The following is a 72,089-nucleotide window of genomic DNA, read 5'->3' on the forward strand; positions in this document are numbered from 1 at the left end:
TAATATGCCAGATTTGTCGCGGAGAAGGGAAAATATTGTGGGGAAAGAGAAAATGTCAACGTACCAGATTTGTCGCGGAGAAGGAAAAATATTGTGGGGAAAGAGAAAATGTCAACATGCCAGATATGTCACGGAGAAGGGCAAATATTGTTGGGAAAATTAAAATGTCAACATGCTAGATTTCGTCACTGAGAGGGGCAAATATTGTGGGAAAAGAGAAAATGTCAATATGCCAGACTTCCTCACTGAGAGGGGCAAATATTTTTGGGAAAGAGGAAATGTCAACATGCCAGATTTGTCTTGGAGAAGGGAAAATATTGTGGGGAAAGAGAAAATGTCAACGTGCCAGATTTGTCACGAAGGGCAAATATTGTGGGGAAAGAAAATTTAATCATGTCAGATTTGTCACTGAGAAGGGCAAATATTGTGGGGAAAGAGAAAATATTTCAATATGTCAGATTTCGTCACAGTGTTGGGATAATATAGATAATAGATATAGTGATAATATAGGAGTTATAGTATTCAAAACAAATCATTATGCTCATTAATTTCGTAAAGATTTAGTTCCGGTCCACTTAGAAATCAGATAACTTTTTTTTTTTTTTTTATACAAGTATCTCTTTTTTTCTTTTCTTGCGAAACCTTTCCATATATATCTTTTATTTAAAATAATTTATTCTTGACCTATCAACCTAACTACTGCTATTTCTATTTCATACCAGCAAGTCAGTGCAGATTTTTTTTTATAAAATAGGATGTTCATGGCGATTTAAATGTAATAAAAAGTGTAAAAGCTTTAAATCTGGCATAACATTGTTGGAACTTGGATCCTCTTTGAGGGTGTGAGTTACACAGTTGTTGCTGAAACTGAATGTTTGGAACACTAATGGCTTTCGATTCCAGTCACTTGTTACTGTTCACTGGAAAAAAAGAAACTTTATTATAAAGTGAATCATGCTGTGCAATTCATCTGTTTCTCATTACTACAAAGGTAATGCATAATAGTTTAATTAACATTCCAATGATTTTACAGTTAGTGTAATTTTTTGGTGTGAAAATATTCTGATAAAGTGTATTTTATAGCCTAGGCCTATTTTTTTCAGGTTCTAGCAACTTTTTGCTAGATTAGGCTTTCCGTTAGAGTAGGCTTAGCAATGCAGATAGTTGCAGGGCATATCATGGATTTTTTTTTTTTTTTTTTTTTTTTTTTTTTTTTTTGAAATCTGATGATAAATGCAATAAAGTAGTTTTAAATCAAACGACGAAACAAAGGTTCCGAAATAGACACTCCTGTTAATATTGTTTTTGAAATATGATTAAAAAAGCCAATGAAGTAGTCTTAAACGAGACTACGAAACAAAGGTTACAAAATAATCTCTCCTCTTAATGTTGTAGTTACCTAACCTCTACCTACCTTTATCTTAGCTACTCATACTCTAGCTAGCCTTAATTACCTGCTCTTAACCTGCCTACCCATACCTTGCCTATCATTACTTTACCTAACTTTACCTTACCTTACATACCTTGATTTTACATACCCTTATCTTACCTAGCCGTACCTTACCCATCCCTTTCTTATCTAGTCTTATCTTGCCTTCCCTTTTCTTCCCTACTCATACTTTAGCTACCCTACTATCAACCTGCCCACCCACACCTTGCCTACCATCCTTCTACCCACCTAACCTTACCTTAGATACACCCACTTTACCAACTATTATATTATCTTCTCTTACCTTACCTAATCTCATCTTACCTATTTTTACGTTTGCTACCCTTACCTTACGTATTCTTAACCTTGCCTACCATCACCACCTAACCTTACCTTATATACCTTCACTTTACCTACCCCTATCTTACCTTTTCTTACTTGAGCTACCTTTACCAACCTACCCCTAACCTACCTGTCCATACCTTGTCTACCATCATTCTACCTAACCTTACCTTAGATACCCTCATTTGACCGACCCTTATAATATCTACTCTTACCTTACTTACTCTATCTTACCTATGCTTACATCAGCTGCCCTTACCTACCTTTCTCTTAACCTGCCTACCATCATTCTAACTAACCTTACCCAGTCTTATCCTACCTACCCTCCTCTTACGGGCTCTAATTTTACCTATTCTTATCTTACCTACCCTTACCTTACATATTCTTATCTTGCCTAACTTTACCTTACATATTCTTAACCTTGCCTTCCATCACTACCTAACCTTATCTTATATACCATACCTTTACCTATCCTTATGTTACCTAGTCTTATGTTACCTAGTCTTATGTTACCTACCCTTATCTTACCTATTCTTACTTTTGCTGCCGTTACCTTATATCTTATTAACCTTGCCTATCGTCACTACCTAACTTTACCTTATATACCCTCACTTTACCTAGTCTTATCTTACATAGTCTTATCGTATCTAGGCTTATCTTACCTATTCCTATCTTACCTAGGCATATCTTACCTATTCCTTCTTTAGCTATCCTTGTCGTACGTACACTTAACCTTGCCAACTATCACTGTACCTTCCTTATATAGCCTCAATTAACCCACCCTTATCTTACCTACCATTATCCGAAGACTGTCTTGTTTTCAAAGTGCTTTGATAATGTGGACCTGACAAACAACGAATAGTATGTGGTGTGAAATGAGGAATGCCTTAGAATGTATACAATGGAATAAATGTGAAGGTCTTGTAGAGAGTAGGTTCAGTTGCTGTATGGGACCAGAAAAGCAGTCCTTAAAGTGAAGTAAATAAGTATCTAGTCTTATATGATCTATCCCTACACCTCATCTGCCCTTATCTTACTTATCCTTACACCTTATCTGCTCTTATCTTACTTATCCTTATATCTTATCTACCCTTATCTTACTTACCCCTATACATTATCTACCCTTTGCTGACCTACCCTTGCCTTAACTAACTTGCCCTTATTTTACCCCACCTCACCTTACTTAACATACCCTTAGTTTACTTTACCTTACTTAACATACTCATGTTTTACTTTACCTTACTTACCATACTCCTATTTTACTTTACCTTAATTAACATATTCATGTTTTACTTTACCTTACTTAACACACTCCTATTTTACTTTACCTTACTTACCATACTCCTATTTTACTTTACCTTATATACCCTTATTTTACCTTACTTTACCCAACATACCCTTAGCTTACCTTACGTTACCTTACCCAACATACCATTATTTTACCTTACTTTATCTAACATACCCTTATTTTACCTTGCCTACCCAACATATCCTTATTTTACCTCACCTACCCAACATATCCTTATTTTACCTTACCTTGCCTTTTTTTTTACCCCACCCCACCTTACCTTAGTTTAGCTTAGCTAACCCACCCTTAGCTTAGCTAACCTACCTTTAGCTAACCTACCCTTAGCTTAGCTAACCTACCCTTAGCTTAGCTTACCATAGCTAACCTACCCTTAGCTTAGCTTACCATAGCTAACCTATCCTTAGCTTAGCTTACCATAGCTAACCTATCCTTAGCTTAGCTTAACATAGCTAACCTATCCTTAGCTTACCTTAACATAGCTAACCTATCCTTAGCTTAGCTTAGCTTAACATAGCTAACCTATCCTTAGCTTAGCTTAACATAGCTAACCTATCCTTAGCTTACCTTAACATAGCTAACGTATCCTTAGCTTACCTTAACATAGCTAACCTATCCTTAGCTTACCTTAACATAGCTAACCTATCCTTAGCTTACCTTAACATAGCTAACCTATCCTTAGCTTAGCTTAGCTTAACATAGCTAACCTATCTTTAGCTTAGCTTAGCTTAACATAGCTAACTTATCCTTACCATAGCTAACCTATCCTTAGCTTAGCTTACCATAGCTAACCTATCCTTAGCTTAGCTTACCATAGCTAACCTATCCTTAGCTTAGCTTACCATAGCTAACCTATCCTTAGATTAGTTTAACATAGCTAACCTATCCTTAGCTTAGCTTACCATAGCTAACCTATCCTTAGCTTAGCTTACCATAGCTAACCTATTCTTAGCTTAGTTTAACATAGCTAACCTACCCTTAGCTTAGTTTAACATAGCTAACCTATCCTTAGATTAGCTTAACATAGCTAACCTATCCTTAGCTTAGCTTAGCTTAACATAGCTAACCTATCCTTAGCTTAGCTTAGCTTAGCTTAACATAGCTAACCTATCCTTAGATTAGCTTAGCTTAACATAGCTAACCTATCCTTAGCTTAGCTTAGCTTAGCTTAACATAGCTAACCTATCCTTAGCTTAGCTTAGCTTAGCTTAACATAGCTAACCTATCCTTAGCTTAGCTTACCATAGCTAACCTATCCTTAGCTTAGCTTACCATAGCTAACCTATCCTTAGCTTACCATAGCTAACCTATCCTTAGCTTACCATAGCTAGCCTATCCTTAGCTTACCATAGCTAGCCTATCCTTAGCTTAGCTTTCTATGGCTAGCCTACCCTTCACTTAACTTGCCACAGCTAATCTACCCTGCGCTTAGCTTACCATAGCTAGCCCACCCTTCGCTTAACCTGCCACAACTAATATACCCTTAGCTTAGCTTATCATAGCTACCCCACCCTTCGCTTAACCTGCCACAGCTAATCTACCCTTAGCTTAGCTAGCCTACCCTTATTTTAGCTTTCATTAACCTATTTTTATCTCTCTTTAGCTTTCCTTACCTTACCTAACCTTACCTTACTTAACCTACCTATTCTACAATATCATTTTTGAGCTTTAACCGAGTGCAGTAAATATACAATCAAAGTAATAGGTACACCTAAGTTTTTTATTCCTTCAACTAACCTAAAAGTTCCTCCAAATCCATAAACTAACCATCAAGCTGCACTAATTCCAAAAACTAACCAATGAGCTCCTCTGATTCCTTGAACTAACCTATAAGATCCTCTGATTCCTATCTCACCTCGTGTGATCCACAACCTAATCCTCTCTACACCTTTGGGCAAAAATACTTTATACATTGCTCAATTCAATTGTCTAAGTAAGGTTTTACGTGTATATTCAATGAAACTGTAAGTAAACTAGTATTATATAGTGAAATTAGTTAGTTTCAGAAGACTAACCAATCAGGATTATGTTGCATTTGCAGAATTTTTCTCAGAGAAAAACCTGGAAATTTCATTTGTTCCGTAACCGAAATACAAACCACGCTATTTACAATGGGTTTACCTTTTAGCGCAGCTGAAATGGCGAGCCATTAGAATTTAACAAGGGTGTATTACCCCCGCGCTAGTTAGCGGGGGTTAGGGGAGTGGTAGCTACTTGGAGGAAAAATAACTGAGATGCCCTGACCCGGATTAAGGGAAGCCAGGTTTTTACCCTTCGAACTGTCAGTTCTTGATCCTTCAAGTTAATCTCTGTCACTGTATTGGAATTTGTAGTCAGTTCTATTCAGACCTTTGTTTAGAGACGGTAACCCTTATTGTGCTTTCATTAGCGAGGGCTCCTTCCTGTGCTGCTCTTGGTTGTACGAAAAAAATCAGTTGCCTGCCTTTAGGCAAAAATCAGTAACAACAGTTGTGAGATTATCACAAGCTGTGTTCAATGTCATCCAAAGACGGCTATAAAGGTCAACGACTTTACTGTAGTTCATTATTCCATGGAGTTTGTAACTGATTCACCAATAAGTTGAGCAACAAGTTTAACATTATTATTTTTTTTTTTTTAAGTATATTTTTTTAAGTATTACAGGAAGGGACCATCGGTAATAAAATAGCACAAGTAAATAGTTATCAGCTAAAAATAAAGGTCTGAGTAAAACAGACTAAGTACCAGTACGCTGTCGGAGGATTAACTTGGGATTGAGATTTGACAGTTTGAAGGGGTGAATCTGGCCAAACCCTGCCCTCACGGGTTCAGGAAAGAATTCTGAGTCAGGGCATCTCCAGTAGTATTAATCCTCCTAGGGTAGCTAGCTACCCCTCCCCCCCCCCCCCCTCACACACAGATGAATGCTCACCTTCACTTTTGGCTCGGACTGTGACAGACGTCTCTGTCTTGGTCCTCTCTTGGCAGCCATTGTTTGTTTTGTCTTTACTTAATTGCTTACTTTTCATTTACTCAATATATATGTAAACATGTTTTCATGTTTGTATATATATTTGAGTATAGAAATCAGTAAGTTTCCTTTTCAGAGTTGTGTGTGTAGTGTACGATATCTACGTGGAGTCCTCGGCAGTTAGGCCACCACGGAGTAATTTTATGGGTGGCGATCGAGTTTGACTTATGTCTTTTTCTCTCTCTCTCTCTCTTGAGGTCGTTCACCCTTTTACTACGTGTTACTACGCCCTTGCAGCTTCCTTTCCGTGTGGGGGGGTTGCTACGCCGTACGTTTGTCTCAATTAGTTTATGAATCTAATTGTAGTTGTTTTTTTTTTCAGCTTGTAGAACGATTCCTTTCGGGGTTTTCGTTCTTTCTTTAGTGGTCATTCATTTTTAAATTACATAATTACATAGTTACATAATTATAATTGTTATAATTCTGTTTAGGTTACAGCTCTCCTTCCGTGAGTGTAAGTGGTTGTGAGGGCACGTGCCTGTTGTATAATTCTTGTTTCCTTTCCCTCGGGATTCCTCTTCGGAGCCTTCCCGGGGGAATGAATGTCTACTAATGTTTTTTTGTTTTTTGTTTTTTTACAGTTACCGATCTAGTTCGTTTCTGTAATATGGCAACGGTGTGAGCTGTCTTGTTGAGGCCTGGGGATTCGGCTGTTGCTGCCTCCCCCCTTGTATTTTCGTCAGGGGCGTGTCTCCTTCTACTGGAAGTACTCCCGTGACGACGGACAGCTCTCCAGTTCATTTTAGAACACTCAGGAGGCTTGCCTCCTTGGGCGGGTAACTTTCCTTCCGAGGGAAGTTTTTCCTGTCCAGGCTTGAGTTTTTCCCCTTTTGGGGGGTTCTTCTCTTGCCTTTTTTTTCGTGCGACTATGCTCTTGGTGCTGAGCGATCACACCTGCAGTTTCGCTCAAGGGGCTGGGCAACTGCAGGAGCTCCTCTTCGGAGGATTCCTCCTTTTAGGTCACTGGCTGACCAGTCTCTTCTACGAAGTGTTTCTCTTTCGTTCGCGAGAGTACACTCATAGAGACTCCTCTTCGGAGGATTCTTCTGTTGCGGTTGCTGTAGGCCTTCCTCGCCGTAAGGCCCACCGTCCGCTTCGTCGTAAGGGCCTCTCATCTCCCTATAAGGGTGCTAAGAGGCGCCTTTTTGAATCTCCGTTTGCAGCCTACAACTCCTTTTTCTTGATCTTCCGTCTTGGTGCAGATGGACAGCAGTCTGGTCTCGTCTTCCGACGGGCAACGGTCTTCCCGACGGACAACGGTCTTCATACGGACATCAGTCTCCCGGCGGACAGACAACGGTCTTCCGACGGACATCAGTCTCCCGGCGGACAGACAACGGTCTTCCGACGGACATCAGTCTCCCGGCGGACAACGATCCCTTCGGGGCAAAGGGTTGCCTCCCACGGGGGTTCTTCCCTTGCGTGTCAGGGTTCCCCTGCGCGCCCTTCTGCTGTGTTCTCTCCTGCTCCTGCTCAGTGTTAGCGCACAGGCGCTCTCCTGCTCATCAGCGCTCTCCTGTTCGTCAGCGCTCTCATAATGATCATCCCTGCTGTTCCTGTTGGTTCCTGTTACGCGCCCTGTGCGCCCACGTTCGCCCTCGTGATCTAGAACTTCAGTTCAGGTCGAGGTCAAGGACTCTTCTTCTGCGCAGGCTTCCACTCGTAGCCTTCAGCTCGTCAGCGATCATCAGCTCGCCAGCGATCACCTGTTTCTCGGCTATCTCCGGATCGCCCGCGTGTGTTACAGCCGGCACGCCAACGTTCTCCAACACTTCTGAAGGAACATGGTTCGCCAGCTACTAGCTCACCTGCGCATGCTGCTCGCCATCGCGCGACCGCCCACCTGAGGATGCTGCTCGCCCTCGCGCGACCGCCCACCTGCGGATGCTGCTCGCCCTCGCGCGACCGCCCACCTGCGGATGCTGCTCGCCCTCGCGCGACCGCCCACCTGCGGATGCTGCTCGCCCTCGCGCGACCGCCCACCTGCGCATGCTGCTCGCCCTCGCGCGACCGCCCACCTGCGCATGCTGCTCGCCCTCGCGCGACCGCCCACCTGCGCATGCTGCTCGCCCTCGCGCGACCGCCCACCTGCGGATGCTGCTCGCCCTCGCGCGACCGCCCACCTGCGCATGCTGCTCGCCCTCGCGCGACCGCCCACCTGCGGATGCTGCTCGCCCTCGCGCGACCGCCCACCTGCGCATGCTGCTCGCCCTCGCGCGACCGCCCACCTGCGCATGCTGCTCGCCCTCGCGCGACCGCCCACCTGCGCATGCTGCTCGCCCTCGCGCGACCGCCCACCTGCGCATGCTGCTCGCCCTCGCGCGACCGCCCACCTGCGCATGCTGCTCGCCCTCGCGCGACCGCCCACCTGCGCATGCTGCTCGCCCTCGCGCGACCGCCCACCTGCGCATGCTGCTCGCCCTCGCGCGACCGCCCACCTGCGCATGCTGCTCGCCCTCGCGCGACCGCCCACCTGCGCATGCTGCTCGCCCTCGCGCGACCGCCCACCTGCGGATGCTGCTCGCCCTCGCGCGACCGCCCACCTGCGCATGCTGCTCGCCCTCGCGCGACCGCCCACCTGCGGATGCTGCTCGCCCTCGCGCGACCGCCCACCTGCGCATGCTGCTCGCCCTCGCGCGACCGCCCACCTGCGCATGCTGCTCGCCCTCGCGCGACCGCCCACCTGCGCATGCTGCTCGCCCTCGCGCGACCGCCCACCTGCGCATGCTGCTCGCCCTCGCGCGACCGCCCACCTGCGCATGCTGCTCGCCCTCGCGCGACCGCCCACCTGCGCATGCTGCTCGCCCTCGCGCGACCGCCCACCTGCGCATGCTGCTCGCCCTCGCGCGACCGCCCACCTGCGCATGCTGCTCGCCCTCGCGCGACCGCCCACCTGCGCATGCTGCTCGCCCTCGCGCGACCGCCCACCTGCGCATGCTGCTCGCCCTCGCGCGACCGCCCACCTGCGCATGCTGCTCGCCCTCGCGCGACCGCCCACCTGCGCATGCTGCTCGCCCTCGCGCGACCGCCCACCTGCGCATGCTGATCGCCATCGCGCGACCGCCCACCTGCGCATGCTGATCGCCATCGCGCGACCGCCCACCTGCGCATGCTGATCGCCATCGCGCGACCGCCCACCTGCGCATGCTGCTCACCATCGCGTCGACATGCCACAACGCGCCATCGCCAACCTGCACGTTAGCCCTCACCAGCTCACCACCGATCGCCTGTTGATCCATATCGCCAGCGGTCTTCTTCGCCCACGCGGCAGCGCGTTTCCTCGCCATCGCGCTAACGCTTGCGTTCGCCGCCTCGGACTCGCGCTCATTCATCTGCCCACCCTCGCGACCGCTCGCCTGCGCGCCCGCGCGACCGTTCGCCTGCGCGCCCCGCGCGACCGTTCGCCTGCGCGACCGTTCGCCTGCGCGCCCCGCGCGACCGTTCGCCTGCGCGCCCCGCGCGACCGTTCGCCTGCGCGCCCGCGCGACCTCTCGCCTGCGCGACCTCTCGCCTGCGCGACCTCTCGCCTGCGCGACCTCTCGCCTGCGCGACCTCTCGCCTGCGCGACCTCTCGCCTGCGCGACCGCTCTCCTGCGCGACCGCTTGCCTCTGCGCCCGCGCGTTCATTCGCCTGCGCGCCCACACGCCCACGTGCCCGCACGTCTAAGCTCATGCGCGTCCGCGCCCATGCTCTCCAATGTTCGCCCGCGCGCGAACCAACGGTTTTCCATCGCGCGGACGGACGGTGTTCCGTCGCGCGAACCGACGGTGTTCCGTCGCGCGAACTGACGGTGTTCCGTCGCGCGAACCGACGGTGTTCCGTCGCGCGAACCGACGGTGTTCCGTCGCGCGAACCGACGGTGTTCCGTCGCGCGAACCGACGGTGTTCCGTCGCGCGAACCGACGGTGTTCCGTCGCGCGAACCGACGGTGTTCCGTCGCTCGAACCTACAGTGTTTCTTCGCACAAACGTCGGCTTATTTCTTGCAGTATCCATTGCTCGTCTATGGGTTATCGCTTGCCGACCACCAGCTCTCGCCCTTCCTACCACGCTCGCCCTCCTACCACGCTCGCCCTCCTACCACGCTCGCCCTCCTACCACGCTCGCCCTCCTACCACGCTCGCCCTCCTTCTGCGCTCGCCCTCCTTCTGCGCTCTTTCGCTCACCTTCGTTTGCGTTCCTGCGTTACCGCGCATGGGCGCTTCCACGTTCGCCCACGCGCAAATCTTTGAATTACCATCGCGCGAGCTCCAGGGCGATTGCGACCACGATTCCCATTGGGGTTTTCGCAGCATGGCCAGCCTGGCGAGTTCTTCTGGAGCATATTTCCAGAACACGGCCTCACCCCGTAAACGCAGAGCATGGCACTTGCAAGAATAGGAGAAACTTCAGGGAGATCTGAGCAACACTCCTCTTTCCAGAACCTGGGTTGGCCCTTCCACGTCATTCCCTGGAAGGATTTTTGGCGGGGGGGCTTTCCGTTTGAGATTTCTCCATCGGACAAGGGGTGACTGCTTACCCCTTCCTCTGGGGGCTTACCAGGTCCTTTCCCTCCTCGGTTGCGGCCCGAGGTTTGGTTCAAGGAAGCTACAGGAAGATCATGGGTACTTTCCTCCTCTCGAGCTCAGGCACCTTGGCCTTTCGTCGTTAAGTATCTAACTTGCGGACAAGCTCGATGTTGTACCATCTGGACGCGCTGACTGAGGGCTTCCTTCGGGTGTCTCATCTGTGGAGGTCGACGACCTCAGACACCCTTCCATCCTTGAGAAGAGTTTGTTTGTGCCCAAGGACAGAGACTTAGACAGCGGCTGTGTGGAGGAAATTGACTTCCGTTTTCACTCCTCCAAGGCGCTTTCTTCCAGACTCTGCAGGGCTCCAGCGCCCTTTTCTTTCAACCACGTCAGCCTAAGTTATCGGCTACGACAACTGGGACAAGGTGTCCAATTGCAGTTTCCTCCTGTCAGGAACAGATGGCACGGGAGGCTCCCCCGGGGGGGCATAGTCCTAAAAGGAGCGGCAGAGTTCATGAACTCTAGGATTGCAGGTTTTTCGCTGGGAGGATGCTTAAGGTTACTCATCCGAATGACAGCTTCCCGATGCCCATTCCCGCACAATCTCTGTGATCAGCCAAGGATATCGCGCCTGCCGTCTCTGTCAGCGAATTCAGTGTCTCTGAACCTCTATGCCATAGTGTTAGCAAGAGTTGCCCGGTTGGGCAGAATGATCCATACCTTAGGCGAAGGTCTTCCATAGGATCATCGACGGCTTCACCCCCGGCCTCTTCAGTCGATCCTTTCTTGTAAGGAAGGATCTGAGAGGGGAGTTCCGTAGTCGACCTCTCAGCCCTGATCAAGTTTGTCGAACAAACTTCGGCCAGCGTAGAACAGCAGAATCGATCAGACTGGTAACGAGGCGACAGGACTCCTTAAACCCTGGATCGGAAGGACGGGTACTTTGTTTCCATTCCTTCCATCTTCCAGGGAGCTCGTCGAATTCAGCCTAGACTGCAAGTATTCCTGCTTATGATGCTGCAGTGTGGCTATCCCACCGTGGCATAGCAGGTTTTTTTCCCCAGAGACCTCTCCCTGCCTTCCTCATGGCCGCTCAGGTGCAGGCTTCCGCCGCCTCTGCTGTTTGGAGGGCTGGTCAACTCCGGTAGGCTCGGGTTCGACCTTCTTCAGCGCCGGGACCAGCTTCCGGATGCTTACCATGAGTGTGGGGTCATGGTATTTTGCTTGGAGCCTTCTCTTCTTCTGCCTCAACATCTAGAGTATCTGGCCATGATATTGAGTCAACGGCCTTACCACGTGGAAACCCCGCTTCTCGTCTGTCCAGCGAGGTTAAGCAACGTCGGTTCTGGTCGGTACTTGGATGGGTGACCACCTGGGGACGCCAGATTCTGTTACCACATCCTCCGAGCCTTCCTTTCAGTTGACTGTGGCAAGACTGAGGAGAGTCGCAGTACCTGTTCTCAGTCGAGCAGAGCTTTCAGCCCTACCTTGGAACGTTTCCTAGTTCTCCTTTTCTCATTGACCCGTCTATAGTTCGAACGGTCGCCTCAGGATAAGTTCCATGTGGGGCGGTCCAAGTTCCGGTGGCTTCAGGCAACGTTTAACCGGACTTCCTGGCCCCTATGGGACCAGCGGAACTATTAGACCTGCAATGGGTGTTGACCTATGGAGCCTCTTGATGGTAGTGGATATTCTCGTCCTTTCCCCACATTCTTGATGCTGTTCTCGGACTCGTCAAAGGAAAGGGGGGGCATGTTCCGGTCCAGGCCTATGGTCAAGACCTGAAGGATACCTCTCCATCATTCAGGCAGGCTTAGGGGCCTTAGTCTGGCCCCTCTACAGATCCTACAGCTCCTGCCGAGTCGCCCCGTGCGTGTCGACTTCATGATTCTGGCGTATTCTAACCAGCAGGGGACGCATTTTCACACCTTCACATCTTGCAGTAGAGATACCGGGATGATTGAGATTCTCTCAATACCACCATCAGCTCTCTCATTCCAGGCAGGGGAATGTTCTCTCCGACTATCCGAGCAGAGCCTCGTAGAGAGAGTGTACCTGGGGGTCTTTGACTTTGGGTAACCAGCAAGTCCTGGTCTGGGGGACCTGATCGCGACAGCTTGGAACCTCAAGCTTCCACTGTTCTTCCCCCCAGTCTCAGACCCCGAGACTCTGGCAAGATGCATTCCGGTGATGGTGGGGCAACTTCGACGCCTGCGTCTTCCCTCCTTTTTGTCTGTGGACAATGGGTCTCAACAAGACCAGGTTGTCTGTCAACCTTTCAATGGGAGAGCTCCACTGGGACTATGCGCAGAACGGTTTCTGGACCCTCTGCTTCCCCTGACGGAACTCACGGGAGAGCTTCTCCCACGGCGCAGACTACTCAAACAACCACACTGCGACATCTCTCCCGAACCGGGGCGTCGCTTCGGCTTCATGCCTGGAGACACTACGCCTCCTCCTCAAGAGGAGACAACCCGCTACAGTCGCGGTACGGAGGTCGCGTCATCTGCGATAGTCATCCGCAGGGGTCTTCCAGGCAAAGTGAAGAGTCTAAGGTGGTTGGTGCCGTGGGAGATATACCTCTTCCCTTGAGGCCTCTTCTCCAGCAATAACGGTCTTATTGCCTTTCGGCGGGAGGAAACTCCTTTCCGCTCTCGGCAATGAAGCCTGTCCCTCAGCCTTTCCCTGACCTTCAGGCTTAAAGGAATAACTTTTTCCTGCCCGCTGGATCTTTCCTCGCTCATGCGAAGCTACGATTGTCCCTGCCCTAGTCGGAGGAAGACCTCCAACTTGGAGCATGGCTCGAACTTTTAGTCCTTTAAGAGATCTTCTCAAGACCCTTTACGACAGGCCTCGGATTGTATTCCGCCTTGGGTCTCCTGCTCACTCTGGCCTCGGCCAGTGTGTAAGCAATCTTCTTGGTCTCGTACGACTCCCCCTTTCTAGGGAAGAGGGGAAGGCAACATTCAGGTTCACTCCTGAGTTGTTGGCTAGACTCAGAATCTGGGGGTCCCGGCCCTTCGGTCCAATTCCTTCAAGATTTCGAGTCTCCATTCTGTATCTGATGTCCCAAGACCTTTTCTTTCTTGCCAGTAAAGGAATCGAGAGGTTAGCTTTGGGAACAGCTGCAGTTTGTCCTCAGTTGCAGCCGATTTGGGAGCACAAGGAGGACACGGGGGAGAGTCACCAGTATACCTCTTCAGCCCGGACTCAAGGACATTCATCTCGACCTGTCTCCAGACACTCCCCCGTCACGTCGCCCTACAGCATGATGCTGGATACATCGCAACGTCCCTCGCCTTCGAGTAATACTACTCTGTGACGCAGGTGCTACAAGCTGGAGTCTGGAAGCGTCTAATGACCTTCGCAACCCGCTTCCTGCAGGGCGTGACCCACAGGAGTCTCGATACGTTTTCTATCGCTCTGTGGTGGCTACACAACAGCTGGTCTAACCTCAGGCTCCTTTTTGGACAGGTAGCAGAAGGTTGAGGGCATTGTTATCAGGTTTTAGTCTGCATGAACGAAAGAAGTATGTCTGGCCCTTATTTCTTTCTTCATCATCCCCTCTACGGGGAGGCAGCATCCTGGTCTCTGCATAGCTGACCTCGAACCTCTGCTGGCCCTTATTTCTTTCTTCATCATCCCCTCTACGGGGAGGCAGCATCCTGGTCTCTGCATAGCTGACCTCGAACCTCTGCAGGTAAACCATGCTTCCTTGTGTTCCGAGTATTGAGTCAATACTGTCGCGTCCCCCATACCCTGATGAGGTGGTATTGGGAACGTCCTAACCCAGAGTTCCTTCTGGAACTCCAGGTCAACTGCCTAGGACGGGTCACACTTCTTCCTTCACACACAAGCTTATGTAGGCCACACGGTTCCTTGCGGAGCAAGGAGCTTGTGAGGTGCAGGGACTCCTTTTCTCGAGTGCGACTCACTCGGATTCTTAGTCCCCGGGTAAAGCCAAAGCCAGTATGGCTGGGGACTTTCCACCCTACCTAATGGGTAAGTCACCCATTGTAAATAGCGTGGTTTGTATTTCGGTTATGGAACAAATGACAAATTCGAAGATAATTTGTATTTTTCCTAACCATACAAACCTTAGCTATTTACACACATTTGCCCGCCAGCCCTGTCCCCCAAGACAAGTCCTACCTCTAAGTGAAAGTGAGCATTCATCTGTGTGTGAGGGGGGGGAGGGGTAGCTAGCTACCACTCCCCTACCCCCAGCTAACTAGCGCGGGGGTAATACACCCTCGTTAAATTCTAATGGCTCGCCATTTCAGCTGCGCTAAAAGGTAAACCCATTGTAAATAGCTAAGGTTTGTATGGTTAGGAAAAATACAAATTATCTTCGAATTTGTCATATTTTGTTTAACCATGGCTAGCTGGTTCTGGTACTGGTTTTGGTGGCGTTGGGTGAAATAGATAAAAAAATACTTATATTGTCAAGTTGAACAGTTTGCTTAAATGTATTCAGTAGATAGTTGGAATGGTAATGGTATGATATTTCCATATCATGGCAAATAAGAATTTACGATTAGGTATGGGTGTGAACAGGATTTTTCTTTGCCTGTTTTTGTATCATTCAATAAAAATGTGAACAGCAATACTGTTTCCACAAGTAAATATTGTTTACTTCCGCCACAATATACAAACCTTTTCGCTTTTTACATTGGAGATTATTTCAGCGAAAGCTGTAACTACCCAAAAAACTTTTTAGTAAGGTATAACCACCCATTGCTAATTGGCACCGGTGGGATAGCTGAGATAACTAGCCACCAGACTCACACCGCCACTGATGAAAAGCCACCACTTTTTATTTTGGCATGGTGAAGAAGAGATGTTCTCTCTCTCTCTCTCTCTCTCTCTCTCTCTCTCTCTCTCTCTCTCTCTCTCTCTCTCTCTCTCTCTCTCTCTCTCTCTCTCTCCATCAATAATTAATAAACTACTATAAAAATTTTTGGGGCGTGGTCATCTTTCCAATTGGGGTTTGGTGGGCTTCTTACTCCGTTGTCTCATTCCCTCTACATTTTCTCTACTTGTTCATCCTCCTCCGGAGAACTAACGAATAGAAGGATGACAAACTGACCCCGGAACTACTCTTTAAGTGTGACCACCATTGCTTCCCTTAGCGAGGGAGCCTCTCTTGTTTTTGCCTGCAGCAACTCCTGCCTTCTTTGGGGTTTTGGGATATCTTGCAAGGCTGCTACAGGTAAGGCACAGTGGGAGCACACACCTTAATCCCAAAGGGTTACCTGTGATCTCCCCCTCCGAGATGCTGAAGGTAATCCACCGATAGAGTTCTTGTGCTCTTAGGACCAGAATTTTCTCCATCTGCTCACGGCGTAGTAACAATAGCCATTACAGACTGGTCCCCCCGTTGGGCAATATTCTCGAGGAAAACCTGAGGCAACTGACCAGGGGCATATTTCACGCAGCCAGTCTCATGGACATTATTCCTCTGTCGGTATTACCGCAGATGGTGATGGCTGCCGATCACTTACAGCCCCTGGCTCTCCCATCGCCAAGTCTTGTGAGTTATAACCCTTTGGGGTTATTGCCGTAGATGGTAAAGCATCATTGCCTCTGCCATTACACCCTCATGGTACAACAGGTCTCGTGAGCAATACTCTTTCGAGATTATTGCTACAGATGGTGATGATGCCTGCCAACTGCTTGCTTTCGCTGTCTTTCCCATCGATGAGTCTTGTAGTCTATAACTCATTGGGGCTGTTGCTAATATTAGCGATACCTACCAACTGCTTGCAGTCACCACCACTACTGTTGTGCCCCATGATACAAGGAGCCTCGTGAGCAGTATCCCTTTGGGATCATTGCCGCAGATGGTGATGCTTAGCAACCGCTTACGGTTACTGCCTCTCAAATCGACAAGTCTTATAGGTTATAATCCTTTGGGATTATTGCCATATATTACAATGCCTGCCGACTGCTTGCAGCCACCGCCTCTCACCATTGTTAACAATGCTCATGGAGTTTCATAAGGCTAGTTCTATCCGGGCCTTGCCTTGGTAATTCCTACCCTTACCTGTTCTTCCTGTTGTACATCAGCCTTGCTCTCCACCAAACGACTTGTGCTTCCTCCCAGAGTATGCTAGAAAACTTGTCAACCTGGGAGAGTCTGCGAGTGTCCATGTTTTTTTTCATACTTGGGGAAACAGACCATTTCAAGCAACAGAACAAACCCAGACACCACACACTAGGGATTGAGTATCTGGGCTAGTCCTCTAACCAATTCTCTGGAGAGAACGAATCCAGATGGTACACACCAGTAAGCAGAGACAATGGTCTGGCAGAACACCTAGCACCTCTTCTTGTGAGAGAGCAACCCCACACACACAGCATTGGTGAGGTGAGCAAGCGAGCTCCTCACACTGAGAAGGTCTGATCGAGCGCTAAGTTCTGGCAAGCAACTCTATCCTATTCATATTAATGAGAGAGAGAGACCAATCAGACACAAAGCGTTAATGAGGTGCGCGGGCTAGCTTCTCTCGCTGAGGAGGTATGCACAATTACAGGTTTTGGCATGAGCTGCTTCAGTTGTGCATGTGTACTCGCATATGCGACTACCAGACCTCGCTAGGTATGAGAAAATCTGCGGCAATACAACGAGGCTCATAAAACAGAACCCTTCTTGGTTGTTGCCACAAATGGGAGATGCCAACCAATGGTGCGCAGCTGCCATATCGATAGACATAATCCTGCCAAGTTATTGCCACAGTTGTGAATGCCAGCTGACCAGTTTCAGCCGCCACATCCCACCATTGATTCCCAGGGCCCGAGTCTCGGAAGAGAACGAGTCTCGTAAGACAACTTTTCTCGTGAAACATAGACCTTTGGGTTTATTAACTCAGCCTTCCTATGGGATAGAGAGCTCATTGGAGCGCTCACATGTGTCGACCTCTTACAATCTTCACCTCACCCCATCATGCCTTCAGAGCACAACAACCTCGTGAGACATAATCCTTCGAAGTTATTCCCTCGAGATTATTCCTGACAGGAAGGAATTACCTAGTGCTAATGTATACAAATGACAGCAAACAAGTAATAGCTTACATGTGCACTTTTCCCACCCACAAGGAAGGCAGGTGAGCACCTACTACCAACGAAGGTCTGGTTGCTACGCTAGTTGCATGCGGGTGCATGCACACTCACAAACATGATCACAATGCTATGGCTGGTCAATGATGAATTGCTCTTGAGCAATGATGTTGTGCTTCATCGCACACATTATTCCTGCAAGTGACTACACAAGCTAGCTCAAGGGTGCTCACACACTGAAACGTGTTCACGATGCATAGGCTCGTGTACAAGCACTTACCATGAGTCAGAGAAGTAACAATTTGACACACATGCGGGCAAGTAAGCTAAGTACTACTAGCGATAAAGGGGTTTTGCTTTGCCAGCTGCAGGCATTACCCTCACGGGGGAATCCATACCCATTGTGAATAGCAAGGTCTACTTACTACCATACAAAACCAATTTGAACCTTGTTCTGATATGTCTGAAATACGAAACGTATTTGCCTTTTCTAAGGGATACATGTCATGAGGAGAAGGCAGCTTCATTTGCAAACATTTATCAATGTCCTCCAATCGAGTTTCTGGGTAACGAACCATTTCGGCTGCAACTGGATCCTCGTTGTGCCCAGGGATACCCATCACAGGCGAGTCCTCTCATGAGATCAAAGAAAATTCACCTTCTATAGAGGAAATTTTCCGTCTGTTATTGGTCCGTAGCTGAACTATGCACACAACTACCTTTCTGACAAATATGAATGAAGATACGTCCAAATTTTGTAGTTGGCATGTAGTTTCATGCAATCGATTGCTGCCAACCGATCGTTTGATTAAAAGTAATTAACTTGGCGGTTTCCGGGTAATTCGATTATCAACAAAAGAGTACTGGCTTCATTGGTGTTTACTGATTCATAAACAAACATACACAGCTAACTCCCATTGGGGTGAAGACACATGGAGGATGAGTTACGCCACTCCTTTACAGAAACAATTGCTTGCAGCCAATCACATGACTCAACAGTGATTGGTTTAAAATTTGTATCTGCTAAGTAACACCACGGGCCCCTTGGGCACTCTGTTGAAAGTTGATCTTTCCTTTGAGAGTCGAATGATCCTTGTTCCTCCTCTTAGTTGGTGCTTCCAACCCTCCGGGGTTGGTCAACAATCCTAGGACTGCGCTAGCTACCCTTCTGGGTAGTTGGCTGATCAGGTAACCCAGAGTCTGTCCCAGTTTCTGATGATTGGGAAGGGATGATAAGTTTTAGTTTTCTCCTGAAAGGGTTGCTGGTACAAACTGTTTCCCGCAACCTTACATGCCTCTTTACAAGTGAATGCCTCCTCCTGTAGGAGCACATTAGGCTACTCGAAAACCTCCTGAGTGAGGATAACGAATAAGAATGGATTGGTCAATGCCGATTTGGCTTGTGGAAGTACAAATACTAGTCTTGCGAAGTGTTGTGCACCCATTCACTGAATACTAGCGAGATGAGGATGCATTGAAAGAAAGAGGGGGCTCACCTGTTGTGACAAAGATATTTTTAACATAGCACAAACACCAAGATAAAGCTATTCTTTGCATGACTACTGCCCGTCTAATTGTTAGGAGATGGAGTTTGGTGTGAGGCAACTCAGTTGTCCTCTGCAACCTGATTCAGTGCAGGCAAGGAAACTTCATAACAGTCATTCTGACCAGGTAGACTCAAATAGTGGACTTTTAGGACTCTCTCTCCCTCAGTTAGCCATCGAAGTCTGGAATTGCGGACAGGGGTCCGTCCAGAATGCCTCATGCCCGCAAGCTTCTGGAATACTGTTAACCAGTACGGAGTAAGCAAGCACCTCTTTAGAAGCCCCCAACATCCTATAAATGCCCATGCATTTCTTCCCCTTCTTTCTGATGAGTATACTCATTCTTGAAGGGTATCGACAGATCGGTCAATAACCCTAATAGCTCCACAGTGGCAGTAAATAGAATAGTACCTAGACACACTATTCCTACTTACAGAGATATGGAGAGAACTGCTTTCTCCTGTTCCGAGCTGCTTATACATCCTCCCTCACAGATTCACCAGGATCAGTAATGTTGCTATGACCCCTCACCTGCAGGGTATTTAACATCATTGATATTATTATTATTATTATTATTATTATTATTATTATTATTATTATTATACGCAAATAAATTACTCTTTCAAAGCAAGCTGGTCTCAGTACACCAAACTCATGAATGGTGTAAAATTACAATTGTCTGTTTTTAGCCTTTAAATGCTATTCTTTTCTCTCTATATAGAAAAAGTTTACAATCTTTACTAACTTCATGTCTGGTACCTTGAGAAAAACAAAAAGCAGCATTATAATGCAAAGATAGTTACCGAGATTGAATATGTCCACTTTATTTCAATGTCTCCCTTTCCATTCATAAAGTGAATGGATTATGCAACCTATTTTTGGATCACTGTTATATTGTTGTTGCATTTTGTTTTGAATGAAATGTTTGTTCCATTATTCTGTTTCTGTCCTTTGAGGGACACTGCCGTCAGTCCACCACATGCAGTGCACTAAATGTTTGAAATAAATGTTTTCACAGTTTCCGTATGGCCCATACATACGTCTCTTTTTAAATATTAAACTTAGCCGGTGAATATATAATAGCTGATGTCTCGGACGGCTCGACAGAAACACAAAAACTCGCGAGCGATCGCCATGAAGGTTGCGGGTGTGCCCACCAGCGCCGACTATCGGCCAGATACCGCATATACTTGTAAACAGCTCCAGTTCTTCTCTGTCGGTCTTGTAGACAAGTTGATTCCGCTCGCTGTTGACCTGGAGTTTTCGTCATTTTTGGTGAAGTACTTCTTTTTGGTTGTTTTGAGCTTTCGCTGTGACAGGTGTTTTTCTCTTCAATTAAAACTCTTGAACCCTTTTTTGGCTAGTGTTTATTGTTGATGACTTTGGATTTGTTTTGGATTTTCTTTGACTGTTCAATATGGCTGACCCTTCTCCTATCCCTGGACCTAAATTTCGCAAATGTAATGCTAGGGATTGTAACAAGCGTCTTCCCAAGGCCTCTCTCGACCCACATACCGTGTGTTCTAATTGCCGGGGTAAAACCTGCCAATTAGGAGATCGGTGTGATGAGTGCGTGGTCTTGTCGGAATTCGACTGGCTTGAATTTGATAAATATTCTCGTAAGCTGGAGAGAGATAGGGTGAGGAGAAGCTCCTCTAGGTCGTTGGAATTTTCCTCCTCCCATGCCCCTGAACCTAATCCTTCCCCTGTAGTAGTTGTTCCTGAACCCTCTACTAGCACTCATGAACCGTCCATGCGGGATATGATGCTTGCCATTCAAGCTTTGGGCGAGAGAGTTGAGTCCTTAGCATCGGACCGTAATCAACTCATGTCGGATGTGAATTTATTGAAGTGTCAGAGTGCCAAATCAGAAAATCGTGGTGATAAAGTGATAAGTGCGCAAAGTGTTTTTAGTGTTGCGACCGAGGGTTCGTCTGTTCGTGCTTGTCGTTCCCCTAGTCCGAGACCTCTTTCAGGCTCCCCTGCACCAGGGAGAAGTAATGTCGTAGGACTTAAGGGGACGAGAGGCTTTAACCAACGTACAGACGTTCCCTCTTTGGTATCGGGCGTGTCTCGTCAAGATCGCCCCTACCATAAGACGAGCGAGGCTGTTTTCTCCTCGTCATCCGAAGGCTTCTCGCAAAAGAAACCTTGGTGCAAGGTTTCTAGACCCTTGAAGCGGAAGTCAGTCCCTTCAGGACAGGTCCAGCGTCCTGGCTGTAGCCATTGGGACAGCTCTGACCCTTTGCAGTCGTCAGATGACTGTTCGCCCATTAAACGTAAGCGTAACACGGGCTCCGAGAGTCTCAGTAAAGGCAATGTTTTGCCGACACAGACGTTACCATCGTCTCGGCCCGTCCCGACTCCCGTTGATCCTAAATGGGTTGTCCTGCAGGATATGCAGACTAAGCTTGCCTCCCTTATGGAGGAGTATACCGTTGAGCAGGTTCACGATGATCCTCGCTGTTACGCTGATCGAGACTCTGGCCGTCAGCCGCCCAAACGAGCTTTTACTCGTCCTTTTGACGTTATGAAACATGATGTCAGTAGTTTGTCACGTCAGTCACGTGACTTGGATCCTCACTCGCTGCAGTTCCGTGTTGACTTTCAGCCGCTGCCGCAGCCTCGTGTTGACGTTCAGCCGCTGCCGCAGTCTCGTGTTGACGTTCAGGACGTTCGCCAACCAGCTCAGTTGCCTCGATTTGACGTTGAGCGTCAAGCACCGCAGTCAAGGGTTGTTTTGACTGCTCAGTCTAGGCAGTCAAGGCAGTCTCGACGTGACGTCGAGCGTCCATCAATTCCTGTTGTTGTTGCTGGTCAGTCCTTTCAGCAGCGGCATGACGTCGCTTCCTCGACTGCTACTGCTGCTCCTTTGCTTGTGGACTTTGCCTGTCAAGCATTGCCACCGCGGCAGGTCTCTCCCTTTCATGAGACTCGACAATTGCCGGACGAGGTTCCTTCAGATGAGGATGTTGCTGATCCTCCGCCTACTGATATTCCTTTGGGCGTTTTATCAGACGGAGAAGAGCCTAAAGCTGCTCAACCCTCTATGGACTTTAAGAAAATCATGATGATTTTTAAGGATCTTTTCCCAGACCATTTTGTAACTTCTGCTCCTCGTTCGCCTCCGTCAGAGTTTGCGCTAGGCCTAGCTGCTTCGAAGCCTTCTTTTACTAAGCTAGTGCTCTCTCGCTCTTCTAAGAGGGCTTTACGTTTGCTAGGCGACTGGTTGATTACCAGGAGGAGTTTGGGGAAGACGGCCTTTGCTTTCCCTCCTTTTAAACTAGCTTCTAGAGCAAGCGTCTGGTATGACACGGGAGAAGTTCTCGGCTTGGGAGTCCCTGCCTCTGCCCAGGGAGACTTCTCAAGCCTCGTAGACTCTCCCCGTCGCCTGGCCATGAGACGCTCTAAAGTTTGTTGGTCCTCCTCGGACCTTGACCATCTCCTTAAAGGGGTTTACAGGGCCTTCGAAGTTTTTAACTTCTTAGATTGGTCTCTAGGAGCATTAAGCAGGAAGATCTCGTCGGCTGACCAGGATGTTTCCGTGCTTATTATGTCTTGCATGGACAAAGCCATCCGTGATGGCTCCAATGAGCTCGCCGCTACCTTTACGGCTGGAGTCCTGAAGAAGAGGGAGACTCTTTGCTCGTTCCTTTCGGCAGGAGTGACTCCCTGTCAAAGGTCGGAGCTTCTCTTTGCCCCCTTATCATCTGCCTTGTTTCCTCAACAGTTGATCAAGGACATTGCGGCTTCGCTGGTGCAGAAGGATACACACGACCTGATGGCGACTTCTGCTCGCAAGGGTGCTCCTTCATCGTCTTATGTCGTAAGACCCAAGATCGATACCCCAGCGACTAGGTTTATCCCGCCCTTTCGTGGCAGAGCCCCCAGCAGGGGAGGCGCTCGTGCCGATGGTAAAAGAGGCAAGAGGAGAGGATCCAAGTCCTCCCGTGGCAGAGTCTGACTGCCCACGTCCTCAGACAGCGGTAGGGGCCAGACTGAACAGCTTCTGGCAGGCCTGGGAGAAGAGGGGTGCAGACCAAGAGTCTGTGTTGTTGCTCAAGGAGGGGTACAAAATACCTTTTGTACGCAGACCTCCTCTAGTAACAGTTCCTCTAGACCTCTCTCCCAGGTATCGAGAGGAGTCAAAGAGACAAGCTCTACATCAGCAGGTTTCTCTGTTGCTAGAGAAGGGAGCGGTGGTTAAAGTCTCGGACCTTCAATCACCGGGATTTTACAACCGTCTCTTCCTAGTCCCAAAGCATACGGGAGGTTGGAGGCCAGTGCTGGACGTCAGTGCGCTCAACGTTTTTGTTGTAAAAACAAAATTTACGATGGAGACCACGAAGTCCGTCCTAGCAGCGGTCAGAGAGGGAGACTGGATGGTCTCTCTCGACCTGCAGGATGCGTACTTCCACATTCCTATACACCCAGATTCTCAACCGTATCTGAGGTTTGTTTACAGGAATGTGGTGTACCAGTTCCGAGCACTGTGCTTCGGCCTCAGCCCTGCTCCTCTCGTGTTTACGAGGCTCATGAGGAATGTGGCAAAATTCCTTCATTTATCGGGAATTCGAGCCTCCCTGTACCTGGACGACTGGCTTCTCAGAGCATCGTCCCGTCATCGCTGTCTGTAGGACCTTCAATAGACGTTGGGTCTGGCAAAGGAGTTGGGACTGTTGGTGAACTTAGAAAAGTCTCAACTGAATCCCTCCCAGACGATTCTCTATTTGGGGATGGAGATTCGCAGTCTAGTTTTTCGGGCTTTTCCGTCTGCCACCAGGATAGAGCAAGCCCTGCTCAAAGTCCGCCTCATGCTGAAAAAAGACCGTTGCTCAGTGAGAAGTTGGATGAGCCTCTTAGGGACTCTGTCATCCCTGGAGCAATTTATCTTACTAGGGAGACTTCACCTTTGCCCTCTCTAGTTCCATCTAGACTTCCATTGGAACAAGAGCAAGACTTTGGAAGCTGTGTCAATCCCGATCTCCGAGCCAGTAAAAACGTGCCTGAACTGGTGGGACAGCAACATAAGTCTGCGAGAGGGTCTGTCCCTAGCGGTCAAGAACCCAAACCACGTGTTGTTCTCAGACGCGTCGGATTTGGGTTGGGGAGCGACTATGGACGGTCTGGAATGTTCGGGTCTTTGGACGTCGGATCAGAGGAGCATGCACATCAACTGCAAGGAGCTGTTGGCGGTTCAATTGGCCTTGACGAGTTTCGAGAGCATTCTACGAAACAAAGTGGTAGAAGTCAATTCGGACAACACCACAGCCTTGGCGTACATCTCCAAGCAAGGAGGCACTCACTCCCACACACTGTTCGTCATCGCAAGGGACCTCCTCATCTGGTCAAAAAATCGAGGCATCTCCCTGTTGACAAGATTCATCCAGGGGGACTTGAACATCTTGGCGGACTGTCTCAGTCGGAGAGGTCAGGTGATCCCCACAGAATGGACCCTCCACTAGGACGTGTGCAAGAGTCTTTGGGTGACTTGGGGCCAACCCACCATAGACCTCTTTGCCACCTCGTTGACCAAAAGGCTCCCGACCTATTGCTCTCCAGTCCCAGATCCAGAGGCGGCCCACATAGATGCTTTTTTACTGGACTGGTCTCACCTGGATGCGTACGCATTCCCGCCGTTCAAGATCATCAACAAGGTACTGCAGAAGTTCGCCTCTCACGAAGGGACAAGGTTGACGTTGGTTGCTCCCCTCTGGCCCGCGAGAGAGTGGTTCACAGAGGTACTTCAATGGCTGGTAGACGTCCCAAGGAGTCTTCCTTTAAGGATGGATCTCTTACGGCAGCCCCACGTAAGGAGTCTTCATCAAAGCCTCCCCGCGCTTCGTCTGACTGCCCTCAGACTATCGAAAGACTCTCAAGAGCTCGAGGTTTTTCGAAGGAGGCAGCCAGAGCGATTGCGAGAGCTAGGAGAGCTTCTACCATCAAGGTCTACCAGTCGAAGTGGGAAGTCTTTAGAGACTGGTGCAAGTCATCATCCATTTCCTCTTCCAGTACCTCTGTAGCCCAAATTGCAGACTTTCTCCTACATCTGAGAAATGTTCGCTCCCTCTCTGCTCCCACTATGAAGGGCTACAGGAGCATGTTGGCTTCTGTGTTCAGACATAGAGGCTTAGATCTGTCCAATAATAAAGATCTCCAAGATCTCCTTAAGTCCTTCGAGACCTCTAAGGAGCGTCGTATGGCAACTCCTGGATGGAACCTAGACGTGGTCCTAAGGTTCCTAATGTCCGACAGGTTTGAGCCATTACATTCAGCCTCCCTGAAGGATCTCACCCTCAAGACGCTTTTCTTAGTGTGCTTGGCTTCGGCTAAAAGGGTCAGTGACATCCATGCCTTTAGTAAAAACATCGGCTTTTCTACAGATAAAGCCACATGTTCGCTTCAGCTTGGTTTCTTGGCCAAAAATGAACTGCCTTCTCGTCCTTGGCCTAAGTCTTTTGATATACCTTGCCTATCAGAGATCGTAGGCAACGAGCTTGAAAGAGTACTGTGCCCAGTTAGAGCTCTTAAGTTTTATTTAGCTCGTACCAGATCCTTACGAGGTGGATCTGAGGCCTTATGGTGCTCAGTTAAGAAGCCCTCATTGCCTATGTCAAAAAATGCTTTATCGTATTTTATTAGATTTTTAATCCGAGAGGCTCATTCTCACCTAAGTGAAAAAGATCGTTGTTTACTTAAGGTCAAGACGCACGAAGTAAGAGCAATAGCAACTTCCGTGGCCTTTAAGCAAAACAGATCTCTGCGAAGTATTATGGACGCGACCTTTTGGAGGAGCAAGTCGGTGTTCGCTTCATTTTACTTAAAAGACGTCCAGACTCTTTATGAGGACTGCTACACACTGGGTCCATTCTTGCAGCGAGTGCAGTAGTGGGTGAGGGTTCTACCACTACATTCCCTTAATTCCAATATCCTTTTAATCTTCTCTTGAAATGTTTTTAATCTTGTTTTTGGTTGTACGGAAGGCTGAGAAGCCTTTCGCATCCTTTTTGATTTGGCGGGTGGTCAAATGTCGTTTCTTGAGAGCGCCCAGATTAAGGGTTTTGATGAGGTCCTGTTGTATGGGTGGTCGCCCTGGATACAACAGCTCCTGGGAGTCTTTCAGCATCCTGAGAGGATGGCTGGGCTTCGTGAGGAAAGGGGACTAATAAGGCAGAGTAATCGTCAGAGTCAGCTTCCTTACCTGGTACCTATATTTATTTGGGTTTTGTTATGATATAACTGTCAAAAACTCTAAGCATATACGCCTTTATTGTATTAATACTGGTCTCTACCCACCACCATGGGTGTGAATCAGCTATTATATATTCACCGGCTAAGTTTAATATTTAAAAATGATATTTTGATTATAAAATATATTTTTAAATATACTTACCCGGTGAATATATAAATTAAAGGCCCTCCCTTCCTCCCCGATAGAGACCCAGCGGAATGAGAAGAACTGGAGCTGTTTACAAGTATATGCGGTATCTGGCCGATAGTCGGCGCTGGTGGGCACACCCGCAACCTTCATGTCGATCGCTCGCGAGTTTTTGTGTTTCTGTTGAGCCGTCCGAGACGTCAGCTATTATATATTCACCGGGTAAGTATATTCAAAAATTTATTTTATAATCAAAATATCATTTTTATTCTTCTACCTTGCCTTCCTTCCAACATTTCTTGCAACCTTCTGTCCATCTATCAACTTTTACTTGTTAGTGTATCTGATGGAATTTCCTTTATTTTAGACTAAATGGCCTCCCTGATCCTAGCAACGTGTGCCATATAACCACCATTGATAAATAATACTAGTCAATGGAAGAAAACTCTGTCCATGTAGACAAAAAAGATTTACACCCATTGCCTTCTAACCCCCACTTTAGGCTGTGCTGTGAAACGCTTATTTGACAACACATCAACAGCAAGGACTAAGCAAGGCCAGAAAGTAGCTGAGAGGAGCAATTTATCTACATTTGGCTTAGTACAATCCTTCAAAAAATAAAACTCGCTGGCTTTGAATCCAATTACTAGAATAGTGAATGCATTGAAACCTTTTTAAAAAGCTATAGTATTTGAAAAGATCTTAATGTCTTTCATTTATTATCCAAAAAAAAAGAAAAAAAAACACAATTGCTCCCAATCATCTACTTCCCTATATAATTGGCAAATTCTAATCTTACTCAAAAACATAATTAGTCCTAATCATCTATATACCTATATAATTGTTAGATTTTAATGTTACTCCCTTGCTAATACTCGAAATGCAATATTACCAATGCAGTGACGATACTAGTAACCTTAGTACTCATTAAACCATTGTTTAAAGAATAGGTTTGATATGAAAGCACCAATCACATATTATATATAGCTGCTACTATAGTTTCGGATAATTATCCATGCTGAACTGTCGCATTTCTGTTTTCTTTCACTAACTTTTTAGAAGAACTCTTCTTTCTCCGGATTTTTTTTTATTTTGGTTAAAAACTTTGCAGCATTTTCAAGTTTAAGGTTTAAAAGTGTCTGTTAACGCAATCTCTAAAGATGAAGTTTAATATGTCATTTATTCTAATGGATAATCCTAAAAAGTGACTATGTTTATAAAATTGTCAAAAGTCAACTTAAGACGAAGTTATGATTTGAAGGTGATGAACATTTAGAGTAAGAATATTTTACTTTTATTTCAGGTGCGTTTATTGACCTACACATTTGAAATCCAAAAGCCGAAGACAAGGAATAAAAGAAAAAAATCGAGTGGACATCACAATCCCCCTAATATGAGAAGAATATAGAAGCTAAAGTAACGCTGATGACGCAAGATTATATTATTCATATATAAATCAAAGCTGATAACGGAAGGAGGCTGTAATATTTAACCGACATCAGTTTAAGGATAAGTTAAGATCTTCAGAATTTCCTTTTTTTCCAAAGTTTACACCTCAGTTATGATAAAGAGTAGGCAATAAATATCTTTGGAGGATAACTTATGTACAGTGTACAATATAGTGTTGAGCATAATACTATCTGAAAAAGTGCAGTATCATAGATTCTCTTGAAAGTAAGACTATTCTCAAATTATTTCTTTGGCGAGTTGGTCATAGATTTTGTCATTATTAATATGAATTTAATGTCTGTATACTAACGGGTCATTTCAAGTACACAAATATTTCTCAAAACGTAAATTCTCAAAAAGTCATATCATAAAAGCAGTATCTAATGTAAGGTTAGATAGTATACTTTCTTGGGTCATAGATTTTAAACACTCGGCCTTACAGCTCTAGAATTGCCATATTTCTTAAAGTTTTTGTATGACATTAGTCAAATTATTGATAAATATATTTTCTTGAAATTCATAAAATTTCAGCAAAACATTAGTAATGCAGATTATTTGTAAGTATAGCATTTTACTTCCAACATGCACAAAAGTTATTCATTGATATTACAATTTTCTTTCTAGCACTGAAGTATAACTTTCTGTCAATAGACCTAGATTTTCCAGGTTCAGTGGAAAATAATACAAGCTAATCAATTACCAAATTATTTTTAGGTCACATCAGACATTATTTTACCCAACACTGAATGTGGGCAAGTCGTGATTTATATTATATGTTTAGTTCCTAGTTAAAGTTTTAAAAGTACAATTATCCCTGCACAAATGCAAACCATTGTCCTTTACCATTAAAGATGGTAAACAACCTAATAGGGATTCTTCGCCTTCGGGGTCATCCTTGAATTTGAAGAAGGCTCAGATTGCTATTTTTACCCAGAGGACTCTTTTGTCAGACTTTTGTCTTGTGCCCTCTTCCAAAAGCAATGAGGTTCTGTCGTTTTCCCTAGTGAAACGGTAGCACCTCTTTCTAAGGGGAAGCCTTATTTTCAAATAGCAGACGTCTTATGTGTGGGGTGTGACCTTCCTTTGGTATTCAGAGTTTGCCTCCAAAGGCTGAGTTGTAGCAGTTTATGGTGCGAAGACACCTTGGGCAGGTCATCACCATTGGATTGGTTTTTCAGGAGAAGGCTGAAGTCATCACCCCAAGCCAGCAAAGAACATTGCAGTAGATGCACTTGCAATCCAGCTTGTTTCTTCCCAGAGGTCATCGCTAAGGGAAACAGTTCACACTTTTCCTCCTTTTGAGCACCCTCGCTCTTCTGCGCATGCTCACCTGATTGCACTGTAACCCTACCGCGATCTCTTCTTTTCAGATGTGGATTACAGACCTGGATCTCGTAGGCAGTCTCGTTCCTCACAATCTTCCGCCAACGTTTCCAGACCTTCACCTTCCAGCTCATCTAGACGCCCAGTGAGATCTTCCAGTCGTGCTTCTTCTAGCACTAAGCCTTTGCTCTCTGCACATGATGTGCACTCTTCTTCATCTCCCACTAAATGCATAGTTTCCAGCACCTTTTAAAAACCAGTTCCCTACCACCTTAGTTCTAGCTGATCTTCAGTAAGATCATAAGCACTTCTGCTTTTCTTCACAAAGATCTTTTCCTAATAGATCTCACCATGGCACCTTGTCTCCCCATCACTCCAGGAAGTGCTCCATCATGTGCACTCTTCTTATAAACAGGCTCAGTTCTGATGCTCTACTAATCACAATTCTTCTAGGTGCTCTCCTCATCATCAGCATACATTTTAGTCATATTTGTGTTCCAGATGCTCTAGGGATCACTCATTGTTTGAGGATTTTGAGTTATCTCCTAGCCACTGTCGCAGGCCTTTTTCTAGCAATCAAACTAGATACTCTCCCTCTCCATGCTTCTGTCTCTCTAGAGGCAGGCAGAAAGATTGCTTTTCAACAAAGTGCACTAGACACTCATCACCTGTTCCTCACACCAACTACAGAGGAAGGAGAGCTGGATTCTACATTTTTTCAAGCCTCTTAGGGACATTCATTTAGTTAACAGACTTGGCTAAACCTTAGCTTCTCCTGTTAAGGGCAAATAAACTTGTATCGACCTTCTCTATCCCGCTCCCTCCAATGCCATACTGATTTTGAAGCTTTGATGGTCAGTCTTGTCAAATGAAGTCCTGGATATGTTGAAAGACCAGGTGTCATGAGACAACGAATCCTTAAGATAAGGCAAATCAGCTCAATTAGTTCTAGTCCCCTTTCCCAAACAGAGGAGTAATACAGAACCGCCGAGGCCCTTCTATCTCCTCTGGCGTTGGATCTTGGAGTAGCTGGGCTAACTCTAGTATGCATATCCAAGAGATTTGTTGCAGTTCCAGTCTCATTTTTACAGGCAGAAGCTTCTACCATGGACACCACGGCCATGAGCACCTTGCAGATGGCTTCTTGGACCGACCATCGGTCAGGTACAGTTGGTTACTTGACCAATACTATGGACTTAACTGATACAAAGAGGCAGCATATAAAAGACATCGTGTGACAGGTGCAAGAGCAGTCGAGTTCCTAATGCACATGGCTGACAACCAGCACGCAAATTTGTTTCCAAAGTGCCGAGAAGCCGCAACCTTAAAGTTACATAAACTCATCGTTTGGAGAGAGGGTCTGGACCTACATAACTCCACCCTTAATAAGCTGTTCTTGTTTCCACTAGCGGATGTCATAACTACTGCCAAGAAATAGGGAAAGGAAACACAGGACTGTCTTGTGCAGAGAGTTTGGTCCTTTCATCAGCAACTACCTTCCTTGTCAGGACACCCTAAGCCAGCAGAACAGTCCTCACAGCACAAAAAGATTTCACAGACAGGAAGATTGCGGCCACAGCAATCTATCTTCAAGAAGCCTGCACAGCCTTTCCCTACCTGTCAGGGCCAAGGACATAGCAGAGGCTGGGGAAAAGGAAGTGTAAGATGTCTACGATAGGATGAGTATTTCCTCGCCTTATCTCCAGTGGGGGTATGCCTATAAAGGAGTTGGAGGAGGTGGTGGTTTCTTGGGGTGGAAAGCTGGACTCTCCAGGTTGTGCAGTCTGGATATTTACTCACTTTCATCAGCTTCAGCCCTCCTCTGATTTCCCTCCAGCGTCATTTCCATCTTATCACTGGGGATCCACAAAACATCTTGCCCTTCAACAAGAGGTTCAGGCCTTACTAAAGAATGACGCTATTAAAGAGGTCAGAGATTGGTCTCTCGACTTCTAAAGTTGACTCTCTCTTGTAGAGTAGGCATCTGAAGGCTGGAAACTATCCAGCGACCTCTCAGCTCTGAACAACTGTATACAGCAGACTCTGTTCAGAATGGAGACAGCAGACACAGTCATTCAGGCTCAAAGACTTCAGGGTTCATGATTATCCTGGTCCTTGGGGGATTCTTATTTTCACTTACCAGTTCATCCGTCATCTAGGAAATACCTCTTGAGTGATCATCAGCAAAAAGGCATTCAAGTTTAAGACCCTTTGTTTTGGCCTCTCAACCATATGGGTTTTCATGAGGATCTTTGAACTAACATTATTGTGGATGCTCGCCAACGGGATGCAGCTGCTTTGCTACCTGGACAAATGGTTGATACAAGTACTGTAGAATCGAAGGAAAGCTTTCCTGTCCTTCGATACAGGGGTTCTCGCATTTTGCCAAGACCTGGGGGTTCTGATAAACTGGGAGAATTTTGTTCACACCCCTACACAATTACTATCTTATTGAGGGGACAGGTAGACAAATTTCTAGGAAAAGTGCTTCCCTCCCCAGACATGATATCTCGTCTGCATGTGGCAGCCTTCCCCTTCTTGTGACCGTCCTTGCAGCCAGTACAGCAAAGCCTGGTTCTTCCTAGCCACCTATCAATGTTAGAACTCCTAGCACGTGGAGGCAGGCTTTGCGTACGGTCTGTGCTGTGGGACCTGAAGTAATTGTGGTCTCAGGACGAGCCTCTTCCTTTAGTTCCCATAGGCTTTAACTCCAGAAAGTATCTGGACTGGTAATTAGATAAGGAGAACCTTCAAAGGGGATGTCCTCTCATGACTTCCCCCCTCTACTTCCTTCTTTTATTGACTGCATCTAATGGGAGGGTGGTTGTAGTTCAACCCGGGCAGCATATGACATTGGGAGCCTGGTTGAAGTAAGACTGCCAGGAGCTTATAAACATCCTGGAGTTGAATGCAGCTTGGCTAGCCCTTTAGGAATTTCACCCTGTTCTTGAAGGACACTCGGTGGTGCTCATGAGTGAAAACAGCTCCATGGTGTCCTACATTTCCAAGCAAGGAGGAAGAATGTCTCACCAGCTATGCTAGATACCAGTGAAGACTAGTGGGTAAAAGCCAACACGACCTTTTTCTCAGCCCATTCCATCCTAGACAAGAAAAGCTTAAATTCTCGATGTAATTAAATGGAAACATCATCAAAAAAAGATAAAAATGGGAATTTTCCTAGAATCGTATCATCCTTAATGGTAAAATTTCTTTATTTTATTTATCAAATCTGTTTTTATATGTATGCTTGGAGTTTCCTTGCTGAATGTTTTGAAAGTCTCTTCATAAGCATTAGAATATTAACTTTAGAATTACATGTCAATCTCTGAAAATATCTACTTGAAGTGATGAATGATAAACTGCGTAGGAATAGTAGAAAATCAGAAATATTAGTCGAAAGATGAATTTTTAGAGAAACTATGAAAACACATGCACAGTAATTATATATATATATTATATATATATATATATATATATATATATATATATATATATATATATATATATATATATATATATATATATATAAATATTTATATATGTATATATATATGTATATATATATATATGTGTGTGTGTGTGTATATATATATATATATATATATATATATATATATATATATATATATATATATATATATTATATAGATCACATAGTCAAATAATTTTGTAAACTGAAGCTATGGAACGCATGTGTGCTTGTTTCTATTGATTGTCATGAAAGAATAGTTATGAAAAGCCTAATTACTTTTTTCTTATAGTCTCATCTAAGAGTTTTTATATGATCTTTTTATCATGTTTCAGTTCGCGTATCAAATCGTTTTACTTGTCCCAAATTGTTAGATGAGTAATTCATAGAATATTTTTTTTCAGGATACAGTTGGTCGCATGCTTGAAGTTAACAAATGACTGGACGCAGATATAATGGTGATGCCCAATAGTCACAAGAAAACATTCGTTCTACTGTGCAAGTGCAATTTAGGATCTGTTACTTCATAAAAAAAAAAAAAAAAAAAAAAAAAAAAAAAAAAAAAAAAAAAAAAAAAACTTGCCATGGTCTTAGGTGTGGGAAAAATTAATAATTTACAAGTGAGGCTCTAGGTACCTTGATATTATGTAATTCATTTTTTAAAGTTGGCTGTTAGATTTCGACTGCAAAACTAAACTTTAACTATGAAAGCCTAAAAGCTGTTGCTTTATTTGCAATAAAGTTCAAATTTTACATAATACTGATTATGTCTTAACTATCATAAACGTTACAGTTAGTTTTTATTTGAAAATTTCAACATAGAACAAAGTGTACAATTAAGTTCTACTTTCTTTGCAACTCGAAATATCACTGAATCACCACTTCAATAACTTTGATCACCAACTCAGTCTTTTGCTATCTTGTCATACTAAATTGACTAGAAGCTTCAATATCAAGCTACACTGTAACTAATGTATTATCGTCAATTAAGAATTTTACTTATATCAAGACTATAGAAAAAAATTCATATCATTTTCAGTTGTCTGACAATTAATTCAAATTTAATTTTACAACAATGCTTGTATGTTTACCATAATTTCTATATAGCATTTGAAGTTACACAAATACTTGATTAGAGTACTATTACGAATCAGAAAACATAGAATCTAAAACTTTTGCTACTATTATGAAAGTTATTTTTTCACAAGAAACATTGTCTTATCCCTAGTAAATTTTGTCTTCTTTCTACGAGATTGACGTACCAAGTCATTAATCTGATTATAGGGCATGATATATATTTGTAAACTGACCTTTTATCACAGGACCAGATATTTATCTTAACTTTACTTAACTGATGACCAGTTTCTAAATCAGGTGAGGTCCTGCTGGGTGAAGATCTTTTTTATATTTCTTCTTTTGTTGTGATATCTATTCTTCACGGTATTGTAATAATACCGTGCTCTAGGAGTCTAGGTGGCACCTGTCGATATTGGACTAAGGCTAATAGATTGGATAGGTACTTAACAAACCCGGGGTTTTGCCCTATGTCTTAGCTTAGGATATAGGGTTCAGTTTCTATCCTTACTTGTCATTAGGCCTTCCTATTTAGTAAATATTTGTTGGTGTTTGATCGTTATCTTTAATTACAACGCTTCTATTCACCTTAATGGCATGAAACCTATGACGATTGTTATGTTTTTTAGAAGTTATTTTGCTCAGTTGCTTCATTTTTTTTGGGGGGGGGGGAAATAACCAAGTTTCAGTAGCAGCAATTTAGTTCCACTTTTCCTGCTCTATTTGATGTGAAGCCTGTTCATCGTGTGGAATAATCTGGAGAATTGCACATGATATAAATTATTTGCTTAGATTATAATTATTCTTACATCATGTTAATTGAGTGGTTTGAACGTACAGTAGTAAACATTTCTAAGCTATCATGTTTATGTTCATGATGGTTCTGTCCAGAAAGTTATTCTCTCTGAGAATCTTTAGTGGATACTTGAACAAAAGTCTTCTGAAGTTTGTTTTCATGGATTTTGCTGAAGACTAATATTTTATCATTGGTCGATTGTTGAAAGTTTGGTGTGTTGGAAATGCTAGTTATTTTTGTGAGGAGTTAGGGCTTTGTAGCTTGCAAATGTATTCCTAATCAAGTCTTGAAGCATGGTAATTTAGACTTTTCTAAAATCGTGAAACATGATAGATTAGGCTTTCTTAGAATCTATTTCTCATTTTATAATATGTTTATTGTTTTTTTATGGAAAATGTTCAGATGTAAGAGTGATGCCACGGCTTAATGCCCTTTAGATATCGTTTTTTTATTTTTTATTAAGGCTTCTTGTTGGTATTTTAAAGGAATAGTTAAAATCGTTTCTCTTCAATGGTAACTGTAGGAAAAAATATTGAAAATAATTAGAATTCAGAATATTTATAGATATCTGGCAAGTTAAATGTTTTAATAAAATCAGTAGCAACCAATAACTAGCTCTTAATAATAGTTATTAAATAATGTATCATGTTGGTTTCAAGGGATATTCTCACCGAAGGACATGTCTTTGGGCTCTTAATAGTTGTGAAAAAAATTTGAAAATTATTCATAATATCTTCCTTCATATTTGGCCTAAGTTTCAGGATTATGCCTACCTTAAGGAAATTTTGGTCCACGCTAGCTGACATTTTTGAAAGGGTCAGTCTGGTTTCAAGAAATTTAAAATTATTCCTTGACTTGTTCTTTTTGTGAGGGGTTGATATGACTTGGTTTTGAAGTATCTTTGTAGAGTGAATTTTGCTTTCCTGTATGTTTTTTATTTGCTCCGTTGAGTTACTTAGGACATTCCATGCGCTATCGAGTTGTTTGTGAGCAATCCTTGTTCACAGACAATTCCGTTTTAAGGATATATTTTTCGATCACTTGGGAGTTTAAAGGGCTTTCTTTAGTACTCGTGCTTTATTTGTAGGAGCCCCTTTCTGCTTAAAAATCTCTAGCAAAGTTCCCTTTGTATTATAAATTTTTTCTGGGCAAAGCTTGGCTATTGGGCAATGTCTGAATTATACTCCTTGTTCTATGGAGTTATTTGAGGAACTCCTTAGCCATGCTTTGTGTAAAAATTCCGGCTCTACTTGTTTTAGGCTATTTTTTTACTAATTAGTCAATGCATTAATACTGGAATCCTTTATTCGAGGTGTTTCTAGGTCCAGTAAGCTATTTGGGGCATTTATTTGATTCACCTGGTTAAAACAATCTGTTTGTCCACGACATCCCATTTTTATGGAGTAATTTGAGTCTTACTCCATTTACCATTCATTTATTCATGACTATTTTTGGTCTTGAAAGTAATTCTAGACACTTTCATCTGTATTGTTGTTTAAAACACTTTTATGGAGTTGTTTTCACTTATTGGATAATGAAATGATCTGTAAGTTATTTGGAGCCCTTTATAGCCTATGAAATTATTTACAGTAATCTTTTGTGTATGTAGTTCTCTGCTACACACCATGTTCTAAGGAGCTATCTTTTGCACTCGGTGGATTGATTATTTCACTCACTGTTTCCTTTCTTCCATTCAAGTAATTCCTTGTTTAATTTTTTTAATATTTGTTCCGTAACCGAAATACAAATCACGCTTTTTACATAGGGTATTACTTTCGGCGTAGCTGAAATGAGAAGCCATTAGATTTTTAACAAGGGTTAATTACCCCTGCGCTAGTTAGGAAGGGGGTAGGGGAGTGGTAGCTAGCTACCCCCCCCCCCCCCCTCACACACCGGTGAACTGCTTCACTTCACTTTTGGCTCGGACGATGAACAGCCTAAATTTTGTTTTGCTTTTTCTTTCAGCTTGTGTGCTTGAAGTTGGCCTCATCCTTCCTTCTTATTATGCGAAAGTGACATGGACTCCCCGACCGCCCTTGTGGAACGTTCATGTCGGCGGTCGAGACGGACCCTCACACCTTATGTCTGTATTGTCGAGGTCAATGGTGTGAAGGGATAAAAACTGTAGTGAGTGCAGAGAGTGGTCTACCTCCCAGTGGGAGAGGTTTGCCCGGCGGCGTAAAAAGAAGTCTAAGCGTGACCTTTCTCCTTCAAGTGCTGCCTTGAAGAAGGAAGGTTCCAAGGACTCTTCTTCCGCTGCTCGAACCTCCTACTCGATCGGTCTCTCGTGAGAGGCCGTCGAGTGGTAGCATACGCCATTCTATAATTTCCCAACCTCGGGGTTCGGGAGAGGGTGTTGCCTCTCATAGCGAGGCAGCTCCCCCTCCTCCTCCGGGGGAGGGCATTGATTTTGTTGATGACAATGTTGCTAAAGGATGATCTATTACAGCTTTGGGCTTCCTTGGGGCTTAAGGGATCGCCCTCCAGGGAAGCCCTGTTTGACCTGATCCAGTTGGGTGCAGCTGTCAAAAAGTCACCGGTAATAGCAAAGGCAGATCCTCTGTCTATTGTCGACGTTGTTGTGGCAGAGGCTTCCAACGGGTCGGGTCAAACCCCTGCTGCGGTTGCGGATGTTGTTGAAGGCTCAGTTCCCCACTCCGAACATCCTTCGAGGGAGGTGCTGAGTCCAACAGTCTCTCCTGCGGGTGTTTCTCCCCCTCGGGGGAGTGCACCGACAGAGACTCCTCTTCGGAGGACAGACGATGGTGTTGCTGTGCCTCGAGGTCGTCTTCGCCGTAAGGTTCTCCCTCCTCTTCACCGTAGAGGCCTTCCTTCTCCTTACAAGGGAGTTAGGAGGCGCCTCTTCGGATCTTCGCCTTCGACGTCCCCCGCAGAGGATCTTCCTCGATGAGAGCAGACCGTTGCAGCTGCATCGCTTGACCTCTCCGCAGATCGTTCGCAATCTCCGACGCCTGCCACACTTTCCAGTCTTCCATCTCCGTTCCTGGATGCTGATGCGCAGTGGGCGCCAACATACCCCGTTGTCCAACGGGCACCAGTCCCTTTGGGTCAAAAGGGCTTATCCCACAATGTGGGTGAGACCCTTAAGTGCCAGGTTTTACCTGCGCGCCCACGATCTCCTGCGCAGTAGCGCGCAAGTGCTCTCCTGCTGACCAGACTTCTACTGATTCAACGCGCCGACGATCTCCTGCCGAGTCTCGCCGTAGATCTCCTGCTGGCCAGCGCTCACCTGCACACCAGCGCTCACCTGCTGCGCGCAATGCGCGCCATCCGTCTCCTGAGCGCCCACGATCACCTGCTCGTCAGCGCACAACTGCACGCCCTGTTCCTGATGCGCGCCAACGTTCGCCCTCGCGCCCACGATCTCCGGATCTGGGCGCAGGAAAGGACATTGTTCCTTCGCCTCCTCGCCGACGTTCGCCCACGCGCCAGCTATCGCCTGCGCGCCATCGCGCGCACTCACCTGTGCACACTTCTAAGGCAGCCCGAGTCCCTGCGCGCCCGCGAGATGTCTCCTGAGCCCACCCACGAGCGTTCTCCTTTTCGCGCAACCTCGCCCTCTGGTCCTGCGCCCCAGCTGGTACCTTCTGAACGCGCAACTGCGCGCCAACAATCTCCTGCGCGCCAGCAATCTCCTATGCGCCTGCGCGATCCCTCGCCTGCGCGCAAGCGCGCTCCAACGCGCCAACGTGCCAACGCGCGCATGCTCCAGATCGCCACAGGTCTCCAACACGCCCACGCGCTAACTCGCCTGTGCATAGTCGATCGCCTGTTCGCCCTACGCGCCATCGCTCGCCAACGCGCCATCGCTCGCCAACGCGCCATCGCTCGCCATAGCCTACGCGCCATCGTTCTCCCGACCGCCAGCGCTCGCCCTTATGACCGCGCGCACCCTCACCTGCGCGCACCTTCGCCTGCGCGCCCACTCGCCAGCGCGCCCACTCGCCTACTCGCCCGCGCGCCGACGCGCCCTCTCGCCTGCGCGCCCACGCCCCCGCGCCCACGCCCCCGCTTTCATCTCCGCGCGCCCGCGCGCATACACGCCAACGTTCGCCCGCGCGTGAACCAGCGATTCTACCATCGCGCAAGCGCCAACGCGATCACGCCAGCGATTCCCGCCGGGTTTCGCAGCGCGCCCAACCTTCCGAGTCTTCGGGAACGCGTGCTTCCAGATCTTCGTCCTCACGATCTCCACCCCGTAAGCGCAGAGCTACGCAGGTCCAGGAGCTGGATGAATCTTCGGAGAGGTCTACGCAACATTCTTCTTTTCAGGCAGGCCCTGTGGTATCCACTCCTAAGGATCGGCCGATCCCCTTCCCTCCAGCGGGAGTTGCTGACACTGCGTCGGTCAGCCGTCAGCCTTGGTTTGGGTCCCTGATCAAAGCGGTCGTGCAGGCGATGAAGCCGGCCCTCGCTGATCTGGGACTGAAACCAACGGCAGCCTCGTCCCCGCTGAAGAGAAGGAGAGGAGTGGACTTCGTGGTAGCTTCTCCTAGGGTTAAGCTGGCTCCCAAGAATTCCGTCAGGAGGGCCCCTTCCCCCTCGAAGGCATTCTTCCACGGCACCAATAGGAGGAACCCCACCTCGAGGAAGAGAACCGTCTCACGTGGAGAGGAGCCCCCAGACTTCTTTGCTTGAGTTCTGTATCTCTCCCAGGAGGGAGCCTAAGGACTCGAAGACTGCTCCTAAGTCTTCATCCCGGATTCAACCAGAGCTAGCGAGACCACAGGAGAACGTCCACATGTCTCCCCAAGTAGAGCTACTGGGGACAGGAGACCTTGCTGCCAGTCCACAAGGAGGAGAGCAGCACGAGTCAGAGCATGCCTTCTGGCAGGTCCTGAGTCTAATGAGGCAACTCAATGGATTCAAGGACCCCGAGACCGCCCCCCGCGAAGGCAAGGATATGGGCCCGGACCAGGTCTTCGGTACCCAGAAGCTCCCAAAGGCCAGTGCGGCTCTGCCCTGGTCCCAGGGAGTGAAGAGTGCCAGAGACAAGGTTGAGGGCCAGCTCTCCGAACTCGCCTCCTCCAGCCGTTCCTCTGCCAGGAACAAACTCCTCCCACCTCCTCATGTACAACAGAGGAGGTACTTCGAGATCATGGGGGAGTCTTGTTTAGCTCTTCCCCTCCACCACTCTGTGGAAGAGCTCTCAAGGGGAATTTCTCTCGAGAAACTCTCCACCCGGCAGGTGACATTCTCGCTACGGAGATCCTAAGCCAGGAGAAGGTCGTAAAGTGTGCCATGCCGGCCACTTTGTGGCTGGACATCTGGCTGGGGTCTCTGGGCATCCTGTTGCGATCCAAAGACTTGTCCAAGGAGAGCACCAGGAAGGCCATGGAGACTTTCCTCCTCTTGGGCACGCACACCATCGAGTTCCTGGCTCACCAAGTTTCGAACTTGTGGGCAAACTTGATCCTAAAATGTCGTGATGCCGTGACCAAGAGGTTCCACTCGAAGGTTCCAGCCGTGGATGTCGGCAAGCTCAGAAGCTCCTACATCCTTGGAGAGAGTTTGTTCGAGCCCAAGGATGTGGAACGGACAGCTGAGAGGTGGAGGAAGTCGAATCACGATTCGCTCCTCCAAAGGGCCCTTACATCTCGGCCCTACAAGAACTCCAGCTCCTCAACAACAACATCAGCAGCCTTGGACATCGAAACAGGCTCCGGCAGCAAAGGTAAAGGTGTCTAAGCAGCAGCCCTTTCCTGTCAAGGACAAGAAAGGCGTAAAGTCCTCCAGGGGAGGTAGGAATCCTAGGGGGAGCGGCCGAGGCCGTAAACGCTAGGATTGGCAATCCGCCTACATGTCCACCAGTGGGGGGATGCCTACAAAGTTGCGCGGACAGGTGGCAGCAACTCGGGGCCGATTCCTGGACGATCTCTGTGATCAGCCAAGGATATCGCGTCCCGTTCATAACATCTCTTCTTCCCTTGACAGCGAATCCAGTGTCGTTGAGCTCCTATGCCATGGGATCGGCAAAGGGGCTAGTCCTTCAAGCAGAAGTCGAGACCATGCTCAAGAAGGATGCTCTTCAGGAGGTCGTCGACGGCTCCCCAGGCTTCTTCAGTCAACTCTTTCTGGTAAAAAAGGCGTCTGGAGGCTGGAGACCTGTCATCGACCTCTCAGCTCTGAACAAGTTTGTCAAGCAAACTTCGTTCAGCATGGAGACAGCAGACACAGTCAGACTTGCAGTGAGACCGCAAGACTTCATGTGCACCCTGGATATGAAGGACGCGTACTTCAAGATCCCAGTCCATCCGTCTTCCAGCAAGTACTTTATATTCAGCCTAGACAACAAGATCTACCAGTTCAAGGTGCTGTGTTTCGGTCTCTCCACAGCACCTCAGGTGTTCACCACAGTGTTCACCCTGATATCATCGTGGGCACACAGGATCGGCATCCGTCTCCTTCGCTATCTGGATGACTGGCGGATCCTGGCAGACTCGGAGTCGACCCTTCTTCGACACCGAGACAAGCTTTTGGGACTTTGCCAAGATCTAGGGATCATGGTAAATCTCGAGAAGTCTTCTCTGCTTCCAACTCAACGACTGGTATATCTAGGCATGATAATAAACACCAATCTCCACAAAGCCTTTCCATCAGACGACAGGATAGCAAGGCTGAGGAGGGTCGCAAGACCTTTCCTCGGACGAGAGGCGCTTCCAGCCCAATCTTGGTTACGTCTCCTAGGTCACCTGGCCTCCTTGGCCCGTCTAGTTCCGAACGGCCGCCACAGGATGAGATCCCTGCAGTGGCGGCTCAAGTCCTGGTGGAATCAAGGCAACGATTCCCCGGACATTCTGGTCCCTATGGGACCTGTGGAACGGACGGACCTGCAGTGGTGGCTGACCGACGAAAACCTTCGAAAGGAGTGGATCTTCTCCCCCGGATTTGATGCTGTTCTCGGACGCGTCAAAAGAAGGGTGGGGGGGGGGGGCCACGTTCTGAGCCAGAGGACCTCATGCCTATGGTCAGAATCAGAAAAGTACTTCCACCTCAATCTGCTAGAAAGGAGGCTCTTTATCTAGCCCTTCAACAGTTCCAACAGACCCTGGCGGGCCACACTGTGGTGGTGATGAGCGACAACACCACAGTGGTGGTTTATATCAACAAGCAAGGATGTACCTTTTCACAACAGCTATCCCATCTTGCAGTAGAGATACTGAGGTGGACCGTATTCCAATCGATTCCACTATCAGCTCGCTTCATTCCGGGCAAAAGGAATGTGCTTGCCGACAGACTGAGCAGAGCAGAGCAGATGAGTACGGAGTGGTCTTTGGATCCTCAAATAGCCAACAAAGTCCTGATTTTGTGAAGTTCCCCGACAGTGGACCTGTTCGCGACAGCTTTGAACTTCAAGGTGCCGCTGTACTGCTCCCCAGTCCCGGACCCCAAGGCACTCTGGCAAGATGCTTTCCAACAACGGTGGGACAACATCGATGTCTACACCTTCCCACCATTCTCTCTGATGAGAAGGGTGCTCAACAAGACCAGACTATCGGTCAATATGTCAATGACCTTAATAGCTCCGCTATGGCATCATGCAGAGTGGTTCCCGGACCTTCTGCAGTTCCTGACGGAACTCCCGAGAGAACTTCCCCCACGACACGAGATACTCAAGCAACCACACTGCAACATCTACCACAAGGCTGTAGCTTTGCTTCGGTTTCACGCCTGGAGACTATCCAGCGTCTCCTCACTGAGAGAGGCTTTTCGCAACAAGTTGCGGAGAGGATGTCTCGACACCTGCGAAAGTTATCCTCAGGGGTCTACCAGGCGAAGTGGAGAGTCTTCTGTGGTTGGTGTCGTGGGAGGGGTATCTCTCCCCTCGATGCCACTATTCCAGCAATAGCGGAGTTTCTCATGTATTTGCGGGAGGAAATGCGCCTTTCAGTCTCGGCGGTGAAAGGCTATCGCTCAGCCTTAAGCTTAGCCTTCAGGCTAAAAGGAATAGACATTTCTTCCTCGCTGGAACTTTCTTTACTCATACGAAGCTACGAACTTACCTGCCCTCAGTCGGAAGTGAGTCCTCCTCCATGGAATGTGGTTCGCGTCCTCAGGGCTCTTAAGAGACCTCCGTTTAACCATTACGCCAGGCTTCTGATCAACACCTGACTTGGAAGACGGTGTTCCTGCTCGCTTTGGCGTCAGCCAAGCGGGTTAGTGAACTTCATGGTCTCTCATACGACGTCGCCCATTCAAGGGGATGGGGGGAGGTAACGTTCAGGTTCGTCCCCGAGTTTGTAGCTAAGACTCAGAACCCTGGAGTACCGGACCCACGGTTCGACTCCTTCAGGGTTTTGAGTCTCCGTTCTGTAACAAGTGACCCAGACCATCTGCTACTATGTCCAAAAAGAAGTCTTGAGGCGTTATATGAAGAGAACAGCTGCAGTCCGTCCCCGCGTGCAAGCCCTGTTTGTGAGCACGGGAAGGACGAAGAGGAGGGTCACCAAGAAAACCATCTCAGCTTGGATTCGAAGGGTCATTCACCACGCCTTGAATCCAGATCCTCCTCCTTCACGTCGTCCCAGAGCACACGATGTCAGAGGCATCGCAACGTCTCTGGCATTCAAGAGAAACTTCTCGGTAACGCAGGTGCTACAAGCTGGGGTCTGGAAGCGTCAAACGACCTTCACAGATCACTACCTGCAGGACGTAACCCACAGGAGCCTTGATACATTCTCTATCGGCCCTGTAGTGGCTGCACAACAACTGGTCTAACCTCAGGCTCCTTGATGGACAGGTAGCAGAAGGTTGAGGGCATTGTTACCCGGTTTTAGACTGCATGAATGAAAGAGTATGTCTGGCCCTTACTTCTTTCTTCATCCTCCCCTCTCTTGGGGAAAGCAGCATCCTGGGTTCTCTGCATAGCTGACCTCAAACCTCTGCAGGTAAACCATGCTTTCTTGTATTCCTAGTATTAAGATAATACTGTCGCGACACCCATACCCTGACGAGGTGGTATTGGGAACATCCTAGCCTAGAATTCAATCTAAAGGACTTCAGGTCAACTTCCTAGGACGAGTCACAATTCATTCCTTCACACACAAGCTTCTGTAGGCCGCACGTTCTTTGCGGAGCAAGGAACTTGCGAGGTGCAGGGACTCTCTTTCTCGAGTGCTGCTCACTCGGATTCTGAGTCCCCGGGCAAAGCCAAAGTCAGTAAGGCTGGGACTTTCCACCCTACCTAAGGGTTAAGTTACCCTATGTAAATAGCATGGTTTGTATTTCGGTTACGGAACAAATGACAAATTCGGAGATAATTTGTATTTTTCCTAACCATACAAACCTTAGCTATTTACACATATTTGCCCGCCAGCCCTGTCCCCCGAGGCAAATCCTACCTCTAAGTGAAGTGAAGCGCGGTGGTAATAAACCCTCGTTAAAAATCTAATGGCTCGTCATTTCAGCTACGCCGAAAGTAATACCCTATGTAAATAGTTAAGGTTTGTATGGTTAGGAAAAATACAAATTATCTCCGAATTTGTCATTTGGAATTGGTTAATTTAAGATTTATACCTCTTTTAATAATGCTGTTTTTATCTTTTGAGGGATATTTAAAAGAGAACTCCAGTATCATTGTAATTCAAGGTATGTTGCTCATAGTAGCCCCTTAAATTTTTCCTCCTATGCAATCTGCCGAACGATCATAAAACTGGCGACAAATTTGCCTTATTGTTACGAACTCCCTCTAGGAGAAAGCCATAACGGGTTCTTTTATCTTATTCACAAATCCAGTGGCAAAAACACAAAACAGTGGGAGCGAGGAAAACCAGAAAGACACAAGGGCAAAAATTTTACAATATTTATTACAACAATAAAGGTACTAACACTGATGGCCCACAAAAAGTAATAAATTGATTAAGTACAATATGCCATCGATTAACTCGATGAGTCACCCAATGCTAAAACTAAACCCTACTCATAGTGAGGAAATCAAATCCTTAATGTTAAGGTATCCAAAAGCCTTTACCCACCACGCTAACCTATTACTAAGCAGAAAGGAAAGAAGTGGAAGAACATACAAAAAGAAACAATAATCCTACCTATATCACAATCTAAACATTAATATTAATGTACATAATCTTACAACACTCTCATATTAAACCTTCATCAGCTTTGACAATAGTTAAATACACAAATATATTGGTCCTATGACACAGACCGGTACCGATATAGACGAGTCCATCTGCTGCTCAAAAATATGGTCACAAGTAGTCACTCTCATCAGTAGAACAACCCTTCACAACCGTTGGTGGATATGCATTTTCAGTCTATGGCTCGACAAAATACAGGGGATGTTCCTCTTACCTGAGAGAAGCCTCCCTACTTGCTCCAACAAGACCACTCTGGTGCTGATACAGTAGATATATCCATCAAAGATGAAAAAGGCTCTCGAGCCCTGCTCTACACCAAACTGCCAATGTCCAGGTTAAGCTGTAGATCACTTGAACCACAGTTGCAAGTCTTGTTCTCACACGCAGCTTCACAGGTAAACTGCCTTCCACATTAAGAAGCAGCTCAATGACAAATTGTATATATAATCCACAATAGGCAGATCAGAAGCTCCAGAGTCTTCAACGGCCTTGAACTCGACTCTCGAGAATACTTTAGGAGAGTCACAAGTCACTTCTCCTTACAACACTCCCAGTCACCACAAAGAAAATTAAATGAGTTAAAAATTTGCCAAGGAAGTAAAAAAACTGAGGAAGGCCGCACTTCAAAATGCACTCAATAGATGGCGCCACAAAACTTAAGCTTTTTCAACCAAAGCAAATTAAACATTACATTTAAACCAAAGCAAATTAAACACTACATTTAACCAAAATATATGTACTAAGGTAAAACCAACAAAAAAATACTTAATTTAGCTTTACAAAATTGTAAACAAAATAAAAATGAAAGCCATCAGTGCAAAAAAGGCAAAACAACAAGATTTTACTTTAAAGTTACGTTACTGCCTGACACCTTCCTCCTTCCTCCTTCAACGAAAAAAAAAAATAATTTGACTAAACAGGAAATATATATATATATATTTTTTTTACCTTAATACGAAAATAAGAAAGTAAACATACCAACCAAAACACTTACACTAAGACTACTTAACCTAACTGGCCACCCCCCCCCCAAAATAAAAACAGGGAACTCCGGGATTACACAAAAATAAAAAACAACCTTAGAATACATTAATAGCCTATACATCATCTGAAAAGAAAATAAAAAAAATCAGGAACGGCACAGCAGCCCACACTTCACATCCTAGAAAGTGCATCGGGGATCTTGTTGTCCACTCCTTTTATATGCTGAAAGACCAGGTTATATTCCTGAAGAAGAAGTGCCCATCGCAGAATTCTTTGATTCGCTCCCTTCATCTTATTTATAAATACCAACGGGTTATGGTCCGTCAACACTTCAACCTGGAGAGAACTAGATAAGTAAATAGACAAATGGGTTACGCTCTTCACCAGAGCCAAAGCTTCCTTCTCTATGGTGGAATACCTTCTTTCAGCCAGGAGTAACTTTTTACTGAAATAAGATACAGGGTGCATTTCCCCCTCATCATCTCTCTGAAACAGAACTCCTCCAACACCCACGTCACTGGCATCCACCGCCAAAATAAAAGGTTTATTAAAATTGGGAGAGCTAAGAATTGGTTCCGAGACTAATACCGATTTCAAATTAGAAAATGCTTTTTCACATTCTGTACTCCACAAAAACTTAGTGTTCTTTTTCAATAGATTAGTTAAAGGCTGGGCGATGTCAGCAAAATTCTTCAGGAACCTCCTGTAATACCCTAACATGCCAAGAACTTTGCGGACATCACGGACATTACACGGCTGAGGAAGGTTGGCTATAACCTCAATATTAGCATGTTTAGGAGCAACCTTCCCCAAACCAACCTCATGACCCAGATAAGTCACTACAGCCTTACCAAACTCACACTTATCGATGTTTACCACCAAACCAGCCTTTCGTAAAACCTGAAAGAGTTTTCTTAACCTTTCAACATGGGTTTTCCAGTCCTGACTATACACCACCAAGTCGTCAATATATATTTCGGTACCCTCCAGCCCGCATATCACCCTATTCATAAGGCGCTGGAACGTACAGGCTGCATTTTTCAAACCAAAAGGCATCACCTTACACTCATATAACCCATTGGGGGTGACAAATGCCGAAATCTCACGGGCCCTGTGAGACAATGGCACCTGCCAATAACCCTTCAATAAGTCTAATTTCGTTACAAATTTGGCATTACCTATTCGGTCTATTAAATCGTCAATCCGGGGAAGAGGGAAACTGTCACTCTTTGTTACCTGATTAACCCTACGGTAGTCAACACACATTCTATAATTACCATCAGGTTTCTTTACCAGAACAATAGGAGAACTCCAAGGACTTGAACTGGGTTGAATAAGATTGTGGTCCAGCATATACTGTACCTCCTTCTCGACTACTTTGGCTTTTTCTGGGTTCAGGCGGTAAGGAGCCTGCTTTACTGGAAGAGCATCACCAACCTCAACATCATGTTCAAGCCATGAAGTAAGCCCTGGAGCCTCTCTAAACACTTCTGGAAAAGCCGTTATCAAACATAACAAATCTTTCTTCTGGACTTCATCCAGATGTTCCAACAGAACATTTGCCTTATTAAAAATCTCAACCTTAGTTCTCAAATTCTCTACAGGTACATGGTCATCAACATTATCATAAAATACAGTAGCTAGAGGACATGGCATTTCATAAACAATATTTAATGGACTTAGATTTCTACCTTCATATTTCTTTAACCTATTAATGTGAAAAATTCTACTCTTCCTAGTAGAACCTGGAGAATCTAATTCGTAGTTAAAGTCAGACACCTCTCTTATTACCTTCCATGGACCTTTAAATCTGGGTTTCAGAAAACTATCAGGGTCCATATCTAAAACCAGAACCAGATCTCCAGATTCGAAAGGACGACTAACTGCCTTACGATCATGGAATGCTTTCATACTAGCCTGGGAAGCTTCCAGATTACCTTTGGCAAACTTCCAGGCACCACTCAATTTATTTTTCAAATTAGATAAAAATATATTTAGATTTTGAATTTGTTTTCGTCCCCCAATCAACACTTCAAATAACACTTCTAAAAGACCTCGAACCTCATGACCATACACCAATCTGAAAGGAGAAACACCAGTCGATTCATTTGGGTGAGTTCTTATTGCAAATAACGCACAAGGTAGTTCCTTATCCCAACTACTCTCCCTTTCATAACAGTACTTGCCAATTATACTTTTTAAGGTTTGGTGGAACCTTTCCACAACCCCTTGACTTTCAGGATGGTATGGGACACTGGTGATGTGCTGAATGGCCAGTTCAGCACACCTGTCCTTAAAGTACTTGGAAGTAAAGTTAGTACCACAATCTGATTGAATGGTACAAGGTAACCCATAACGACAAAAATATTCTACTAACTTTTCCCAGACAGCTTTTGACGTTACTTTCCTAAGAGGGAAAGCCTCTGGTAACCGAGAAGCCCTATCCATCACAGTTAATAAGTACATATATCCCGATTGAGTTCTAGGAAAAGGACCAACAACATCAATGACAATCTCAGAAAATGGTTCACCAATTACAGGGATGGGTTTTAATGGAGCTTTTCGCAATACCTGATTAGGTTTACCCATGACCTGGCACGTTACACAAGTTCGCAAGAACTGCTTAATACACCTTCTCATATTAGGCCACCAAAAAAGCTTGGTTAATCTCTTAAAAGTTTTTGTTACCCCAAAGTGTCCCGAGAAAGGATCCTCATGAGCTAACTGCAGCAATTCGTCTCTGAATTGTTTAGGTACCAAAATCTGCTTATGATACTCTGAGGATTCCATAAGAGCAGAACGGCTTAATCTACACAATAATCCTCTCTCCGATACAAAACATGGCTTAGAAATATCATCCCCCTCAGTTATTTCCACATCAAATTCATCATGCTGAGCTTTTATAAAATCAGCCCTATTCCATGCTCTAACTACCTTACTACTACCACTACTTCCTACAGACTCGAGCCTTCCTACTGCTACATCTACTTGAACAGGGTCTAAATGTAAATCCTCTCCGTCCATCAAGAGGTTACGCCCTTTCCTCTGGGAGCGAGTAGTTACAGTAATTTATTTAAAGTTAAAATGGGAAACAATTCTTGTCCCTTCACATTACACAAGTCATTTCCTAGGATACCATCTATCCCAGGTATAGGTAGTTTATCAACAATGGCCAGATTAATATTCTTTACGACACCCAATATGTCAATCTCTCCTTCAACCACAGGAGCCGACACAACAGTGTCCGGAAAACCACTTAAAATAATATAGTTAGCGATCTTCACGTTAAGAGGTAACCTACTTCTTAACAATAAAGATCGAGCAGCACCTGTATCCCTCAAAAATTTTATATTTATAACTTCCTTCTCAAATCTCCGCTTACCTGGCCAAATATACTTATTAAATGACAGTCACATGGGGGAATCATTCTCTTTATTACCTTTGTTACCATTTTCTTCATTCTCTACAGATTGTTGAGAAGCCTTAACATTATTCACCACAGCAATAGGAGAAGTAGTCTGCCTCTGTAAATACCTCTGACGAGCAAAACAATTAGCTTGGATATGTCCTGTCTTATTACACCAGTAACAGGTTCTACTTCCCACACCACTTGTTATAGTACGACTAGGATGAGCATTATTAGTTTTTGCAGAATTCCTATCTACAAAATTACCACTGGGATTACTGTTTGGTTGATTTTTTACCTGAAAATTGGAATTTGCTTTAGAGTTAGAGTAAGCCTGGAAATTAGAATTATTTTGGTTAACAAACACACTCTTTTTACTCTCCCAGTTATCCTTGACCACAGGGAAATTACCCCTGACGTTCTCAGTACCAACCTTATGGGTCAATATATATTCATCACTCAACTGAGCAATTCTGGGAAAAGAAGTCACTTTCAAGTCTTCTAAATGAACTCTTAAATCTTTAGCACACGATTTTTTAAAATCTTCAATCAATATCAACTCTTTCAAAGCCGCCAAAGTAGTTACTTGGCGACTCTTGAGCCAATCATCAAAATGCTCCTGCTTTACACGAGCAAACTCCACATAAGTCATGTTCGGGGTTTTGTTAAAATTCCTAAACCTCTGCCTGTAGGCCTCGGGAACCAAATCATAAGCTTTTAATATCAAAGCTTTCACTTTCTTATAATCCCAAGATACTTGCTCCTCTATGGCATTATAAACCTTCTGAGCCTTGCCCAGTAAGCGACATTGAATCAACACTGTCCAGACCTCCCTAGGCCAAGACAACCTAGAAGCAACCCTTTCGAAAGCCTTAAAGAATTCAGGCACATTCTCCTCAGTAAAACAAGGTACAAGTTTTAGAGCATCCCCAAAACTAAACTTTTCCCCAATATCTTCATGGATGCGGGTACTCTCACACTTCTTACCTTGCTGGATCTTGGCCAGCTCTAACTGCATGCTAAGCATTGTTCTCTCCTGTGCTCTGATTCTCTCAAACTCCTCGAACTCTAACTTCTTTAGTTCCAACATGTTCTGGAAATCCTTAACTAGTGGCTTATTTTCTCCTTTGACCGAACGAGTAGGAACAGCTGGAGACACCTTATCAGTACGAGGAACCCCCTCAGTCTGACTTTTACCATCAGGCAGACTGCCATACCCTTCAAAAATCAGTCCACATTGAGACGGATCCTGAAAAAGACTCAATCCCGGAGCCCCTTCTACATCAGACTCACTCATGCTTCCACTAGTTAATTCATCAGCAGTTTGTTCAAGTTCAAACAGCCTAATCTTTACCAAATTATATACGTCCATTTTCAATTCCCTATTTGTCAAAGAAATGCCTAACGACTTAGCACAAGCTTTCAAATTTCCTTTAGTTAGAGCACTCAAATACCTAATACAATTCTCAGAAGCCAAAAATTCGGCAGGGTTAAACTATACATCAGACATAATGAAAAAGAAAAGAAGGAAGGTGATGAGGCACAACAAAAATAAATACTGAAAAATATCACCCAGAGCACAGTCTGGCAACTCGCACCACCGTTTGAGTTTGTCCTGGATCCTGTCACGGTCGCCAAAATATGTTACGAACTCCCTCTAGGAGAAAGCCATAACGGGTTCTTTTATCTTATTCACAAATCCAGTGGCAAAAACACAAAACAGTGGGAGCGAGGAAAACCAGAAAGACACAAGGGCAAAAATTTCACAATATTTATCACAACAATAAAGGTACTAACACTGATGGCCCACAAAAAGTAATAAATTGATTAAGTACAATATGCCATCGATTAACTCAATGAGTCACCTAATGCTAAAACTAAACCCTACTCATAGTGAGGAAATCAAATCCTTAATGTTAAGGTATCCAAAAGCCTTTACCCACCACGCTAACCTATTACTAAGCAGAAAGGAAAGAAGTGGAAGAACATACAAAAAGAAACAATAATCCTACCTATATCACAATCTAAACATTAATATTAATGTACATAATCTTACAACACTCTCATATTAAACCTTCATCAGCTTTGACAATAGTTAAATACACAAATATATTGGTCCTATGACACAGACCGGTACTGATATAGACGAGTCCATCTGCTGCTCAAAAATATGGTCACAAGTAGTCACTCTCATCAGTAGAACAACCCTTCACAACCGTTGGTGGATACGCATTTTCAGTCTATGGCTCGACAAAATACAGGGGATGTTCCTCTTACCTGAGAGAAGCCTCCCTACTTGCTCCAACAAGACCACTCTGGTGCTGATACAGTAGATATATCCATCAAAGATGAAAAAGGCTCTCGAGCCCTGCTCTACACCAAACTGCCTATGTCCAGGTTAAGCTATAGATCACTTGAACCACAGTTGCAAGTCTTGTTCTCACACGTAGCTTCACAGGTAAACTGCCTTCCACATTAAGAAGCAGCTCAATGACAAATTGTATATATAATCCACAATAGGCAGATCAGCAGCTCCAGAGTCTTCAACGGCCTTGAACTCGACTCTCGAGAATACTTTAGGAGAGTCACAAGTCACTTCTCCTTACAACACTCCCAGTCACCACAAAGAAAAATAAATGAGTTAAAAATTTGCCAAGGAAGTAAAAAAACTGAGGAAGGCCGCACTTCAAAATGCACTCAATAGATGGCGCCACAAAACTTAAGCTTTTTCAACCAAAGCAAATTAAACATTACATTTAAACCAAAGCAAATTAAACACTACATTTAACCAAAATATATGTACTAAGGTAAAACCAACAACAAAATACTTAATTTAGCTTTACAAAATTGTAAACAAAATAAAAATGAAAGCCATCAGTGCAAAAAAGGCAAAACAACAAGATTTTACTTTAAAGTTACGTTACTGCCTGACACTTATCCTTTTTGAATCATGAATAAGAAAATATTAAAACCATAATATCAACGAAATTTCTATATTACTAATGGAAAACTGTGAACAATAATCAGCTTTTGCTTTCCTTTAAATAGAAATAATGAGTTCCCCTTTCACAAATCGGTTTTCTAGGGAAGAAAACAAACTAAAATCATTCTTTTGATTTATATGTTGATGATAATGAATAGTATGGCATCTTGTTCTTTAATGGGTGAATAACCCTTATATATTAGTCAAATTTCATCCGAAAATGTGTGAATCATTCTTAAATATTAGTCAAATTTCGTCCCATTACCCATTCTTGCTTTGACTTTTAGTATTACTTTACAACAGTATATTTTTTTTTCTCTCTCTCTCTCTCTCTCTCTCTCTCTCTCTCTCTCTCTCTCTCTCTCTCTCTCTCTCTCTCTCTCTCTCTCATCTATGGATGATTAGCATTGTAAAAATGTATGAGAATGAATGAATAAGCTATGTTATATTGATTAATATAAGTGTACAATATAGTATGTAAAATTATAGGAGATATAAATGATATCAAGAAATATTCTTGAAATTAAGCCCAGATTATCAAATATTTATAAATGAAAATTTACTCGGATTAAATATTATTAACATTATAGGTTGTAAATTCAGTTTGATACTACGGATTTAACGAACAATTATTTTTGATAAAGTGTTTAGTGTTTTGATAAATAGAAATAAGCTATGGCATGTCAACTCCAAACACCGATTTTTTACTTAAGAAATAAAGTAATCTAAATGGTGTGAGTTTTGATTGGTAATAGAAAGGATCTTTTCTTTAATTAGGAGTTTCAGGAGGCAACTTCAGCAAGTAGATGATTATTGATTCTCTTCTGCAGTAAAATTGCATAGTCAGTGTCTTAGGCAAATAAAACCTTTATGTAAAGTGCTTTTCTGTGTAGCTACAGGGAGGGACAGGAATTTGGAGACATGTGTTTGTGTAGGTAAAAGTGGAATTGTGATTATGTATAAAATAGATGAGATATAAACTATAGGCATTTTAATGGGCACTTCACTGTAACGAAACGACTTTAAGTTCCATGTACTCTCTCTCTCTCTCTCTCTCTCTCTCTCTCTCTCTCTCTCTCTCTCTCTCTCTCTCTCTCTCTCTCTCTCTCTCTCTCTCTCTCTCTCAGGGGGCTTCATCAATATGCCTTGAAGAATGATATACTAATTGTTAGAAGTAAAAGATTTTTTCCACATTTTGTTATAAGGGTGAATTATGAAGAAGTAATCTTTTATTTCAACCTGATGCTCTCCTGCAATTTCAGATCTCCCACTCCCCATCCTTGATCCTTCCTTATCCCAATTTGGAAATGTTCTAAAAAATAACTCTCGCCTCATATGGCTGATTGAGTCTCCCTCTACCCCCTCCTCCTTGAGCATCAGCCTTTGCCATTTTATTCCTCACCATAAGATGGGTTAAAAGGTCCATGTGATAGTTCTTGATCTTAACTAGAGTATTCCCCCATGTACTTTATTTGTTCATTCATTTACTGTTGTCTTAAGAGCTGTAGCTTAATGTGTTGATTTGAATATATTGTACTTGTCAAAGACTGATAGTCTGTCTTGGTAAACATGTTGGATTTTAGTCTGCTTTTCGATCCAGCTATCTTGTCAGTGGAGGTTTTATCCTGACAGCTAAAGTCATTAAAAATATGGCTGTGTTATCCCATTATTATCTTGTTCAAAAGCCTCTAATTAATTAGGTTTGTAATGGTTTATCAGATTTTATAATTTGATATGAATGATCATATATAGATCAAATCCATTAGAATATTTAAAAAAGCTTGCATTGTAAAAGGTTATAATGTCAAATGTACAGGTTTTAGTAATGTCAATCAGTTTCATTTCTAGAAAGGTTTCATGCACTTGTGTCAATGACAAAAATATCAAATTCGTTATGAACTGTGTAATGTAAGCAGTGTAAAATCTATCTAATGTAAAAGGATTGTGATTCAATGTGCTCCAGACATGTTTAGGCTCTTTTTGAAGTTAATGCGTAATTGATGGTAACTGTTATTTCTAAATATCTTTATCAATAAAACTTCAAGTTCTGGTATAATTAAAAAGTTAAAGATTAAGGATAATTGTACATAACGTAAGTGTTTCAATGAAATTGGTAAGATTGTCGTTCTCAACTCTTGCATTTTTTAGCTTTCTGTTATGGCGAGATATTTGGGCTCTCTGAAAAGGTGCACAGCTCGGTTCATTAATTCCATTTTGTTTCTTGTCTCGTGTCTTTTGTGCCCATGACATAAAGGAGGGATAAAACACACTAGAATCATTTTTAAAGAAATTGTGTAATAAGTTCTTGAATATCTTGACTTTAGCTTGAAAACTGTCCTGGTTATTATATGTGTGTGTTTGTGTTGTTTAAAGGGTGTGAAAACTGAATTGGTATGAAGAATAGGTTTATAAATCCTTAAAAAGAAAATAATTTATTTCAGGTGTGTGTGTTTGAAGTGCGAAATCTTTTTGTTTTATGGCAAAGATTTTGTTTATTTGTTTACATTGGTGAAGGTATGAAATTTCCATTTCCATAAAATTGCTTCATATGTGTATCCTCATAACTTATTTTAAAGATTAATTTATTTCTGGGTAGCCCTTTCGGTTAATGCAATACTAATGTGCAGAAATAGCCCAGCCTTCAAAGAGTATCCTTCCTTGATGAAAATTCATAACATTATAAGAGACGTCTTTGTTTTTTAAAGCAGCAAATTTCACAATAATTAAAATATCGAACTCAAGGGTTCGTAATATCCTTAATATAGATATTTTTTTTATCTTGTAACTATTTTTAAGGTTAGACATTCTGACAACGTAATTTTTTTAAACCAGCAAATTTCACAGCAATTGAAATATCGTACTTAGTTCTTTATACCCTTAATATAAATATTTCATAATCCGCATTACTCCTATTTTTATCTATAACTATTTTCATGGTTAGACATTTTGACAACAATGAATTTTTCAAATTATCAGATTATACTTTGGATCGTGGACATCATACCTGACATTGTTTGTGAAGCCATTTATAGCTTTTGTTCGTTTGTTAGATATTCTGGTCTTTTGACCAGTATTCTTTAATCCTAGATAAATAGTATAAATTAAATCCTGTTCGAAAATAGCAAAAACTTAGATTATCATTGTACTGATTAAAATACTCCCCACTCAGAACATAGATAGTTAACAAAGTAAAAAGAACCATACTCGTTATTTGTAATGAGACATTTATAAATTGTCATATTGAAAAAGGGCAAAATTTAAAATGTTACAGTACACTATTAAAGGTTTTGCCTTTCAATGTCTCTTAAGCACGTACTACAGACCTTGCAAATAATTATTTCTTTGCCCAGACACTTAGAAGATACCATTGGTTTAGTTTTTTGCCTTGAGGAATTATCAGAGCTCACTCATTCTTGAGTAATTTAAAGTATAAAACTCAGATTTACTTGAATAAAACACCTTGTCGTTTCTAACAATCTTGGGTATAAAAAATCCACAGTTATATACGTTGCATATTAAAAAAAAATACAGGAACCTTCGTACTTTTAACAAAATGCCTCAGAAGCCTTTGTACTTTTTACAAGTCCCGAGAAGCCTTTCTACTTTTAACAAAATGTAAGAAGCCTTTGTACTTTTTACAAGGTGCCTGGGTAGCCTTTGTACTTTTAACAAACGGACTCAGAAGCCTTTGTAATGTTTACAAAAGGCCTCAAAAGCCTTTGTGCTTTTAACAAAGTGCCTCAGAAGCCTTTGTACTTTTTACAAAGTGCCTCTTCAGCTGAAGAGGCACTTCATAAAAAGTGCAAAAGCTCTTCTATTTTTTAAATCTTCTTCATATATAACTCTGGAGTCTCAATACCCAAATTAAGAATTATTGGATTAGATCAAAATTGATTGATGGAGCTATAAAAGTAATTAAAACAAAATATTTGAAATTGGATATTGCATAACCTAGCTACCTTAGTGTTGTTACATTTTTTTGTCCCACAACGCCGTGAAATAGTATAAGGTAACTCTCTCTGTCTGTCTCTCTCTCTCTCTCTCTCTCTCTCTCTCTCTCTCTCTCTCTCTCTCTCTCTCTCTTAAGCCAGAATGGGGTAGTGCCACCAGTGCACCTCATCGGATTCGCTGTAGGCAGTGAAATAGGTTAACTCTCTCTCTCTCTCTCTCTCTCTCTCTCTCTCTCTCTCTCTCTCTCTCTCTCTCTCAAAAGCCGAAATGGGTTACTGAAATCAGTGCACCTTACAGGATTCTCTATAGGCGTTACTTAACGGTCTTGGCAGCGTTACTTCAGGCCCATCTGTAGATACACTAGCTTTAAAGTCTTCAACTTTACCTCCTCCTCTCCTGTCTTTATTTTTCCGTTTTACCGTCTAAGTTCTTATAACGTTTACTTCAAAGACCACCTATAAGGTTTTCCCCCTCTTTCAATTGGATGCTGAATTGTCTCACAGGGCCAACCGCTGTGTTATATTCCTAAATTTAATCTAATATCCATCTTTAAAACGTTAATCCCACTATTCTTCGTCGGAGAATTTTTTTTTATTGGTAACGAGATCAATTATTTTAGGCCACTTTTACTCTCATAGATTTTTTTTATTAATCACACATCGGTATAGGGAAAGGATGAAAACCTAGTCAATTTTTATCCTGTTACATCTTATCTTTAATGTCAGTATCTGGTCCAATTGTGATGAGAATTTGCAAATATTGAATATTGGGAAATTGTTAAGAATGGTACTGCAAAGAATGAGGTTTATCTGTGCTGGAACTGGGTGATTGATGTGAGATTCTTATGGAAATGTTAGGTCGTTCTTTTGTCGAAGGTGGACAAGGGAAGTCAGTCGGCAGTATTTCCTTAAAGAAATAACACTGTAATGATTTTAGTTACAGCTTATTGTAGATGGGTTTGAATTAGGATTGCAGGTTTTTCGTGTAGAATTAAAGTGGGCTTTGCATTGTATATTACGCCGCATAGTTTCTAAAGAAATTTCCTATATGTGAAAGGTGAAAAATATCTTCATTCCATTTACAAAGTACAACACTCACTCAGCCAGGCCATTGGCAAGATTCAAACTAGAGTTTCTTCCAAAAAGTATTTTCCAATATTGTAAAATCATCAGCTTTAGTAATCAGAGCATATAAAATATTGTATTTTATGTTTCTGAAATAACCCGCGTTATAATCTTTAAAATGTAGCCTATCATTTAAAGTTTAGCATATATATGAATAATTAATATTTTCTTATATAACCCTGTATATAACCTGAGAGTATAGCTTTTATCAGAGTTTATAGAAAAAAAAAATCCTTATTAAATTATTTTCTCGATTTTAGAGTTTTGAAATATTAATCATGCTATTGACTGAACTATCGAAAGAGAAAATTTCAGTCTTCATAATATCATACAGAAGTAAATGATAGACGATTATTATTTGGCTTTTTGTTCAGACACACTCGAGATTGATGCTTCGTTCTTTATAAGTATGTATTTTCATAACATTAATCAACTTGTATAGTTATAATTCCTGGTCCTGTGTTTCTCTATTAAGAAAACTATTCTAGCTTTTTTAGTTCTGTATTAAAACGCGCAATGAATTCATCATGATCAAATATCAATATGTTGGTGAACTGCTGGGTATTATAGATAAAATTAACTTCTATAGAAGTTATATTTCCTGGTTTTATGTTTGTCTATTACGAAAATTATTATAGTTTTTTATTTTTAATTTAAATGCGCAATAAATTCATCATAACTAAATGTCAATATGTTGGTGAACTGCTGGGTATTATAGATGAAATTAACTGGTGAACAAATTATAATTCCTGTTCCTACGTTTCTCTTACGGAAACTATTGCAGATATTTTAATTCTGAATGAAAAAGCGTAATGAATGCATCATGATTAAATGTCAATATGTTGGTGAACTGCCTGGTATTATAGATAATCAAGTATTCATTACTCTAGATATATTTGCCTTCGTTTGTTTTCTTTCCAAACAACTTATATTGAAAGGTATTTGGAAGCTCAGAGATTTTCGTTATCTACAAAATACCAAAATCATATTTATTTGGTATTGTTTTTCGTATTTGAGCATTATTTTGGTTAACTTTAAAAAGGTTTTTTAAACTTCATTTCATGCTGGTCTAATCTAATGTCTGTTGAGGAAAAAAATCCAGAAATTATCATTGTTCTAGCTACTAAATTAGCTTGATCATCATAGCTATTTTGGCCATAACTTGTAGTAATATATTGAGTTACACAGGACCTGCGTGAATTAAATGATAAATAATGGACCATTTTCGATTATTGGTCAAAGATATTTTAGTCAAGGAATATATGCTTTTGGTGGAATAGTAAGGGATTAGGAGCAGAGAATAGTATAGTATAAGGTGAGGAATGTATTCTAAATAGTTATATGATGATAATAGTATATTAAGGGCTTTTATGCTGAGGATAGTATACTATAGTAAGGAAGTATAAGCTGAAAATAGTATCTAGTGAAGTTGGCGTTAATTGTGTGTGTGTTTAAGACATATTTCTAGGATTATTGTATATTTTTGGCATATCGGTTTATCATTACAAGATATAAAACTCAATCTACCTCAAAGTGTAGGTAAATATTCAATTAGATTCATATTCATTCAATTATTTATCTGCATGTAAAAAGAGGGCAATTTTCATAATATTTTTTTTAAATAGTGTTGTTAGCGAAGTGTTTAAGGGTTTGCATTTGAGAACTTTATTACACATTTAAAGTGATTTAGGTGTCCACGTGTAAGATGAATGCGTACTTCGGTCCGATCTGACTATCTGCTGGGAGGAGTAGCAAGGATGGTCAGGGCAGTAGTCTTGCACTGCTCTTCTCTTTTACCTGACTCAATCATGTTCATTGAATGGGGTGAGACAGGGAGGCAACTTGGCATTTGTGAATCTTGTCTGCTTTTGAGTGAGCTTCAGGTGTCTGTAGTAATGGATCGTTCTTTAATTGCACAAAAGGCTTGAAAATTACCATTTTACTTTTAAGTGTTTTAATTTTTTTTTCATTCTAGAATTGCCACATTATTTTTCTTGTTTTACTGTATAAGTTCATGTTTCTCTGAAGAATTAACTAACTCCTTAATCGATGGAACCTGTCTCAAAGTAATGTGAATTAGGATATAAATAGTTTACTATTTAACTTCGGGGGAGCTACAAACTATTCTTGAAGTCTTTAAATCACAATCCTGATACCATTGTTTATAAAATTATCAATAAATGTTCAAAAAAAAAGAAAAAAAACCAGGAAAAGGAAAGCATTCAAGGGCCTAGTAACATTGCTTCCTCAGAAGAAAACCTTGCATTAAGTTTCTGGTTACTAGGTGGGACAGGGGATGGCCTTGGTGGGCTTTTCTTTTCCTCTTTTTTTTATTAATAATTTTATATATCTATTAGAGAAAGCACTACTTACTTACACAATCATGAAATATGTAATCTCAAATACTGAGCTTCAAACGCACTTACAGTTGTTCATAAAAGAAACTGGACGCTGTCAAGAGAAACAAAGAAAACGGGACGTTTTGTCATGCAGTGTACTAAAGTGGATGAAGGGAGACTCTTTTAATGGCCTTTCTTTGTCGAATCTTTGACTTAATGCATGAGAAACGTTAAGTTTTCTTTGTATTCAGGGTGTTTAAAGCTTTCAGAAAATGGGATTTCATGAATTTGATATCATGTCAATGACTACAGTGTTTGTATTTCCATTGTTTAACTAAACTTCCATCCATATACCAAAGGCACTTCCCCCAATTTTGGGGGGTAGCCGACATCAACAAGAACAAAACAAAAAATGGGACCTCTACTCTCTATGTTCCTCCAGCCTAACCAGGGACTCGGCCGAGTTCAGCTGGTACTGCTAGGGTGCCACAGCCCAACCTCCCACATTTCCACTATAGATGAAGCTTCATACTGCTGAGTCCCCTACTGCTGCTACCTCCGCGGTCACCTAAGGCACCGGAGGAAGCAGCAGGGCCTACCGGAACTGCGTCACAATCGCTCGCCATTCATTCCTATTTCTAGCACGCTCTCTTGCCTCTCTCACATCTATCCTCCTATCACCCAGAGCTTTCTTCACACCATCCATCCACCCAAACCTTGGCCTTCCTCTTGTACTTCTCCCATCAACTCTTGCATTCATCACCTTCTTTAGCAGACAGCCATTCTCCATTCTCTCAACATGGCCAAACCACCTCAACACATTCATATCCACTCTAGCCGCTAACTCATTTCTTACACCCGTTCTCACCCTCACCACCTCGTTCCTGACCCTATCTACTCGAGATACACCAGCCATACTCCTCAGACACTTCATCTCAAACACATTAAATTTCTGTCTCTCCATCACTTTCATTCCCCACAACTCCGATCCATACATCACAGTTGGTACAATCACTTTCTCATATAGAACTCTCTTTACATTCATGCCCAACCCTCTATTTTTTACTACTCCCTTAACTGCCCCCAACACTTTGCAACCTTCATTCACTCTCTGACGTACATCTGCTTCCACTCCACCATTTGCTGCAACAACAGACCCAAGTACTTAAACTGATCCACCTCCTCAAGTAACTCTCCATTCAACATGACATTCAACCTTGCACCACCTTCCCTTCTCGTACATCTCATAACCTTACTCTTACCCACATTAACTCTCAACTTCCTTCTCTCACACACCCTTCCAAATTCTGTCACTAGTCGGTCAAGCTTCTCTTCTGTGTCTGCTACCAGTACAGTATCATCCGCAAACAACAACTGATTTACCTCCCATTCATGATCATTCTCGTCTACCAGTTTTAATCCTCGTCCAAGCACTCGAGCATTCACCTCTCTCACCACTCCATCAACATACAAGTTAAACAACCACGGCGACATCACACATCCCTGTCTCAGCCCCACTCTCACCGGAAACCAATCGCTCACTTCATTTCCTATTCTAACACATGCTTTACTACCTTTGTAGAAACTTTTCACTGCTTGCAACAACCTTCCACCAACTCCATATAACCTCATCACATTCCACATTGCTTCCCTATCAACTCTATCATATGCTTTCTCCAGATCCATAAACGCAACATACACCTCCTTACCTTTTGCTAAATATTTCTCGCATATCTGCCTAACTGTAAAAATCTGATTCATACAACCCCTACCTCTTCTAAAACCCCCCTGTACTTCCCAGATTGCATTCTCTGTTTTATCCTTAATCCTATTAATCAGTACTCTACCATACACTTTTCCAACTACACTCAACAAACTAATACCTCTTGAATTACAACACTCATGCACATCTCCCTTACCCTTATATAGTGGTACAATACATGCACAGACCCAATCTACTGGTACCATTGACAACACAAAACACACATTAAACAATCTCACCAACCATTCAATTACAGTCACACCCCCTTCCTTCAACATCTCAGCTTTCACACCATCCATACCAGATGCTTTTCTTACTCTCGTTTCATCTAGTGCTCTCCTCACTTCCTCTATTGTAATCTCTCTCTCATTCTCATGTCCCATCACTGGCACCTCAACACCTGGAACAGCAATTATCTCTGCCTCCCTATCATCCTCAACATTCAGCAAACTTTCAAAATATTCCGCCCACCTTTTCCTTGCCTCCTCTCCTTTTAACAACCTTCCATTTCCATCTTTCACTGTCTCTTCAATTCTTGTGCCGGCCTTTCTTACTCTCTTCACTTCTTTCCAAAACTTCTTCTTCTTCTCTTCATATGACTGACCCAGTCCCTGACCTCACCTCAGGTCAGCTGCCCTCTTTGCCTCACATACCTTGCGCTTTACTTCCACCTTTTTCTCTCTATATTTTTCATACTTCTCTATACTATTACCCTGCAGCCATTCTCCAAAAGCCCTCTTTTTCTCTTCCACTTTTACCTTCACTCCTTCATTCCACCATTCACTGCCCTTCCTCATGCTGCCTCCAACAACCTTCTTGCCACATACATCACTTGCAATCCCAACAAAATTTTCTTTTGCTAACTTCCACTCCTCCTCTAAATTACCAGTTTCTCTTACTCTCACCTCGTCATATGCCATTTTCAACCTTTCCTGATATTTACGTTTTACCCCAGGTTTTATTAGCTCTTCAACCCTCACTAGCTCCCTTTTACATCCACCTACTCTATTCCCCCACTCTTTTGCTACAACCAATTTTCCTTCCACCAAAAAATGATCAGACATACCGTTAGCCATACCCCTAAACACGTGCACGTCTTTCAACCTTCCAAACATTCTTTTAGTTATCAACACATAATCCATTAATGCCCTTTCTACCACTCTTCCATTTGCCACTCTTACCCATGTATACTTATTTTTATCTTTCTTCTTAAAAAAGCTAGCACTTATTACCATCTCTTGTTCAACACACATATCTACCAGTCTCTCACCACTCTCATTTTCACCTGGTACGCCATACTTCCCAATGACACCTTCTACCTCTCCAGCACCCACTCTAGCATTTAAGTCACCCATAACAACTACATAATTCCTTCTACCCAGTCCTTCTACACACCTAGTTAATTCATTCCAAAACTCATTCCACTCTTCTTCACTTTTCTCACTACCTGGTCCATACGCACTGACAAACACCCAACATTCCCTACCCAACCTAACCCTTACCCACATTAACCTAGATGATATCTCCTTCCATTCCACTACTTTACCTGTCATCCATTCACTCAGCAATAAAGCCACACCCTCTCTCGCTCTTCCCCTTTCAATCCCAGACACTCTACCAGACATTTCACCAAACATCACTTCACCCTTTCCTTTCATCTTTGTCTCACACAAGGCCAATACATCCATCCTTCTACTTCTAAACATACTTCCAATCTCACATCTTTTACTCTCTATCGTACTACATCCACGCACATTCAAACACCCCAAAACTAGAGTGCGGGGAGCAGTCACTCTCCCCCCAGCTCCATCTCTTTGTTGCTGTCTCTGTCTCACAGGATACTTTTACAGGAGAGGGGGTTCCCAGCCCCCTCGTCCCGTCCCTTTTAGTTGCCTCTTACGACACGCAGGGATAACGTTGGCGCTATTCTAATTGTTTTATGCCCCCACGGCCACTTATGGTACTAAAACCTGTCTGATGTTTGACATTCAATATTTTACAATAAAAGTCTTTAACGAATTTCAAAGTTTTTCTTCAGCCATATTGTGTTAATTTAAAAGCTTCAATTTCATATTTAGGTAGGATTTCATACTTAAATTCTAGATAAAATAGTTTCAAGATTAAATAAATATCAGAGACTTTTGAGTAATAATACATAAAGGATAATAATGTCATAATTATTATGACTTTAGTCAGGAGATAACCTATTTAACAGACAGCTGAATTGAAAAGTGGACTTTGATCCATTATGAATTACGGAGATGCAGTTCAGCCATCTTGACTTTGTACTTAATATTCATAAAACACTGGTACTGCTGCTCTTATCCACCAGTGAGGGAGTGAACAAACTCTTTGTAAGTGGGGGGGGGGGGGGGTCAATAAGAGTCCAAACGGACTAGTGGCTAGTTAAGAGAAAGGACTATTTCATGAGCGTTTTTGGCCCATTTTTCATGGGGAATAAGGCATTTGCTGGTGCTAGAAGAAGCAGGGGGCCGTTTAGGGAGAACACTCGGTCATATGAGGTTTAATGAGGGGAGAATACTCCCGAGTCTTGACATTTTCATTTTTTATCCATTTACTTTTAGCATACCACGGAAGCTAAATTAAAAAGTGTAATAATACTTATATGCTTTTTATTTCGGAATTCCTGTGATGTTACATTTTTTTTAGCATGGTAAATATATCTTAAGTTAAATATTTATGAGGTATACTAGTAGTTTCATTAGGTATATTGCTAAAATGTGAATGTAAAAGCCAGCAAAACAATATTACAAAATGAGTTAAAATTGTTTTTAATATTCTGGTGTAAATAATAGGTAATACTTTAAAAGGTCTATTGCACAAGAATAATTGGTATAAACGTAAATACTTTCGATACAAGAGCTAGGATCCTGAATGATATTTCATGGTAATAAACTGATATACCAGTGCTAATGGTATAACTACATATATTGAATAGGTAATGGCAGATGGTCCAACATTTTTACGTCAGTAACATGGGCATTATTGACACGAGTCATAATATAAGATCATTGTAGTCAGAGCTGGAAATGGTTTAATCATAATATCAAGTACCAGATACTTGAACAGTTAAGTAAAATCAACTCATTTGTCAAGATGAACAATCCAGGGATTCAGCAATGGGCCGTTTTTTTCTTATAATCCCCATAATGCTAAAGCCTAAGATTTTGCTAATTTTTAAATTGAATTATATAGGCAAGGCCAGTCTTATAGGGTTCAGGTCGATTCTGAAAACTTCTGTTTAGTAAACTATTCCTAGAAATGCCTTATTTGATTTGTGCAGGCACGCAAATTCTGTATTATGTATTATTTATTATTACTATATTACTATTTATTATTATAATTTATTATTATTATTTATTTTGTTATATATAATTATTATTATTATTATTATTATTATTATTATTATTATTATTATTATTAAAGATACAATCAAAGGTGGAGAAGCAAAATGCTATAAATCCAAGGGCTCCACCGGGAAAAAAAATAGTCCAGTGAGGAAAGGAAATAAGGAACTAAACGATAAAGTAATGAACAATTGAAATAAAATATTACTGTCAATATTACTAACAATGGGCCCTTGCAAATCAAATTGCGCTTTTTTGGAAGTAGTCTATTGAACAAAGTTTGTTCAGAGAACAATTCTCCTTTATAAGACTAGTCTTACATTTCAGACTTAGTTTTCATTAAGTAATAAACTCTTTGGCTTTAGTATTTCTTATGGAGATATTAAGACATAACTTCCCCTCACTACAACCCAGGGTTGTCCAACTTGAGGGTATCATTTCCATGATGGATGAAATTTATTCTAATTAGCTATCCAAATACCTTTTACTCAATATTATAAATAAACCCATTCCAGTTCTCTGACTATAATGAACCTAGGTTATGATTAAAGTAGTCCATAATAACCATATTACTAACATCAAAATGTTTGGCATTCAACCTTTACATATTCAATATATGTAGTTATACAAGTAGCATTGTCCTGTCCTTTTCTGTCATAAATTATCATTCAGGACCCCTGCTCTTGTATATAAAATATTTTCGTCCATACATTTTTTTTCTTGTAAAATTGACATTGAGTAGCACCTATTATTTACGAAATATTTGAAATAATCATTATAACCAATGTACATTTATGAATTATACAAGCATCTGTCACTATTCAATTTCAATGATTAACATTTTTGCGTAATAAAATCTTAAATGACAAAACAGTATTTTATTGCATGTAAAAAACTACTGGTTTTAAACATTTGATACCTGGTTGATTAATTACCCTTTTCACTTTAGGTCATATTTATAAGTTATAATTTAGATTTGCCAAGCAATTCTACCTATGAACCCACCTTCGATAAGTTTAAATGATACCATCTACATTCCTATTAAAATTAAAAATTTCATCCACAACATTACCCTCTAGATATGTACGTATTTTAAAAGTACTACCTTTAAAATACTCCTTCAAAATACTACGTTGAAAGGAATATCACAGGAAATTACCTAATTGGTCTAAGAAATCAGCATATATTTTTTCTTATAGCTTCCCTATAGGTAATCATTCCTTACATTTCTAAAAAAAATAAAATTTTTCATCTTAGCTTCACTATAAGTAATTATTCATTAAAATTTGCTAAATAATTAATCACAAGATTAATAATTTTTCCCCAAATTATTGCCTAGATTCCTCTAATTTCAACTGGCTATCAAGAAGAAGAAGTTCCTGAGTACCCTCTACAAAATATAAATCTTGGCCCGTTCATTAGGTATAAAAACTACTTGAAGTCTTTAAGGAATAATTTTGAGGTCTTACATTAAAATAACTAGTTTTGGAAAATGTACTTCAAGAAATATTGCGTGCACATTAATATAAAACTACTTAACTGATAGTTACCATAAAAAAATAAACTAATTTGTAAAATGTTCCACTAGAACAGATATTAACATTTTTGGATATATACTACACTAGAGTACAATGCAGTTACATGAATTTTGTCTAAAAAAATATGCTAAGCTTAAAACCAGTAGACATGACATTTTATCCTTTTAATAGCAATTTTGTCATTCTAATATTTGGAAACAAATTTAAGTTGCCTAAAATGAAGAAAAATTAATAGGATTATTCTACTACTGTAAACAAGAATTTGGATACTTATGCGTGACCAATATAATTTAGTATTGATATTTTGGGAAAAAAAATATGAGTTTAATAAAAATAACTGAAATGTATTTGATATGAAGTTTTAAGATTAAGATTTTAAATACCTTATGAAAAAAAAAAGTTTCAAAACAATGTAACCTTACTTTGAAACCGGTATATTTTATATTGTGGATACAATATTACTTCCAAGATATGAGAGAGAGAGAGAGAGAGAGAGAGAGAGAGAGAGAGAGAGAGAGAGAGAGAGAGAGAGAGAGAGAGAATTATATTAGCCTTCTAATTGCTTAGCAATATTATTTAAAACTTTACAGTTAATCACTTCACAAATATGCAAAATTATACTATATGCATCTTTCCTTGATTTATGTTTCACAAAATAAATGGAATAGCTACTCCCCAAAAAATTTAAAATCATTTAATAAATAAAAATCCATCCTTCTATTTAATTGGAACATATGAAAAAATAATTATACTACTAGCGTTGTATATAAAACTTTCAGGTAAGCAGAATGTCTATCATTACTGCAATCGGAAGGAAATATGACTTATTTCTTAAACTTAAAAGCTAGAATCATCAATTAGAATTCTTTATTTTACTTCTGTAGTATACTCATAATACCAGTACCTATACACTGTCGATTGCTAGAACATTTTAGTTATTCTCCCCCCACCCCCACTGTCAGAATGGGGCTAATTAGAGATTCTATAAAAGTACCTTTTAAGGGAACATAGGGCTACTATTGATTCAACATTGTATATAAAAATATTCAAGCCAGTTGCTAATTACTGTATGAAAGTCTCGTAAGAGGAAGGAAATAGTATACATAGACAAACAATGATATTCATAGAGTTGAAATAATGATTTTGAAATGGTATACATAAAGATTAATGATATTCATAGAGTAGAAATGATTAGTGGGAAGTTATATCCACATATAACTAATGTACTTCAAACTTTATTGTAGAATGAATTTGAATCAACTGCCAAAAAGATAATTGATATTTTCCATTCAGTCACATATTTAGATAACTTGTTTAAAGTATTTTACACAATTTTACAAATGATATGATCTAGAAGTATGTTAAGACATTCAGAGGATATTGACACTTGATTAACAGCTAGTTAATACAAATTTGAAAACACGAGCAGCCAATTTTTATATAAAAAATAAATCTTCATTTACATTTGTTGGTCATAATTGGTTTTTAACATTATAATACCCATTTTTTTTAAACCAAATTAACAATTATGCATAATACAAAAGTAATCCATTTATCATTACCTATGATAATTACGGGTGAGTATTTTAAGAGATAATAAGAACCCTTTATCATTCGTTATAATCGTATATACCAACTAGTTTTCAGGTAATTGAATGAGTGATTGTACTCAATATCAAATACTAATTAGGGAATGGTAATATGACAAATTCGTGGGTAATTTGTATTTTTACTAACTATACAAACCTTAGGTATTTAATATGGATAATTACTTTCGGCGTAGCTGAAATGACGAGCCATTAGAATTTTAATGAGGGTTTACTACCCCACCGCTAGTTAGGGGGGGGGGGGGGGTAGGGAGGGTAGCTTGTCCCCCCCCCCCCCCGCCCTCACACACACTTGTGATTTAGCTCACTTTGCTTAGAGGTAGGACTTCACGGGGGATAGGGCTGGCGGGCAAGTTTGATTAAATAGCTAAGGTTTGTATAGTTATGAAAAATATAAATTACCTACAAATTTGTCATTTGTACCGTAAATGAAATACAAACCACGCTATTTAATATGGGTGACTCACCCCTTAGGAAGGGAGGTTAAGTCCCCAGCTAGTACTGGCTTTTGGCTTTGCCCAGGGACTCAGTATCTGAGTGCGTCAGCACTCAACAGTAAGGAGTCCCTGCACCTCGCTAGAACCTTGCTATGCAAGGGCTGCGGCCTACACAAGCTGTGTGTGAAGGAATGAAGTGTGACTCGTCCTAGGAAATTGACCTGAAGTCTTTTAGATGGCAACTTTGGGCTTGGACTCTCCCAATACCACCTCGTCAGGGTATGGGGACGTGACAGTATTAACTTAATACTAGGAGCACAAGGAAACATGGTTTACCTGCAGTGGTTCGAGGTCAGCTGTGCAGAGAACCCAGGATGCTGCTTTCCCCAAGAGAGGGGAGGATGAAGAAAAGAGTAAGGGCCAGACAAATCTTTTCATTCATGCAAGCTAAGACCAGGTAACAATGCCCTCAACCCTCTGCTACTTCTCCATTAGGGAGCCTGAGGTTTTAAACCAGCTGTTGTGCAGCCAACACAGGGCCGATAGAGAATGTATCGAGCCTCCTGTGTGTTACGTCTTGCACGCAGTGGGCTGTGAAGGTCGCCTGACGCTTCCACACCCCCGCTTGTAGAACCTGCGTCACTGAAAAGTTTTTCTTGAAGGCCAGGGATGTAGCTACGGCCCTGACATCATGTGCTCTAGGGTGACGTGACGGAGGAGGGTCAGGATTCAGGGACAGATGGATCACCCTATGAATCCATGCCAAGATGGTGTTCTTGGTGACCCTCCTCTTTGTTCTCCCAGTGCTCACAAACAAAGCTTGCACTTGAGGACGAACTGCAGTCGTTCTTTTCAGATATAGCCTCATACTCCTTACTGGACACAGTAGGGGATGGTCTGGGTCATCTGTTACAGAACGGAGACTCGAAATCCGGAAAGAGTCGAATCGAGGGTCCAACACTCCCGGATTCTGAGTCTTAGCAACAACTCAGGGACGAATCTGAACGTTACCTCCCCCCCATCCCCTTGCATGGGCGATGTCATACGAAAGACCATGAAGTTCACTGACTTGCTTGGCCGAGGCCAAAGCTAGTAGGAACACCATCTTCCAAGTTAGGTGAGGATCTGAAGCCTGGCGTGATGGTTCGTAGGGAGGTCTCTTAAGAGACATGAGAACTCGAACCAAGTTCCATGGAGGAGGTATCATTTCCAACTGCGGCCAGGTAAGTTCATAACTTCGTATGAGTAGGGAAAGTCCCTGCGAGGAAGAGGTGTCGACTCCTTTGAGCCTGAAGGCTAGACTTAAGGCTGAGTGATAACCTTTCACTGCCGAGACTGAAAGGCGCATTCTTCCGGCAAATACATGAAGAACTCCGCTATTGTTGGAATAGTGGCATCGAGTGGAGAGATACCCCTTCCACGACACCAATCACAGAAAACTCGCCACTTTTCCTGGTAGACCCCTGCGGATGACCTACGCAGGTGTCCAGACATCCTGTCCGCAACTTGTTGCGAAAATCCTCTTTCAGTGAGGAGATGCTGGATAGTCTCCAGGCGTGAAGTCGAAGGGAAGCTACGGCTTTGTGAAAGATGTTGGCCTGTGGTTGTTTGAGTAGCTCGTGTCACGGAGGCAATTCTCTCGGAAGCTCCGTTAGGAGTTGCAGAAGGTCTGGAAACCATTCCGTGTGATGCCATAGCGGAGCTATAAGGGTCATCGAGAGATTGACCGATATTCTGGTCTTGTTGAGCACCCTCCTCATCAGACAGAACGGGGGAAAGGCGTACACGTCGGTGTTGTCTTGGAGTCCTTTGACTCCCTCCTGGGAGGGATGCAGGACTCCAACAACTACGGAGGCAGGCTCTTCTCCACCCTTATTCGAGAAGATTTTGCCGCGCGAGGTGGGGTTTCCCTCAATGGTGTGATGGGGGAACGTCTCACCTCACGTGACTCTCCTGAGGACGGGAAATCTTCGTCCGAACACTCCCGGATTCTGAGTCTTAGCAACAACTCAGGGACGAATCTGAACGTTACCTCCCCCACATCCCCTTGCATGGTCGATGTCATACGAAAGACCATGAAGTTCACTGACTCGCTTGGCCGAGGCCAAAGCTAGTAGGAACACCGTCTTCCAAGTTAGGTGAGGATCTGAAGCCTGGCGTGATGGTTCGTAGGGAGGTCTCTTAAGAGACATGAGAACTCGAACCAAGTTCCATGGAGGAGGTATCATTTCCGACTGCGGCCAGGTAAGTTCATAACTTCGTATGAGTAGGGAAAGTCCCTGCGAGGAAGAGGTGTCCACTCCTTTGAGCCTGAAGGCTAGACTTAAGGCTGAGTGATAGCCTTTCACTGCCGAGACTGAAAGGCGCATTCTTCCGGCAAATACACGAAGAACTCCGCTATTGTTGGAATAGTGGCATCGACACCAATCACAGAAAACTCGCCACTTTGCCTGGTAGACCCCTGCGGATGACCTACGCAGGTGTCCAGACATCCTGTCCGCAACTTGTTGCGAAAATCCTCTCTCAGTGAGGAGATGCTGGATTGTCTCCAGGCGTGAAGTCGAAGGGAAGCTACGGCTTTGTGAAAGATGTTGGCCTGTGGTTGTTTGAGTAGCTCGTGTCACGGAGGCAATTCTCTCGGAAGCTCCGTTAGGAGTTGCAGAAGGTCTGGAAACCATTCCGTGTGATGCCATAGCGGAGCTATAAGGGTCATCGAGAGATTGACCGATATTCTGGTCTTGTTGAGCACCCTCCTCATCAGACAGAACGGGGGAAAGGCGTACACGTCGGTGTTGTCTTGGAGTCCTTTGACTCCCTCCTGGGAGGGATGCAGGACTCCAACAACTACGGAGGCAGGCTCTTCTCCACCCTTATTCGAGAAGATTTTGCCGCGCGAGGTGGGGTTTCCCTCAATGGTGTGATGGGGGAACGTCTCACCTCACGTGACTCTCCTGAGGACGGGAAATCTTCGTCCGAACACTCCCGGATTCTGAGTCTTAGCAACAACTCAGGGACGAATCTGAACGTTACCTCCCCCCCCCATCCCCTTGCATGGGCGATGTCATACGAAAGACCATGAAGTTCACTGACTCGCTTGGCCGAGGCCAAAGCTAGTAGGAACACCGTCTTCCAAGTTAGGTGAGGATCTGAAGCCTGGCGTGATGGTTCGTAGGGAGGTCTCTTAAGAGACATGAGAACTCGAACCAAGTTCCATGGAGGAGGTATCATTTCCGACTGCGGCCAGGTAAGTTCATAACTTCGTATAAGTAGGGAAAGTCCCTGCGAGGAAGAGGTGTCCACTCCTTTGAGCCTGAAGGCTAGACTTAAGGCTGAGTGATAGCCTTTCACTGCCGAGACTGAAAGGCGCATTCTTCCGGCAAATACACGAAGAACTCCGCTATTGTTGGAATAGTGGCATCGAGTGGAGAGATACCCCTTCCACGACACCAATCACAGAAAACTCGCCACTTTGCCTGGTAGACCCCTGCGGATGACCTACGCAGGTGTCTAGACATCCTGTCTGCAACTTGTTGCGAAAATCCTCTCTCAGTGAGGAGATGCTGGATAGTCTCCAGGCGTGAAGTCGAAGGGAAGCTACGGCTTTGTGAAAGATGTTGGCCTGTGGTTGTTTGAGTAGCTCGTGTCACGGAGGCAATTCTCTCAGAAGCTCCGTTAGGAGTTGCAGAAGGTCTGGAAACCATTCCGTGTGATGCCATAGCGGAGCTATAAGGGTCATCGAGAGATTGACCGATATTCTGGTCTTGTTGAGCACCCTCCTCATCAGA

At 43.3% G+C, this 72,089-nt stretch overlaps 1 long non-coding RNA gene across 1 annotated transcript; it reads left to right on the forward strand.

Moving 5' to 3' along the window:
• Positions 1–828: 828 nt before the first annotated feature.
• LOC137658732 (uncharacterized) lies at positions 829–33,303 on the forward strand. Its single transcript, XR_011047404.1, has 3 exons — positions 829–991; positions 27,883–28,092; positions 33,225–33,303. It is a non-coding gene; the product is annotated as an uncharacterized lncRNA (long non-coding RNA).
• The last annotated feature ends 38,786 nt before the right edge of the window (positions 33,304–72,089 follow it).

Source organism: Palaemon carinicauda, chromosome 1, assembly GCF_036898095.1.
Source record: "Palaemon carinicauda isolate YSFRI2023 chromosome 1, ASM3689809v2, whole genome shotgun sequence".
Classification (NCBI taxonomy): Eukaryota; Metazoa; Arthropoda; class Malacostraca; order Decapoda; family Palaemonidae; genus Palaemon; species Palaemon carinicauda.